Raw genomic sequence first — 72,089 nt, 5'->3', positions numbered from 1 at the left:
ATATAATTTTCTTCTATTAAGCTAAGAAAATGCATTTTGACCATTGATAACTTGCAGTTTATAATATAAAATTGATGAATATTAGATACATACATGTGTTCTATTAGCCATATTTCATGTTATCATAATTAAATTGACATAAATAGCTTGCACTGTAGTTTCATGATTTGTTTTTATTTTTAAGCATTTTTCCTAAAAGAGCTTTGTATTCAATTTTCCGCAAATTAATGAAAGTCACTTTTACTAGTATGATACATTGGGTTCAATAAATGATCGAGTTATCATCTGTAAATTTGAGTGTAGAGGGGTATATCTATCACCAAGGAAAATGAAGTAATCAGGTTCTGGGTTGCAAGAGGTATAAATAAAAGTATGATAGCAATTAAATAATTATAGAAAGTACGTAAACTCAATGGCGGTATATAACTAATATTCCAATAATTTAGTTTTCTTGTAAATATGAAATTGTTGATGAAAAACTAGGAAGTATTTTATATTACTAAGGAATTACTGTTTAATCAGGTTTTGGGTCGTTTAGATGGAACATACAGTACTTATTTAATAATGCTCCAAAGAACATAAAAGTCAATGCTATTTTCTAAAAATACTACTCCAATGAATTAATCAGGTTTTGGGTTGCCACAATCTTGAAGGGAAACATGGATCACATCAAATATCGCTACAAAGCGCATAAAAGTTGATGATAGTAAATAACAAATAATAATATACATCTCAGAGCTTCTCTCTCCTCCGTCATTGATGATATGCTCATAACTTTTGCATCTTCCAATTGAGTTGAAATTTGTCCCATTGGATTCGGAAGGGCGAAATCTATTTGAATCAACTCAAAAAATGCGTCAAACGGATCAGTATAGCTCATCCTAGAGGAGATTTAAAATTCAAGGTGAGTTTTTCTTCTCAAAATTTATTTTTGAAAATTCGGACATTACAGCAGACCCATCTCCATCAAATTTGGGCTTGGATTTTTTGTATTGGGGAGCTGAACAGCAAGGTGTAATTTATTGTTTATTAATTTATCTTATTCCTTGTTAATTTTGATGTTTTAGAATCTCTTACCGCAAAAAAATTGGAAAGAAATCACGGCCCTCAATCCAATGAGGGCCGCTGATTCACATGGGTCACCTAGCTGGCCAACTAACATTGCATCCATGTCAGACAGCCAGCTAGGACCACCTGTGCTGTTGGCAACACCAACACATGGGATTTCTGATGTGTTAAACACGTCAGAGGACCCTACGCTGGACGTGTCAACCGCTCGACCCATCCAAACCGTCGGATCTGACAGTTTGGACGGATCTGACGACTCGTATAATTTGAAAAGGCAAAAAATTAAAAAGATAAAAAAAAAACAAAATGATAACCCCCCGCCCCCAACAACATTTAATGCTATCGAGAAGGAAACTATTTGTCCATCTATGTAGACGGTTGAAAGCGAAAGGGGTCGTGATCCTGGTCAACCAAATGATGGACTCAAGGTACACCCTCGTATGATTCAAAAAGTCGAGCCGTTGGCAATAAATGCCGACGGCTCAATAACTGCACCTTTACACATAGGGAGTTATGACATAGCCACGTCACATCGAACGGCTCTCATTACTCATGAAAATGAAACGGATCTAATGCTGATCATCAGATGTGACAAGTTAGAGGCGCCCATAATATTTGACTATTCTACAAAACTTGAGCCGTCGGATCCATCAACGACACACCAAATGAACGGTGCTGATTGACGGATGCACACACCAACTTAGCTACCAACTCAGCGCCTGCTCCATATGCTGAGTCATCTGAGAATGCACACGCTGAATCAGCTGACTCCGCCGAGTCTACCCGAATCAACTCTGTCGTCATTGGCCGAGTCGATCAGGTCGACTCGGCCATTTCACGCCGGGTCGACCTGATCGAAGCGGCTGGGTCCAACCTGGTCATTTCGACCGAAATAGACCGGTTCGACCCGGTCGACTCGACCGGGTCCGACCTGATCGACCCAGCCGACCCAGTCAGGATCGACCCTGCCTGAGTCCACCAGGTCCACTCAGTCATCCTTGATCGAGTTGACTAGGTTGACTCGATCAACCTTGATTGAGTCAACCAGGTTGACTTGGTCAACCCTGACCGGGTTGAACAAGTAGACTCGGCCAGCCTTGACCTAGTCAACCAGGACCACTTAGTCAACCCTGACCGAGCTGACTCAGCAGGGCCTGACTTGGTCAAACCGGCCAAAACTGACTAGGTCAACCCGGTCGACTCGGCTAGGTCAGAACTGGTTGACCTGGTCGATCGAGCCCGAATCGAGTAGGTCGATTTTGATCGAGTAGACCAGGTCTACTTGGTCAACCCTGATTGAGTTGACCAAGATGACCAGGTCCAATTGGTCAACTTTGACCGAGTTGACCAGGTTGACTCCGTAAACCCTGACCAAGTCGATCAGGTTGACTTGGTCAACCCTGACCAAGTAGACTTGATCCACTCGGTGAATTCTGACCATGTTGACTTCGATAAATTGGGCGACCCGGGGGGAGGCGTTGATCGACCCGGAGCAGCCCGAGAGGGCTTGACCAATGAGGGCATGGCGGCTTTGGCGACCCACACTGTGGTTACCCCCTCTACTCTAGATAGAGTCGTACCGTTCATACTAGAATCCACTAGCTCGGGACATAGAGAGCACAAGAGCAAGATACAAGCGCATGATGAGACACTATTTAGACAAGCTCCACTGGTGACCTGGGCAACGAAAGTGGCGGGAACTGCACACACAACTATCACTCAACCCCTCCCCAAGCCCACACTTCCCCCTCTTTATGATGACACGACCCCTAAACGGGGTTACATTGACTATGAGGGAATGCGAGTAGTAGCATTCTCCAAAGAGGAGGTCTCGAGGATGGGAGCACCATTTGCTTACACCTTGATAGGGAGATTTGCTATGAAACGCCCACTTATTGACGATATCATGAGGGTATACTTAGGGCCGGGGAATTTCCACAGATCTGTGGGTATTGGCACATGCAACCATCGTAGTGTCTTCATTCGCTTCCAATTGGAGGCTGACTTTAGGAAGGCTTGGAGTCGAACTACGTGGATGATCAGTTGCTCCACCGTGCAGACCTATTGCTGGACGGTCAAACAGACGAGTACCTCCCGAGAACACTGTCCCCACTCTGTGCCGGTATTGATAGGTTTCCAAGGACTACACCCACATCTCTTCACGCCCACTACTCCCGAATCTTTAGCCGGTGCAGTTGGAACATTTATACGTCTTGATAAAGATGTACATTTGTTCAATCGCCCCGGATATGCGCGGGTTTGTGTCCAGATAGACCTACTTGAGCCCATTCACCGCATGATCCTCATTCGCAACGGCGATGAGTCGATACGCCAGCCCATTGTGTATGAGAACTTCCCTCAGTTCTGTACACATTGTATCCTCCTTGGTCATACCCTTCATACGTGTCTCTAAAAGGCGTCGCAAACCACCTCGACCCCCATGGAGGAGTACCTTCCCCCTTTGTCATACAACGATTATATAATAGCGGCAAAATCCCCTACCCATGACCGTTGCCATACCTAGAGGCCAACCCCGAGCATATGTCCCACCCCCATATCGCAGGGTGTGGGGAGTGCGTAGTGCCCCGCCTCCATGGGACTCTCTGTCCGCTAAGCTGGCCCTGACCAAACCTGCCCCGCACGCCTCATAGTGGGTGAAGAAGGGCGCTAATAAGGGCCCTCCAACCCTATCCCTAACCCCGGAGGCCCCTACGACTAGTACTTGATCGGGCAAAGGTGAAGAGATAAAAGCCCCACCTACCTCAAATACTTTTGCCCTTTTAGATGTGCTTGAGAGACATGATGGAGATTGCAAAGAGGTTGAACAGATCCACTCTGGTATACCATCCCCCGTCCTTCATCTTCGCGGCCCTCCCCAGCCCCTCAACCCTAAACCTTCACCTCCGTCAGCCCCCCCCCCCTCCCCCCCCCCTCCCCCACAACCTCTCCCCCCTCTAGCACCTTCCCCTCCACCATCCCTCTGTTGCCCCATCCACCGCCCTCCATCGCCACCCCATTCCCACCACTTCGCTCCCCTCCACCTCCATCTTCCTATTCTACCTTCCCTACGCCCCCCCCCCTAGTTCCATCCCCCACTCCCCCAACTACTTCACCCTCGGACTCACTCCTCTCTCTACCTCGCTCTACACCCATCCCCATCCCTAGCTTACCGCCACACCCTAACCGCAATCCTCCCCTCAGATATACTCTCCTCCCTATCCGACCTTCACCCATCACATATCCCTTTTGAACAAGCGGATGGCTTGACTAACCATCAAGCCTCACTCCCTGGTTTTGAGGGCACTTGTGGGGACACTAGTGTCCACACTTCTATAGGAAAGGAGGTCGATGATGCCTCCATCTCTGAGGAGTCAAACACCGACACCCCATTTCCCTCAGGACATCTCTTGGATGCTCCTCATACACGTCGCATCTATAACACCCGATTGCGGGTGCGTCATGCGAGCCGATAGTTTTATGATTCCAAGTCTTGTTTGGAATTGTAGAGGGATTGGCAACCCTCTAACCCTCTAACCTAATCAATATGCACAAAATGGACCATGTTTCATTGCGAGGAAACTCAAAATGGACCATGTTTACTGCCATTCCTTGAATAAACTCTGGCTTTTTTGGAAGCGAGATTATTCGTTGGAACTACTGGCAGAAGGGACCCAGTACACCACTTTTGACGTACCGCACTCCCCGAAGCTGTACACTCTTACATTAGTCTACGCATCGTGTAGACACCTAGTGCGGGAGGCCCTCTAGGAGGAGCTCACCTTACATATCCATGCCCATTCACGGCTTGTGGACCTACCTTGGTTTATTGCTAGGGATTTCAATATCATACGGATAGTCCGAGAATACCAGGGAGGCCGCCCACTTTGGTCACAATCTATGGAAGCGTTTAACAACTTTATCCATTAGGCATCACTCGTGGAGCCATCTACTGGTGGCGACGACGTCACAACATCAACACTAGACACGTCACCAACGTCATCCGACACGCCGGTCACGCAGAATCATCAAGGACATCAACCAAATAACCACCAAACTTTGGACGTGCCACCACCGCCTCTCGAGACGTCCCGCGTCATGGCACGTTGTCAATGACAGATCCAGAACTACCCATTGATGTGATATGATTACACGTCTCCCACGTTTTATTTTCCCATCATTTCCCATATTTTCTCTTTCCTCCAAGGCCTATATGAAGGCCAAAGCTGTAAGAAACTTCTAGGCAAAGTTTATTTCAAGAATTGAGTTTTTCTCTTTTTGGAGGACTTTCCCTAACTCCCTCTCCTCCTCCGGATCGCCAACGTCGACACCGCCACCACCGCCGATCGCCGTCCTCTCCATCCTCTCTCTGCAAGTCGTCCTTCCCCCAGTGCTAGCAGCCGCCAGGGCTGCCCGTAGTGGAAGCCCTAGCGCCATCCGCCCACACCAAGGCCGCCCGCACAAGCCACCTACCGGCCGCCCGGGTAGGCGCCCACGCCCCCCGCGCAGGCAACCAGCCAGCCGCCCGCGCTAGGAGCGCCTGCGCAGGCCACCATCGGCTGGTCGCACCTAGGGTCGCCCGCACAATTGTCCGCTCGCGCAGGCGCCCACGCCACCCGCGTAAGCAGGAAGCCAGCCGCTCGTGCCAACAACGACGTGCAGGACGCCACCAGCCGCCCATGCCCCTCTCGACCGCGTAGGCTTCCACCAGCCGCCCACGCTAAGGCCGGGCGCGCAGGCAACTAACCCAGCCGCCCGCGCCTTGGCCTCCTACGCAGGCGGCCTAGACAGCGCCCGCACCCCTCTCGTCCGCGCAGGTTGCCGCTAGTCGCGCACACTGAGGCCGCCCGCGCAAGCAATCGAACTCGGCCGCCTGCACATTAGCTGCCTAGCCTAGCTGGCGCCTGCACTTTCCTTGGCCATGCAGGCCTTCGCACCATGCTTGCTCATCGCTCGTCTGGTAACTGTCCCCACTCGTTAGTCTCGTCATTCGCCAGGGCCGCTCAACACCCTGAACGCCTAACTATATCGTCTAGTGGGCCATACAATGCCCGGATCGCCGAGACACGTTACGGCTAAAATTTCTCGCAGCCTCATCATGCACTCTGGTGCCGAGGTACGCCTCAACTCTTTGGTGTCGTGTGTTCTCCGTCCTGTATTCCACGAGAATTCTTGCACCGCCATCGGATTTTCTTTGACTTTCTTGGAATTTCAACGATTAGTGGATTAGGTTTTTTCATGAGTTTTCCCGCGAACGCAAAGTTGAACATATTAAATTTGGTGCTTTGGCAATGTCGTGGTGGTTGAAGAGAGTACTCCCGCCCTTGACGAGGAAAGGGGCTGCACCACCATTATTTCATTGGTTTTAAATTTTCAAAACCGATCGTGTGGATTTTGTGGTCTGCTTTATCTCGCCCATCCTAAACCATTCCCGCATCCCGCACCCATCAATGTCCATCCCATCTCATTAGTATCCTGCACCCATTCCTCTAGTTGTCCTACATCATCTAGGTGTCCTGCATCACCTACCATCGGTGAGAAGTGGACATGGTAAAATGAGCGTCAAGCAGATGCACGTATGTACGAGCGGCTCAACCATTGTTTTACTAATATCACTGCGCTGATGCATTGCACCATCACGATTGAGATCCTACCAAGACATTACTCAGATCGCTCATCGATCCTCCTTCTCCCAGGCTCAAGTGATCGAGTCCGCCGTCCTCCATTCTGATTCCATGCCATGTGGTTAGAGCATAACAACTTCCATCATTTTGTACACAGCCATTGGCATGGAACGATCTCTACGTTGCCTTCGGAGAACATCAGTTTTAGGCTGAGGAATCTCAAGTTTTACCTGAAATGGTGGAATCGACATGTCTTTGGAGATGTACATGCACCCAAGAAGGAACTGGCTGCTGTTGAGCGACAGCTGCAAGATGGTTAGATGGACAACATGGGACAGAGCCAGCTTTGACTTAGAGAGCAGCTTGAGGATGCTATGCAACGTCAAGAGATTTTCTACCTCTAGAAATTGCAGGGCCCAATGGCTGCAAGAAGGTGATAGAAACACATGTTTCTTTCACACCTCGATCTGTCACAAAGCCCCTCCTAATTATACAACCCTAGTAGAGGCGTATAGTCAGGACCTCACCGAGCTAGCAACCGCAGGAGTAGAGTTTTATCACTCACTCCTATCCTCACAACCAACTATTGTGAGTGAGGACCTTCTCGCCTCTATCCCTCACTTGGTGATCGACCAAGAAAGTGCAATTCTCACAAGAGATCAAGGAGGTAGTCTTTTCCTTAGGTAAGAACAAGGCCCGGGACTGGATGGATTTTCAGCAGAATTCTACACTACATGCTGGGATATCGTAGGCACTGACTTGGTGCTTGCTATCATGGAGGTGTTTACGCACAAAGTCTTCCCTCGAAGTTGGAAATCTAGTTTTTTGGCGCTCATTCCAAAAGTGGACACTCCAACTTCCTTTAGAGACTTTCGCCCCATCAGTCTTTCTAATGTATGCTACAAAGATGCATCCAAGATCATTACAAATAGGCCAGGGGAACTTCTTGATGGACTTATCTCGCCTGAATAGTGAGGTTTTGTCAAGGGTCGACAGATCGATGACAGTTTCATGCTAGTTTACGAGCTAGCACAATCATTAAATGCTCATATTTTGGGCTCAAATGTCATCATCAAACTAGATATGGAGAAAGCCTTTGATCAAGTCGAATGGAATTTCCTTACCCAAGTGTTACGTCACTTAGGGTTCACCGATGCGTTTATCAATCTTGTTGATGCTTGCATTAGAGAGAATCATTTCTCTTTCCTGATGGATAGAAATTCCACTGGCTTCTTCATAGCCATGAGAGGTCTACGGCAAGGTGATCCTATCTCACCCACCCTTTTTATATTGATGGAGGAGGTCTTCAGCCGATTGCTCACACGTGCGATTGACCACGGCCTCATCTAATCGTATTTTATGAACAGGGGCTGCCCGATGATGCCATCCTTTTTCTCAATGGATCTAAAAAATCCATTAAGGAATTTATGAGTATCCTCACAGCATACGAGCAAGCTTCGGGCCAGCTCGTCAATGCCTCGAAGATTAGTTTTATAGTTGGTCCTTCCACCACTAAAAAGTGCTCTCAAATACTCTAGCACTATAACCGCTCTTCACGAGGATGCCTTCCTTTCGACTATCTTGGATGCCCTATCTTTCTCGGAGCCGTTAGGTTTCATTACTTTGATGCACTGCTGGTTAAACTGAGAGAGAAATTAGAGGGATGGAAACTTCATTTTCTATCCCCTGGAGGACATACCCAACTTATTTGACATATCCTCATGAGTATCCCGCTGCATACCCTTGTGGTCCACTCACTATCTCTCATAGTCCTCCACTAAGTGGAAAGACTATGCACACGTTTCCTATGGTCTGTTTTCCTTGAGGGAGATTGTCGCCATCATTAGGTCTCTTGGGCGAAAGCTTGTAGGCGGACGATCGAGGGGGTCTAGGGATCAAACACCTCCCTAACGTCCAAGACATGCTTCAAAAGAAACTCATATGGTGTATGCGCACCACACACTCCCTATTGGGATGTTTTGTGTCTGCCAAGTATGGTGAGTGGGACCGTTGAGAGATGGATATCTGGCCTCAGCGATGGCAGACTTGGCCAAAACACTGGCTTGAGATAGCCCAGGTCACACGTTGGTAGGTTAGCCGAGGTGGGATCAACGCCTGGTTTGACACTTAGCATGGTGACGAACCCTTAGCTCGCCATCCACACTTTGTACCTCATCGACAGAGACTAACACTGGCCCAACTACTCATGGGCAACATGGGACACCAATGGAAGCATCATGGCCTCCCTTAAGACACACTCTTTGAGGTATAGAGTACCCCTATAGGGACCACTCCTGACCGTGCTATTTGGATGCTCACACTTGATGGAACCGTCTCCTATAGATCTTCTTGGGAGCATTTCCACAAGAAATCCCCCCATCAGCACTAGGGTCGCCCCATCTGGCATCCAGCGATCCTCACACGTGTCTCCTTTTTCCTTTGGAGACTCTTAGATCGTGGCCTTCTGACTGATGATCTGGTGATCCGTATAAGTTACTCCCTTAGTTCGCGTTATCACTACTGCCCCGCATCACCATAGGTTGAGACTATGGAACATCTATTCTTCCATAGTAAGACAACCCTAGAATGTTGGCGTCCACTCCTTCCCATCCCACTGACCCCGTTCAAGTATTTTGACAAGATGTTTCTCTTGCCAACACACTCTAAATGGAGCCCCATCCTGCACATCACGATAGCTTATTTACTATGGGAGATATGGAAAGGGCGAAATTCTTCTCGTTATGTAGGAAATCCCATGTGTGCCACAGATATCACACGTTGAGTCAAGCTCTGGATACGGCACACCCACCATCTCATCTCGCCTTGCGACTGCATCTCAGCCCCCACATGCGGCTTCCTTCGCTCTTGGGGCATTTCGATGACCCTTGCCCCTATCCGCATTCAGCTATAGGCCATCCGTTGGCTTCCACCGCCACTCGGCATCCTCAAATTGAATCCAGATGGTGTGGCCAAAGGGAACCCCGGGCTAGTAGGGGGAGGTGGTATCCTCCGTGATCATATGAGGAGTATTCTCTTTACATTTTCCTCTTTCTATGGCACAAAATTTAATACAGTAGGCGAAGCTATGGCGATACTTGATAGTTTAATCCTTTATGAGGAAGGAAACCTTCACCACGTCGCCATAGAATTGGACTCACAAGTGTTGGTTGACATGCTTCATGCAGGTACATGCTCTCAATGGCACCTACATCGTGTATGATAGGACATCATGTGGTGCTGCCCTCGCACAACTAATATACGTCACTAGCTGTGAGAAGGCAATCAGACAGCAGATGCCCAAGCTAACCATGCGGTACACACACGACACCCCTCCTCTCTTTTTCATTCTTGGCAGGCCCTCCCTCCCTCAGCTTGGGGATGCTATTGCGTGGAACGCCTCAACTTGTCGACTCTCTATAGACATCGCATACTACCGAAGGCGGGCCCGCGGGAGTGGCGGATTGCGTGGAACACTCGAGGTGGGTGCGCCCAATATCTCACCTGATCGGAGGACTTTCATAACGGTGGGGTGGACTGCGCACACTTCCACCATCGTAGATGCTCCGCGGCCACCATACTCTCCGCCCCCACTTTCACTCAGAGGGAGCATGGATGGGTGAGGTCGGCACGCGCGAACTTCTCCGATCTCCTGCTAGGTATCACTTATGTATCTTTTCCTTTCATGCACATTGGTGTGGATGATTGGGATCCGAGTGTAATTGGGATATTTATGCTTGCTCCACGCCAATAAACAATGATAAACACTCCACTTTATATATAAAATACCCTTGGGTGGCATCCAGGGCACGGCTGGATCAAACTACGGGCACAACCATAGGATTGGCCATACTCGGCATCATGTTTTTTCCTAAAAAATAAAGAAATAAAAAAATAACAAATAATAATCAAGTGATTGAGTTGGCATGTAAGTGTGGAATCGTTGATGAATAACTACAAAGTGTATTAAAAGACAAAGGATAAATCATTCAATCACGTTTTAGGTTGTGGGAGTAAAAAAATACGCATGATACCTATTACAAAATGAAAGTCTGTTTTGGTCCATAAATATTATTCCCATAGCCATGTTTGCATATAAATAGGAAAATATATTGTGCCCATTAGTTGTTGATTATGTGTAGAGGCTGAGATGTGATGAAATATCTTAATTTATAGAGCAAACCTCAGTTAACCAGATTTTGGCATGCAGTAATCTAGAATGAAAAGAATGATGCCTTTAAATTGTTTGATATGTACATATCAGTCAATGATAGTACACATGTTTCACTCAGATTGAGTTTGCATGAAATATCTAATCATCAAGTAATAGTACTATATTTGAAAAATCAGCAAATTATATTTTTTTGGTAGGATGAAAAACCACAATAGTCTTTAAATAATGCTTGAATGTGAAATTGACAAACTTTATTTTAACTTTTCCCCTCTTTTAATGTAGTTAACTAAGTTCTGTATCACGTGCGCTTTCTTTATACTAAGTAATCATTGCTCTCGACGACATGCTCTAAGTACAGCCCGTTCCCAGTGGCAGCTTGAGTGCGTATGGTAGGGCATCATGCGGTGCCGCCCTCGCAAAACTAGTGTTCATCACCAGCTACGCAAGGGAAATCAGACAGCAGGTGCCCTTGCCAATCACAGGGTACACATACGAACCCCTACCTCCTTTTTCCTTTCTTAACATGAACTTTGTACGACAGCTCGTGGATGCTATTGCGTTGAATGCCTTGCTGGCTTGCTGGCTCTTTGCACACGTTGCCACACACTGTCGAAGGAGGGGCCGAGGGAGTGACGGATTGCATGGAACGCTAGAGGCGAGAGAGCTCATCCTCTCGCTTGATAGTCCGACTTGTCGCGCACCTCGGCATTGACATCAACAGACGTCGGGTTGGAGTGTGCACACTTCAAGCATCTGCTACGCCGACTCCACACATTAATGTTGGCATGAATGATCTTTCGGTGATTGGCCCCCACGATTGGCATATTGCATGAAGCATAGGAGGCGAGAGCACTCGCTCTCTCACCTGACTGATGTCCTCGCCACACACCTCATCGATGCCACCTGTCAACGGCATTGAGGTCTCCACAAACTCTATAAATCATCACCACCGCTGGGGGATCCAGAGAGACGCCGGCAGAGCGACCTTCTCCGAGCACCTACCAGGTATCACTTATATATCTTCTCTTTTTCCTGCACACGGGCGTGGACGAATGGAATCGAAGTGTAATTGGGATATTTATGCTTTCTCCACGCCTATAAATGTAGATAAACAATCTACTTATATATAAAATCCCCTTGGGTGGCATCCAGGGCACGGCTGGATTATTCTATGGTCACAACCACAAGGTTGGACGTACCTGGTACTGTGTTTTTTGCCAAATAAAAAAATGAATCATTTTTTACTTTTTGGATACTGGTAATAAGTTTTGCATTACATGGAACTTCTCTCTAATAAACTTTGAAATATACGGATGCTGGGTAATATGCTTTCCTATTCTTTTGAACTTCTCAGTAATAAATTTTATAAAATTTGGAGGCTATGTAATAGGCTTTCGTATTACATTGAACCTTTCAGTTATCAGTTTTAAGTATTTTGATTCAACATACCAAGTTTTGGACTAGGAGTAATTTCTCAGGAATAATTTAAAGTCATTTGATGTTGGGTAATAAGTTTTGTATTACATGTAGTGCCTTCCCTCTCTCTTTCTGGAATTGTTCGATGTTAAGTAAACAAGTTTTATATCACATTGAACTTCTCATTAATACTAGTTGAAATCTTTGAGTGATGGGTAATTAGTTTATTATTACATGGAATCTCGTAGTAATATTTTTTTAATTATGTAAATCCTGTAAAATTGTATAGTGTGGATGTGTTTAATGTTAGAGCGTTGATTTAGTTTGGGTTTTACCTGACACATGGTACATATAATGCAGGGAAGGCTAAAACACCCAATTTATTGAAAACCAGTATCGATTATTCTACATTCAACTAAAGAATGAGCGTAATAATAGTTCTAGATGTACTTGTCGCTTCAATTCTGTTGGCCGAAATTCCTTTTGGCGATGGAATTTTAGAGATTCGATTAAAATAATGAAGAGAAGTTGGGAGGTCTAGTGTAACTTCATTTACGTATTAAAGTTTATAAATATATATATTATTATTTACGAGTATTCTCCTGGTTATCTTATTTTATAATCTTGCTTTCTTACTAAGGTCAAGTTCTCTATCTCTTATTTTGTTGATGATTGTTCGAGGGAAGAGAATTAAGAGAGAGAAAGAGAGGACAGTAAGAGGGTGATGGAGATAATAAAGAGAGAGAGAGATATAGGAGAAAAATATTGTGATATATAGCAGAGGAAGATTGTGAGATATAGGAGAGAGAGAAAGAGAGTGATGGAGAAAATATAATTGAGAGAGAGAAAGAGAGGACAGATAGAGGGTGATGGAGATAGTAGAAAGATATATATATATATATATATATATATATATATATCAGAGAAAAATAGTGCGATATATAGCAGAAAAAGAGGGTGAGATATAAGAGAGAGAAAGAGGTTGATGGAGATAAGAGAAAGAAGGAGAGATAGAGGATACAAAGCGGTGATATGGTGATGAAAGATATCGGGGAGAGAGATAGGGTGATGAAAATAAGAGAAATAGGGATTAATAGAAGAGACAGACGGTGGTGGAGAGAATAGGAGAAAGAGATAGAGAAGAAAAATAATGTAATGGAGAGAATAGAAAGAGAGTGAGATGGATGAGAGAGAGAGGGTGATGGAGAGAATAGACATAGGGATCGATAGAGGAGAGGGAGATGGTGATGGAGAGAAGAGAAAGAAAGAGGGATGGAGGAGAGAGAGATGGTGGTAGAGAAAAGAGAAAGAATGGACACAAATGAGAAAGAGAGGGTGATGGAGAGGAATAGAAAGAGAGTGAGATGGATGAGAGAGAGGGTGATGGAGATAATAGACATAGGGATTCATAGAGGAGAGGGAGATGGTGATGGAGAGAAGAGAAAGAAAGACGGATGGTAGAGAGAGAGAGATGGTGGTAGAGAAAAGAGAAAGAAGGGACACAAATGAGATATAGAGGGTGATGGAGAGAAAAGAAGGAGTGAGTGACAGAAGAAAGATAGATGGCGATGGAGAGAACACAAAGAAAGAGAGATAGAGCAGAAAGAAAGAGAGTAATAGAGACAATAGAACGAAGGATAGATAGGCAAGAGAGATAGAGATAGATAGATAGATAGATAGATAGATAGATAGATAGATAGAGAGAGAGAGAGAGAGAGAGAGAGAGAGAGAGAGAGAGAGAGAGAGAGAGAGAGAGAGAGAGAGAGAGAGAGAGAGAGAGAGAGAGAGAGAGAGAGAGAGAGAGAGAGAGAGGGAGAGAGAGAGAGAGAGAGAGAGAGAGAGAGAGGGAGAGAGAGAGAGAGAGAGAGAGAGAGAGAGAGAGAGAGAGAGAGAGAGAGAGAGAGAGAGAGAGAGAGAGAGAGAGAGAGAGAGAGAGAGAGAGAGAGAGAGAGAGAGAGAGAGAGAGAGAGAGTGATGGAGAGAAGAGAAAGAGCGGAGATAGAGGAGACAGACTGGGTGATGGAGAGTAGAGACAAAGTGTGAGATGGAGGAGAGAGATAGAGGGTATTTGAGAGAATAGAAAGAGGGAGATACAGAGGACAGAGAAAGGGTGATGGAGAGAACAGGAAGAGAGAGAGACAGAGGAAAGAGAAAGAGGTTGATGGAGGAAAAAGAAAAGAGAGATAGAGGATAGAGAGAGGGTGATGAAGAGAAGAGAAATAGTGACAGACAGAGGAGATAGAGAGGGTTATAAAGAGAATATAAAGAGGGATATATAGAGGATAAAGTGTGTGATGGAGTAAAGAGAGCGAGAGAGAGATAGAGGCAAGAAAGAGAGTGATTCTGAGAAGAGAAAGAGCTAAATACGGTGTTTTTAGTCCAAATTTTTATTCACATCGGGCTTATTGATAAACTCAGTTTCTTGATTCTTCTGTAATTGTAAATGAAGCTTCTATGGATTGTTTCGAGAAGTGATGTACGACTGGGTGACCAAGAGAAGACAAAAAAGAGAGAGAGAGGAGAGAGGGCGGGTGATGGATAGAAGAGATAGAGTGAGAGAGAGAGGAAAACATACATGGATTTTGATCAAATGTTATATTTAGAAATGGGGCTTCTTAAAAAATTCACATTCCAACAGCGTTCTATGATCTCTTTCTCTCTCTCCTCTCTCCCCCCTCTTTGTTCAAACTCACCCTTCTTCCTTCTCTCGACTTTCTCCTTCCCCCTTCTTTCCCACTCGATGCGGTTCTATGCTTCTCTGAGTCCAGCTACCTATGAAGGTGCTTGCACATCCCTACCATAGATGTATATTTTCTTTACAATTGATGACTTTCATTTACGTTGAATACTAGGCAGTAAATTTAGTCCTGCTACCTACGAAGGTGCTTGCACGGCCCTGATGTAATTCATCGAGTCTTTTGTTTCTCGTGCAACTGTCATTGAAGCTTCTTTTTATGGAATGCCTATAGAAGCGATGGTCTTTTAAAAAGAGGAGAAGCAAAAGAGCATATATGGACGAGTGATCGAGAGAAGATAAAAGGGGAGAGAGAGCAAGAAAAAAAGAGAAAAGGGAGAGAGATAAAGAAGTGAAAAAAGTAGAGAGAGAGAAGGTGATGGATCGACGAGAAAGAGGCAGGGAGGGAGAGAAAAAAGGGGGAGAGAGAGAAGGTGATTGAGAGAACAGAATGGGGGAGAGAAAGAGAGATAGAGGTTGATCAACAGAAGCGACAGAGGAAGAGAGTGAGAGAGGGTGACGAAGAGAATGTAAAGACGAACACACAGAGACAGTAATCGAGATAAGAGAAAACAGGAGTGAGAGGGAAAGAGTGTTGGGCGCAAACACTCTCAGAAGCATACTTGGACACAACAACTGCAGAAGATGTCGAGGATGATCCCAAAATGATATGAGGCGAAACAATGATGCTTAGTTGTCAGCCTCGTTAGGTCCCCGGGACGTCACCGTCAAGCGAGGACCAACTGAGAGAGAGAGAGAGAGAGAGAGAGAGAGAGAGAGAGAGAGAGAGAGAGAGAGAGAGAGAGAGAGAGAGAGAGGGAGATATCTATATATATATATATAGAGAAAGGGAAGGAGATACTCGTAGTTCAAAATAACTTTCAAGAAAGTCTACTCAACTCAAAGACAGAAAAGATAATACATCAAGGGTTTAGTGGTGTAGAAGGTTTTGGGATTGAGAAAACCAGAGAATTGGATGGCCTATTATAAGCAGAACCCATGGCTTAAATGCCTCCTAAGAACTAGGCATGATCCTAGAAAGTAGGCACGATCCTGTTTTCCAGGATGTGTTAAGTCATCCTACTTTCTCTGATGTACCAAGTCAACCGCCACAATGCTGAAACTTAGGGCTAGGGGGTTTGACATTTTCGACAACGAGGACAAGGAGAAAGAGGGTAAGCAAGAGAAGAGAGAGGGAGAGAGAGCAAGAGGGTGATCGAGAGAAGAGAAATAGGGAAAGAATGAGAGAGGCTGATCGAGGGAATATAAAGGCAATGAGAGATAGACCGTAATCGAGAGAAGAGAATACGGGGGAGAGAGGAAGATGATAGAGATAGAGGGTGAGCAAGAGAAAAGACAGAAGACGAGAGATAGAATATGGAGAGAGGAGAGAGAGAAGGTGGCCGACAGAAGAGAAAGAGAGAGAAAAAGAGATGGTGATCAATAGAAGTCAAAGTGGGAGAGAACGATAGACGATGATTGACAGAACAGAAACAGGAAGATAAAGAGGAGTGAGAGGGGAGCTTGAAAAGAGAAAGAAGAAGAGAGGGAGAGAAGAGATGGAGGAAGATTGACAAAATAAAAAGTGGGCGTGAGAGAGAAGATAAAGAGGGTGATCAAGAGAAGAGAAAGAGGAAAAAACGTGAGGCAAGGGAGGTATAGATAGAAGACCTCTTCATGAATTTATATTCTAAGTGGTATCTCTCATGTTCCTCTCCATGTGAAGTCAAAGCCCCTCTTCTAATTAAACCCCCCTGTCTTCCTTTTCTTTTACTTCCTCCTGCTCCCAACAATCTCTTCTACTACATTGATTTGGTTTTTAGTCTTCCCTATATTTTCCACTTTGTCTTTGTTCCAGATTTACCTTCTTGGATTCATTGATAGGGCTTTGTACCTTCGGTTTTGTTTATTTTTCCAATGGACCTTATAATACTTGCTTTGAACATTATCGTCCATATAAAAATAATAACTGGCATCTGAACTTATTATATTATGTATGTGTTATTTTTAATCATGTTTTATCATACTTTTATCTTCCTATTATGATATCAACATTATCCTTTTTCTCAACTAGCCATTGATTTTTTTCTAAAATCCAATTCATGTGATACATTTTAATTAAATTTAATAGATATATTTATGAAGATAGAGCAAAATGACAGACCAAGGGAGATACCTTTTACTATTAATATTATGAATATATTTTTTAAATATTATAATTTGTAAAGGCTATAAATTTATATCTAACCTTCTGTTATTCTAGATCTCTTATGCTACTTGCATCTTGATGTACTTGGATATAGATTTCTTCGTCTCTATTTCCACCCTCCCATTCCTAAATTTTTTCTTATTTTCTCCAAATTTATCTCTTTGATCTACATCGAAAGTATCTTACAATTTGTTTTTAATTTGCATATAGTCACTTACGTAGACAATATAGAAAAACGAGAACCAACAACATTAACTTAGTGTCCCAGCACCATTGTTTTCTAATTGGAGTATGTTCCCATGCAGATTTATTCGTTTATCTTCCCTCCTAACCATATAGTGCTTTCTATTTCTGTTTGCCATCACTAGGTATTTTTTTCCCTTTTTGTGTGCAGGTTCGGTGGGTATTTATGGATATCTCTCTACACTTATGATATTATGTTTTATGATTATGCGGTTTTGTGATTTCATATGTGTTCTAATTGCATATATTTATTTTGCATGCCACACTTGGTTCAGAAACTTTTATATTGTTATAGTTGTTCAGCTTAATTTGATAAGTATAATTAATTTGCTAGACTCTCACTTTACTTTTCATAGGTACAATTACTGTGATATTAAAAAAGGGGAAGCAAGAAGTGATTCCATAACCTTTCAGGGAAACTGCTTATGCTAGATGCATCATGTAATCCTTGGATATATATTTTATCTCTATTGCCCTATTGACATATAGTACTTTCTATTTTTTGTTTGCTATCACTGATTATTTTGTTGCTCTTTTTTGTGTGCATCTTTAGTGGCTATTCTAGATATGACCTTGCACTAACTGTTTTTATGTTTTCTATTACTGCTTTTATGCTTTTTTTTTTGTTCCAACTGTTTTGTTCATTTCACTTTGTATGCCATATTTGTTATAGAAACTTTATATTTTTTTAGTTGTTTCTTATTGGTTTGAGTACTATAAATGATCCGATACAGTCATGCTTTAATTTTATAGGTAAATCTATGTTAATATTAAAATAGAATATCAATAAAGGCAATACATGATGGTTAAGAGAAACTGCTTAGGCTAGATAAACCTTGACACATACAATATAGTTTTTTTCATATCTTTTGTGCTACTGACATTTAGTGCTTTCTAGTTCTTCTTTACCATCACCATTTTTTTTTGTTCTTTTGTCATCAGATGCTTACCGTAGACGGCTTATTTTCCCTGTAAATACATGTACCCATTCATTGAGAAGGACATTCAGGATTTAACGTAAGATACACCTCTTGGCTTACTGTAGTGATCATGCCTGGCATGGTCCCATCCCTTGATGATTGTGTAAAATTCTTTAACCATTGTATTTTTGGTTCCAGATTTGCACGTCGACTAACAAATAATTCCTTTTGTTTCCCTACACTTGAATTCTCATGATAACATCGGGAGGTGAACTGTATCAAAGACACCCTCATACAACTTTATAAACACCTTAAAACCCAAATATGCATTCAAGAAATGTAGTTTTTAGCTCCAATTAACAAGGATGATTCCCAAATCTGTCAGAATAATCATAACTTTCATCTTGATTTATGGATTTATGGTTAGCTATGAGCAGTATATGCTTTATCTCACATTTCACATTCATGGTGGCTGCACTGTTGTATATTTATCTTCCCGGACAAACTAGAAAATTTAAACCCTGTTACAACAGAAAAAATGTGTGCAATTGTTTTTTAATGGGCAAATTGTAGGATTTAGATTTATGGATTAAATGGGAATCAAGTCAATCCTCGGATGTCAGAAATTGACTAATTTGATGATTTTGCATACTTGAATTTCCAAAGGAATACCATCCTGAATTGTATGAATTCCACACATTAATGATCTACAACTACGATCACAATCATATATAATAAACTTTTAACAAAAACACAAATATTTATCAGAAATCTTATCGAGAGTTCATTTGTTATTATAGCACGTCTATTATGGTATGAGACGCCTCTTGTGTGCTCTTTGTTAGGTCTGAGTAGGGACTCTATCATCCACCTCGGTGATTTCCATGGGTTTGAACAACGTACATATTTTGGAAAGATCATTGACTAGGTGTCATGTCAACCTGATCCTACTAACTTTTTATATACAAAAGGGTGGTGAGATATTTTGTTTGATTGATTAATTTGTATCTTTTTATGTCCTTAGTTCGGTGTAAACCTTTAAAGGCTGGATTTGTAGAATGGCCGGAATATTTCTAGTGCAATAGAGTCTATTAAAATGGTTTTTGTTCTATTTTCATTGCACGGTGCCAGGATTACTCATGCATCCATGCTGTCTTGTATCCATATGTATTTCTATTGAACTCTTAGTCCTTCCCTATGTAACTCTATAAAAGCAAATTAGAAGTTGGATGCTAAAAATAGGCTGATTTGAATTTATCCGTGATTTTGTATTGGTGAAAGAATGGCTTATAACTTTCCATGCAAGTATGAGTTGCGTCTTGTTCTAAAGACATGTCATTGCCTGATTTCCAGTAGCACGACATGAACCTGGAGAAAAAAAAATTTCTGTGCATATGATCGAGTAAACTTGACAGCATGTGGCGTACATGGTGAATCTGATCCTCCTTGTCTTTATATCCCTCTACTGATGTGATGATCTCCATAGCATTCAACTCATGTTCTTGATGTTCTTTTCACTCACAACAGGTGGGATATGGTGTCAGTGTGGTTGCCTCTATCTGTAACGTGATTGGAGCTGCAAACACTCTTCGGGCCTAACCTGGAACAATAAGAGGATACTTCATGTCTGAAACTGGAAGGTCGACACTATAGCTGAAATTTGAGAGATTATACTGCCACTTCCACTAGAACCATTCTTCTCATTGAGCCTCATCTTCTTCATGAACATTACCCATGACACTACATCCCTTCCAATGGGAAGCACATAAGTGATTTGCTCCTCATAGTTGGTTTCTTAGGTTATAATTCATGAACGTTTATTGTCGCCATGTATGATTACTTTGAACTTGTCAAATCTCAATTCACAAGGAAAAAAATTATAATACAGTCTTCAGCCAGCGATGTATTTTTATTTTTTATTGTTAAAAATTAAAAGAGGTTCATAAATGAATTTCTAATTCAATTGTAAGCTATTGGATACGATTACAATATTGAGTTATTGATAGAGGTAAATTACACACGTAACTTTTATGTTGTTGTGTTTTGAAGTTGCGTAAAACCAAAAAAAAATGATTAAAAATACAAACTAACCTATATGTATAGCAGGAGCGAGGTCGTCTCCACAAGGACTAGCCTTTAGGGGTACAATTAGTTATAAGTAAGTGATAAGTATGGTGAATACAGTAAGTGATAAGTAGTTATTGGGTGAGAAAATATCAAGAGGATAACATAACTATATATGAGAAAAGAATATTATATTTATATTAGTTATCTATATATTAAAGATAATATCAAATGTTATAGTTAAGAATGATTTCATCATAGATAGTTGAATACGCAGGGAAGATTAATAAGATACAAAAAATAAAAATATTAATAATACACTCTAGGAGGTAATTTAATTAATTAATAGTAATTTATATTTTAGATTGGAGATAGCTATAACAATAACTAATATGAATACTTAATAAAATAGTAATGAGTAATTTAATTATTAGAAAGATGTAAGGAGTTCACTAATAGGAATAATTATTGTAATAAGAGGTTATAAAGAATGAAGATATTGTACAATCTTGATGGATATGAATTATTCAATTAGATATAGATATAAATTAGAATAAAGGCATACAGTGATAAACAATTATGCTAAGAACTGAGTACAAGAAGAGGTAGATACAGTATATTTTATTTAGTTATAAATAAATCAAGTTAATTAGGTGGAGAAAGATATAAGAGATAATATGAGACAAAAAATTACTTAAGAGGTTTGCTCTTTATGTTTACGCTAGCTTAGCATGAGAGAAATAAGTTTTATGTAAGTAGATATATTTCAATCATTATTTGAATTATTTTTATCAAGGAAACTCACCAGAAAAAAGGGATGTTTATCTCACCACCCTGTATGTGTTTGATAGAATAACTCTAAAGAGCCGCAATGTTATAGCACGATGAACTCAATTTTAACATCTGATATAACAAAAGGCATGAAAACTAACATTGATAGGAACTCAATATCTACCCAATGATGTTGATAAATCAAACTTAGCGCCCAGATTTGGGCTGTTGAGTATGGGGGCGCCGTTTCTCACCCCTAACTTAGGCGCACATTGCAACTGCTCTCCAGCGTGTTGGCACGCCTTCAGTATATTTTATACCTCCTTGGTCCCCTTCATTAGCCAGAACCGCTGTCTTAGAGTTTGCACCCTCTCCGTTTGGTCTGAACGAGCCCGGAAAAGGTCCTCGTTACTTCTTAAGTTTGTTCATTGAAAGGTAAGAAAATTAGGGGCCTTCAAGCCCCTTCAATGGTTTGGAAAGGACCTCCCATGGTAGTAGATGTAGTGGAAGGGTGGGGGTCCTCCAGTACCATCAGATTCTCTTGCGTTCCCACCCTCAAGTCGATAACTGCTATCAAATGATGGTGTTAACATCTAGGGGCAGGAATGGATGTAATTTCCCTTGGCCATTCGATTCCCATCATCAGCTTCATCAGTGTGCCCGTCAACATGCCTTCTTTGTGATTTTCCAGATTCAGTGGTCCTATTGTCTGCATCTGTAACTGGAACTAATTAGAGCCCTGAAAAAGGAAAGAGAATGATTAATAATACGAGGCTGGTTTCACCGTCCAATATCCTATAAATATATTCACGGCTGACATCATGTTGGTTTACTCAAACCAATCCGACCTGACACATGCTTTGGTCTAGTTGGGCTCAAAGCCCAATTATGTTTTCTTGCTAGATTGAATTCATTTCGTAGCTCGGCAGGCCAGGATCCTTGTTTTAAAGTTAGAGCCCCTGCCCGTGTGGAGCCGAAACTTCAAAGGTGAGTATAACCCCACACTAGAGTATTCTAAAATGTAACACTCTATAAACTGCGTCCCATATAAGGGTATGAAATAAATAAATAACTACGCCTGACAAAAGATTTGACGAGTGGCAGTGGTGGGGGTTGACGAGCGACGACAACAGTAATCACTTGCCTTTTGCCCCCTTTATTATCTCCGTTGCAGAACATGACTGTCCCCAACCTCCTTGTGGTGTAACTCAAGCCGTTCGATCCCCGCATCTGTTGTGTTACATAAAAAAATATGCACATATTGCAGCACAGTTCTTGCCTTATATAGAACTAATAATCATTTATGAATGATGGGTAGTAAAGATATTTATAGAAAGGCAACTGCATTTGTCTGTCCATTCAATATCCTCCGCAATATTATACATTATTGTAAAATATCTGTCAGGAATGATATTTTCATTTTTTAATCCATGAAAATCTGTTGGAACTGAAAGAGCATTGTATTCAGCTACAATAAGAGATATGCAATGTTCGGCTCTTCATATTAGAATATCACTTGTTAAAAACTACTATTATCCTTGGATTTATCTGCCGATTTGAGTTCATTGTTACTCTTTGTAAGCCCTAGTATCTTTATTTTGTGTTTTTAGGTGGCTGCATGAGAAGTACGAGAAGCACGGAAAGTCAATAATAGTAGTGCATGATGGTCGACTCAATAACTGATTCATTATGCATCTAGAAAATACTTTGTAGATGGCTTATCTATCACAAAGGAAAAAATCACTTAATAAAGTATTTGGTTGCAAGAACAACAAATAGAAGCATGATGTCCATTGAATAATTATTGAAAATACATTAAAATCAATGATAGTATATAAATAATATAGCAAGATTTGAATTTGCTTGTACATACGCCATTATTGATGAACACCTAGGAAGTATATTAAATTGCCCAGGAAAACCATTTAACCATGTTATTGGTTGCTGGCTTCTAAAATGAACACACGATACCCATCAAATAATGCTCTAGAATACATAAAAGCTGATAGTTGGTCATAAAAATACTATTTGAATCATTTAACAGGTTCTGGGTGCCCGAAATCTAGGAGCACATGATGCCCATTAAACAATGCACCGAATTGCATAAAAGCTAATGGGAGTACATAAAATTACTATTCCAACTATTGGGTTGGCATGCAAGTTTGCAATCGTTCCTGAATATCTATGAAGTGTATTAAAGTACAATGAAAAAAAACATTTTATCATTATGTCCAGAATAAAAATGCACGATAACAATTACATAATGCCTGAAAGCACCTGAAAGTTAACTGTACTACATAAATATTATTCCAATAGCCATATTTGCGTGTCAGTAGTAACATAGATTGTCCCTGTTGCTATTGGTTCTGTGTAGAGGATGAGGTGTGAGGAAGTCTCTTAACTTAGGGAGGCAAATCAGTTAATTGGGTTCTGAGATGCATGAATCAAATAAGAAAAGTGTGATGTGTTTAAACAGCTGGATAAGCACATCTCAGTCAATCTTACTACATATATGTCACTCAGTTTGAGTTTGTCTGAAATATATGATGCTTGAGTAGTAATCATCTCTGGAAAACTCAGCTAATCATTTTCTTTCTGGTGGGATGAGAAATAATGATAGTATTTACATAATGCTCAAATGTGAAATTGAGGACTTTCCCTTAAAATGTGCCCCTGTGTGAATGCTGGGCACAACGCTTTGTATCACGAGGAACGTTTATGTCATTAATTTTTAACTCTTTGGATTATCGGTAATAAGTTTTGTATCACATGGAATTTATATGTAATAGTTTTGAACTATTTGGATGCCGGATAATATGTTTTCGTATTACGTTCAATAACTCAGCAATGTACTTTTTACTCTTTGGATGTTGGGAAATAAGCTTGCGTATTACGTTGAATTTCCCAGTAATAATTTTTGAACTCGTTTGATGCGGGTAATAAGTTTTATGCCACAAGCAATTTCTCAGTAATAAATTTAAATTCGTCTTACGGGTAATAGCTTTGTATTAAGCCTAATGTCTCAATAGTAAGTTTCTGAACAATTTCCGAGTAATATTATTTTCCAGAAAATTATTATGCAGAATGTTATGCAGAATGTTCTCTGAGTAATATTATTTTCCAGAGAATTATTATGCAGAATGTTCTCTGAGTAATAATTTTTGAACTCTATGGTCCTCTAAGAATAACTGACACATGTGGTTTTTTAATTGTAGGGGAAACTAAATCAGCCAGTTTATTAAATGCTTTGAGGTGCTTTATTTCAAACCAGTATCACTCAGCCTACAATTAACAAAAGAATGAGTGTAATAATAGTTCTAGATGAACTTGTCATTTCAAATCTATTACCAAAGAACAATATTCATTTCTTGTGACAAAGTTATAGAGATTTGATTCAAACAATGGAGAAAAGGTGAGAGCTAAAAGGTGTCTTCATTTACGTATTTCAGTTGGCGAATACATATATAGTTTCATTGCAGTATTGCTCAGGTCAAGTCGTTCATATCATTTTTTGTAGATGGGTGATCGACAAAAGAGATAGTGTGAATGAGAGATAGATGAGAGGGAGAGGGTGATGGAGAGAAGATAACGAGAACGGGATAGAGGAGAGAGAGATAGGGTAATGAAGATATGAGATATAGCGAGAAATAGAAGAGAACGAGGGTGATAGAAAGAAGAGAAAGAGGGAAACTATCGTGATTTAACAAGAGATCCCGCTTCATCATGGATGACGGCGAAGTCCATATCATTGCCAGCGACACTCGCCGGCTCAAGCCCTGCCAATACAGGATGCCAAAGCAAGGGTGAAGGTATCTATATAGTCTTGATTTTCTCGCGCGATTATCCTTGCAAACGCCCTTTCCATTTCGTCTTTTCTTCCATGGGAACCCTTTTCTCTTTTTGTTTTGTTTTAAAACATTTGTATTACTGGTTTTAAGAGGTGGGCCCGTTTCCTAATGGGCCACCAAACTCTTTTGGTCCCTCCATAGGGCCCATCACCCTCCCTACATAAGGGAAGGAGAGGGCACCCTAAAGAGAGGACTTTTGAATTTTTGGAAAAGAAAGGGTAGCCCGACGACCTCTTGAGAGAGGAAGAAAAAAAAAGGAGAAAAAGAGAGTGAGAGAGCAGAGGACGGCATGGGAACAGGGCCGGCAGCCGTCACCCATTCCGCATTCTGCCAAATTCCCTTCTGCTAGAGTCCCATTCCATCAGAACTCCGCGAGCGGAACCCTAGCCCATGCCTGCACTGTCGTCGTCACCCCACACCACCTGGTCGCTAGAGAACCGCCAGCTGGGATCCAAACGTCGTCGACCGTTTGCCCGCAGGAGGGAAGATTGACTATGCCCCTTTGTTGCCGTCCGCGTGAAGAACCGCCATCATCAGAACCTTAGGCCGGCCACTACTGCACCGCCCAAGCCGTGACCACAACCGATCGCGACCACCGCCCACTGCAGCCGCAGCCCATGGCCGTGTTCGATCATGGCCGCAGCCTGCGGCAGTAGCCAATCGCGGCTGTCGTTGATCGCGGCCTTAGCCGCAAGCCGCGATCACCGGTCAGGGCCACAAACTATGACCCTCATTGGCCGTGGCCGCAGATACAGTCGATCGCGGATGCAGGCATGACCGCTCTCGGCCACCTCAGGCGCTCTCGGCCTCTCTCGATTGACCTCAGCCATCCGCGGCCACCATCAGCATCCCACGGCCGCTCTTGACCACCCTTGACCGACCTCCGCCGCCACTGAATCCCCGACGCCACCGGACCTCCGTGGGCCCATTTGCCATGCCTTGAGCCTCAACTGTAGGTCAACGCACGTGCTGCTATTGCCTGTGCCGCTGCTTGAGCTGCTGCACTGCCTGAGCTGCTGCACTGCCGTCATCGCCGCCATCACCTGTGCCAGTGACGTGCCATCATCGCACCGCCGTGCCGTCCATGCCGTCGCTGCTCGCACTCCAGAATGCCCACGGTCCGTGTCGTTCCTCCTACGCTACGACGCGTGCCGATCACCGATGTTGTTCACCATGGCAGCCGCACACCACAGTTCATGCCGTGTTGCCTCGCTCCTCCTTCCAACTGTGCTCTTGCGTCATCGCTCCTGACCCGCGCCACCCCGCTAGTTGAGCAATGCCATGCTGCCACCGGCACAGCTCCGTCGACCCCGCCCGCCAATACTTTGCATCAATAGGCGTACAACTACAGAACAATGTTGCCGAGAGGTACCTCGCTCCTCTAGCCCACCGATTAATTATCTTTGTCGTATGCCCTTTGACTGCACTCCACCGTGCTCGGGATAGAGTAGGTGAGAGGGTAAATGGACACGACAGCGTTCAACAAGGATCTTTCCTAGGTATGGGCCGAGCCCATCCTTTGCTTGAGAGCACCGACGGATTTAATCTGTTTGGCGTTGTAGACTCCTTCATCGCTCCGACGAGTGTCAGGAGGTCACCGTCAGTGTCATCGGTTGCCCACCTTGGAGCATGAAGCCTGCCAAACCCCATGAGTCGGGGCATGCACGTACCGTCACCTAGGGTTATCATCGCATCACGTAGAGGCATCTCCGTAGATCCACACTGACGGATGACGTCTTTGACGATGTTCTTGCTATCTCTCTAGTATCGAACTATCACCTCAGGACACCTCGGGACAATGTCAGCGACATCTTCCTGACTCAAATTGGTATCAAAGCATTGTGTCAATACCCACACAGATGACGATACCATGGTCATCCTACATCAAATTGGTATCAACGCATAGACTCGATACCCATCAGGACGACGATGTTCTCATTGTCTGGCATCATAACATGGGTTGTAATCAAATGTTTTAATCAAGTTGGGGCTTCCTGATAAACTCACTTTCTTGTTCCTTTGGTAACTGTAAATGAAGCTTCCATGAAATCTCACTATAAGCGATGACCGAGATAAGACTAAAGGAGAAAGAGAAAGCGAATATATTTCCATTAGTAGCAGCCACATATATTTCCATTACTAAGGAATAAGTAAATCCCTACATTCAATAATAGAACCAAGAAGACTGAAGATGATGTCTATCAGATAAACTTTATCAAATGTAGCCTTGGTTTAAAGTTACCAATACATGGGCCTCACATCTAGTGAGTGCATCATTAGATCAAGGGGATAGTGAATAATATGTGGACTTACCATATGCCAGATCCTGATATAGAATCATACTGTACCATTTGAATAAAAATTCACATAACAAAGTACGGTACTATAAGATCCTTGGACACACTTAAACACTCTACAAAAATTCTCTACCTCAGATATAATCTGACAAACCTTTTCCTCGTGTAGTCGTCGATTTCTCGTGACGATAAAATGTCAAAACCTTACAATGCATTAAAGAGGATGTGCTAGGTAATGTCTCGATAATAATTTATGAACTCCTCGGATACTAGGTTACTAAGTTTTGTATAACATTGAAATACTCAATAATAATATTTGAACTCTCTAATTGCGTGTAATAAGTTTAATATTAGGTTAAAATTTCTTAGTAATCAACTTTCAACTCTTTTGATGCCAGGTACTAAGTTTTGATGTCGGACATCGTCAATGACTTCGTCTGACGGTTAAATCTCTAACGTAAAATGTAACTACGTGACGGCAATCTACCTAGATGGAGAGTACATCCAGGTCAGACTTGTGGGTTTTGCCGAGTTCCGAGCTTTGGGGCAGGCAACTAAAGACGATAACGGTCACCTTATGACCCCTCGTGGGAGCGATGATGGTGACTACAGTGCCTAACAGAATAATTTTGTAGGGGCTTGCACGTAACGGACGACTCGACCCGTACCTAGGAGGTTGCTCAAATCACAGTTTTCTTGATACTTTTCTCTCACCTAATCTAACCTGAGCGCGGTGGAGTGCAGTCAAAAATATATTGGAAGACATAATTAAAGTACCTCATTGGTGGCGACATTCGTCGTCGGTGTCTTCATTGGCACGAACCAGTGCAGGCGAGTGCCATGGAGGTGTGCGGGAAACAGACACGTGACAATCAACAGGTAACGGTGAAGCAGCACTAGAGTCGTAGTTGAAGATCGGAGGTGAAGAGGAGAAGTATAGATGGTTGGCGTTGAAGGGGACTCAAGCAATCGGCCGAGTCAAGCAGGCAACCACGAGGTGGGTTGTCACGAGGGGGATCTGGAGGCAGACACGAGCAAAGGCTGTTGGCTTGTTGGTGAGGGCAGATGCACGTGAGCTCAAGGCTCCCTCCCGCTAGGCCTCCTCCCGGGTTAGGTTTGGGAACTCCATTTGGGAAATCACAAATCTCAAAACTGGGAGGACATTCCGGGTAAGAGAAACGTGAAAACCTACAATGGAGTCCTCAAACCTCTGTGAATTCCCGGTTTGGAGTCTATCGGTCGGTCGCCGACTTTCCCCTTGGACTTGTCGAAACTGCAAAATCCACCAGACTTCCAAAACTCCAAACCTCGAGAACTCCCCACTTCCTGGATTTTATAACCGAAAACTCCGGGAGGACATTTTGAGAACGAAGCGACACTCGAGGCCATCAAGTGCAACAACAGATGGTGGTGAAGTGTCGCGAATGACCCATGGGAGCGATGAGTGCAGTGGTCCAAGGACACTTGACCGGGCAGATGGCGTGTGTCACGTGCACTCTGATAGTTCAGGCGGATGCAACAACAAATCTGAGATGCAGGCGGTTATAGATTATGCTATGGATAACACCAAGAATAGATGGTGCTAGTGCCAATATACCGTGCAAATCATGGGGTGCGCACGGGTGCGAACAATAGCGTCAACATGGTACGATGAGCAACAATCACCAAGACTAAGGCACAAGCAATAACAGCATTTGTAGGGGTGCGGGTTGCAATGATCTTGGCAAAATCAATGGCGAGACCGGAAGGCCTACAACATACACAGCCTTAACATCCGTTACCTGCGAGCCGTTGCACCATACACACCATACACAGCGTGGGCAAGATGACCACTCTGGCTGTCAACCAAGGATGTCAGTTCTGATGGCAGAGGAGTTTTACTCAGTCTACGCCAACGCCCCTATTAGGACGTTAATCAAGATTAGTTAGTACAATGTAATAATATTCTATACTCGTTAGAGACTTAGAATATAGGAATCAATATAAGTTCAAAGATAGATCAGGATCAAACAAACACGGCCAAGATCAAATCGTAGATAGTTATAACGGTTGAGATTAGGTTGCGACATATCAGTTGTAATAATATGGGTCCACGACACGATGAATGACGGGGATCGGTGCACCCATCTTATTATAACGGCTAGGATTAAATGGGAGATATCCGTTATAATCAAAGGGACTACGGCACCGATCAACGGCGGTGATCGGTGCACCCAATCCATTATAACGGATGAGATTACTCTGAGGGATTCTGTTATAACAGATGAGTACACCGCTCAACGGTTAAGATTGGTGCAGCCATCTGTTGTAACGGTTGAGATTAAACTGTTTTATATCCGTTGCATATCTGTACCAACGGATATATTAACGGATGCTACTTAAACTATTCTATATGTACTATAAATACAAACCAATGTAGAGTTGGAAAGCTTGCGGAATAAGAACGATCTTCATCCTACCTGTTCTTCTCTTTCTCCCTCTCTCCTCAACTGCTTCTTCTTCTTCATCAGCATGAATTTCAACAGGTTCCCGCTGGATCGACTACACCAAAACCCTCACGGGAACGATGACCCATTGACCAGCGGTAGCATTGAAAAGCTTGGAGTTGATTGTGCTAGGTTGACCTTTCAGAAGGTGATGTAATACAATCGGCTGGGATCGATCGGCTCGTATTACAGCACAAGAAGTTGGATGAGCGGATTCGGGAAATGCAATTCAATGAATGAGAAAAAATACTGAATGAGCAGTAGAGGTGCCTACGGATAAAAGGCGTAAATCCACACCGGCCAGTGAAGAGAGAATGATCCTAGAATCAAACTCCCAATGACCTGCGGGACCGACTAGACGACTAAGTGGTGATAACACCCTAATTTCTGTCTTTATTTCATGTTATTAGTATGATTTTATGCATTTAAAGAGCATAAAATGGGATTGTTATCATATATTTACATGAAAATAGTGTTTTCTAGTGATTTCTGATTTTTTCCTAATTTTCTGTTAATTCTATGAATTTTAAAGGATTTATTGAAGCTCGAAATAATTATTTTTGAATGAAAATGGCATATTTAATATTTTATTTCAACATTTATCCGCATGGGAATGAATCAGTGAATTTTCTAGAATTTTTTACAAATTTTTAGGATATTTCTGAGATTTATTTGAAGATCAAATGTATTTATTTCAAGGAAAAAAAGTATATTTATAATAGAAAAAGAAGTATTTTTATTATTTTCAAACTTTCAAGGGCCTTTTTGCGAACTTTCGGTGCAAGAAGACCGTGAAAACAGCTCTCGGTCGCCACTACAGGCGTAAAGATCTAATTTAAAATTTTACAGGGTTTTATTGCAATTTTTAATATATATTTTTAATGTTTTAGGAGAAATCGGAGGAGAGAGAGTGCCAGGGGCATATACACAATTACTTTTGGGCGGCGTCCTAAAGAAATTCCAGGCTTTATAAGGACTTTTCTGCAAAAAGGAGGATTCAAAATGCGCCAGCCAATGAGAGAGCGACACGTCATTGCGTGTTTAAAAACGAAACTAATAAATAAATCAATTTTAAATCCAATGGATTAAATTGGTTTAAAATTGATTTATTAATAACTTTTGATCCTGAAGTTCGATTGAGATGATTTTTTTATGGATTTGTTCCTCTTGATCCCCTCTTTCTATCGGTATGGTTGGATCATTCAGATCTAGCCTACATTGATAGATAAATATTAAGTACTAAACGGGGGTAAAATGGTGATTTTTACCATATAACCTAAGTATAAAAGCTAAATTTCGAGAGGGGGAACTGATTCTTGATGGTTGTCTATCACAGCTGCAAGACAGAGAGGAGTCCCACCCTGGATCAAGTTATCTGGTACTTTTTCCTTGATTGTATTTGGATTTGTGCATTTTGAATGAGATTAGTTCAATTTCTTGTTTCTTCTTCTTGGTTTTGATCTGAAATTCTAAATCGCTTGGCTTGAGCGGCATGTACAAGCCCTGATTAGGATTGAGAGGAGAATTTGAGGGATTCAACTAAGCATAAGCTGCATTCGAAAGAAAAAGTCTAAAAAGATTAGTTTTAATTCTTAGGAGATTAAATTACCCCCATTTCAGTTTTGAATTATCAAAGTTGCAAAAACAAACCAAACTCAAATTAAAAATTCCCTTTTAACCTCTCTAATTGACCTCTTGGATCCTTTTATTAGGATAAAATAAGCCAATTTAGAGCTCCATATTTCTTCTATTCATCTCAACTCTTCTACCCCCTTTCTGAATTCTCATCTAATTAGGGTGACTTGCTCCTCATTGAAGATCAAATTCAGTTTAATCAGAGTGAAACGACCAATGATCACCAAATCGAATTCCTTACTAGCTTCCCTTGGACGACACTCGTACTTATCACTATACGTCTTAAGTGGAGTTCTTATAAATTTTATTGCATAAGCCAAAATCCACAACGACAAGGGCTAAAAATTGCATAGTTTTTACCCCTATTTTTGGCTTATCAATTGGCGCCGTTGCCGGGGAAGCAACGCTAAGGAATTTAATTGGTTTTGATTCTTATCAATTGAGTGCCTATGAAGTATTTTGAAATCTTAAATGAGTTATTTGGTTTAGTGATTTATCTCTTTGATTTTTAATAACTCTAAATTTCTGATAATTTTTTAACTTCAATAGAGAATATCATATTTTAATTTTCTTGAACATCTATATGCAATGAGCGTTTGATTTTGGGAATAATTATCCTTTTAGTGCCTCTTTGTCATCCTATTTATCTAATCCTTGATTAGTGAATCTAGATTTACGTAAATGAAAAATATGCAGCCAAAGGTTAGAATGACAGTGAAAGAGCTTGCGATGCAAGCTGCAAGGGAGGGCAAAATAGAGACAGATAGTACCCAGACATCTTCACCTCCTATGAGCGTATTTGGACACTCTAGTAATCAAACACGGGGAACACTAGGGGACCATTACAAGGCACTTTCATTTGAGGAATATTTAACACTCAGAGAAAGATCATACAAAAGCCTTCATGGAGATGAGTTGAGGGTAGATGTTTCAAACAGAGAATTAAAGAGGACGGAAGAGGAAGATAACAAAATAGTAGATGAGAATGTTCGATCTTTCCACGACTGTAGTACTCCTCCTATATCTTTAGAGGGAGAATCTTATGATCATGAATTTATTAGAAGAACAACTGATGATGCTACAATAGATTTATCTATGGAAATTGGAAGTAAAGTTCCCTCACAACCAATAGATTCTAAGGGTGATAGCTCTCCTAGGAGTTCTAGTGTGCCTAAGCTTCATACACAAGCTCCTATAGATCCCACGATCATATCAGTGCTATCACTAATGAAGGATCAAATGGTGAACTTACATGAAAGATTAGAGAAGATGGAGAACTCTAGAATATTAGAGCCTAGTAGGGAAGTGTGTAGGGAGGAGGAGCCTTTATTCCAACTTCCCCCAACTCAATCCGAAATTTTAGACGGGGAGGTACCTAAAGTTAGTCGAGAGTCGAGGAGGATTACAGAGCCAAAGGACTCTAGAATAGTGTGATATTGGAGGAAGTAGATTCCACAATGTGCTTATAGATCTAGGCTCAAACCATAGTATCATCCCTTCAACTGTCCTAGAGAGACACCCTAAAGGTAAGGTGACGCCATCTTCCCAACTCATATGCTTTGATGATGGTATTCATATCACTCCTAGTGGCCAAATCACCAATGCATGTGTTGATATTAATGGATGTCGATTTAAATCTGATTTTTTCATCTTAGAGGGAACGACAAAGAAAGCACCTATTGTTTTAGGGAGATCTTTCTTAAGATTAGCAAGAGCGGTGATAGACGTAGAGTTAAAGGAAGTTATCCTTAGGGAAAATGATAAGAGAATTACCCTTAAGCTAGCTGACCCTTCGGCGAGTAGAAGTGGACACTTTAGGGCAGAGGATAAGGAAATCTCTAAGGAAAATATTGACAAGGACAATCATGCCTCAACAACTACTTCTATCCTTGAAAACAAAGGTTCCACGTCACCATCTACTACTTCAGTTATCCAAACTCATTGTAAACCCTCATGTTTGCATTCCCAAATACGACTCGTGGCCTTGACAATAATTAATCACTACTTACAGAACAGTATCAAGGTATTACAAGAGGAAAAGTGCAAAATGAGAAGGAGCACAGAGGAATGTAGTTTGGATAATAAAAAAATTTTGCATAAAGATATTGCTGATATTCCCTCAACCTCCATGCCAAATAGGAAGAACAAAAGAACAACAAATAATAGAATAAGGACAAATGCTGTCATGAAGAGGATGTTTGTAGACAAGAGGAATCATCAAGGGGGCAATAAAATACATGGGAAAATGAAATGGACTCCTAGGCAATCAACCGTTACAAGGTCGACGGTCATTCCGATCCCAAATCTACGGCACCAAGTATGGATTCCTAAATCCATCTTAGAACCCTTTAAGAAATTATCACGTAAGGCGTTATGGATCCCTAAATCCATACTAGTACAGTTTGTTTGAATCCCTTGGAGTTTTATCTTTATCCTTACTTTATTTTCTTGTTAGTTTTATTTTCTTGTCCATTTTGCTCGCTTTGTTTTTTGTTTTGTTTCAGGAATGGGGCCTCGTATCCACAGCTCTCACGGGAAGATTGTCAAATGCAGCATGACGTATTCAAGATTTTACATCTATCATCTAAACAACAAGCCTCAAGTCCATCCCCACTGTTTGCAATTCTCTCCCTCAATTTTCCTTTTCGTTATTTTAATCGTTATGCATTGAGGACCATGCGTGTTTTAGTGGGGGGGAGCTAGTTCATTTTATATGGAAAACATTGACTTATGTGATTAATTTTAGACTATCTCGAACGGTGATTTGCCCGTACTGCGATTGACCGAGTAGTTGAAGGCAAACTCCGCTCGGGGTAGGGTTTGATCCCATGCGGCTATGTTGTCGCCGACTATAGATCTCAGAAGGTTACCGAGGCTGCGGTTAACAACCTCGGTTTGGCCATCCGTCTGCGGATGGTATGCCGACGAGAAATTAAGTTGTGTGCCCATGAGGACCCACAATGTCTTCCAGAAGTAGCTTGTAAATTTTACGTCTCGATCTGAGACGATAGTCTTGGGCACTCCATGCAGCTTCACAACTTTGGTCGAAGAATAGGCGCGCAATCCGTGAAGCATCGAATGTCTTGGAGCATGGTATGAAATGCGCCATCTTCGAAAATCTGTCTACCACGACCATAATCGAGTCGTGGCGACGCACAGTCCTAGGTAGCCCCAAAACGAAATCAAGACTAACATCCTCTCAAGGTCTTTCGGGGACCGGGAGGGGAGTGTACAATCCCGTGTTCTGTTTTGTGAGCTTCGCTCGAGAGCAGATGAGGCATCGGGAAATAAATTTCCCAACGTCTCTCTTCAGTGAAGGCCAATAGAAGTTTTCTTCAAGAGCGAGGATCGTCTTATTGATCCCAAAGTGACCACTCAATCCTCCGGCATGGGTTTCATGGATCAGGAAGTCTCGAACAGATGTTCGAGGTATGCAGAGTCTTCGTCCTCGAAATAGATAACCATCATCAAGGAAGTAGTCCTTCGACTTAGGTGTGATGGAGCTCGCGCAGGATGAATAGATGTGAGCAAAGTCCGGGCACTCAGTGTATTCGTTCCGGAGCTCCTCAAATCCCAGGACATGGTTTGCCATAATAGGTACGAGTAGGGGCCTCTGCTCAAGGCGTCGGCGACGACATTATCTTTACCCTTCTTGTGTCGGATGACAAAAGTAAAATCCTGAAGGTACGCGATCCATCTAGCATGGCGATCGCTGACCTTCTTCTGGTCGTGTAAGTGCTGAAGGGCTCCGTGATCTGAATAGAGGACGAACTCCTTTGGGAGTAAATAGTGTCGCCAATGCCGGAGAGACTGTACGAGAGCATAGAACTCTCGGTCATAATTATCGTACCGCTTTCGAGTATCGTTCAGCTTTTCGCTGAAGTACTCGATGGGGTGGCCTCTTTGGCTACGTACGCTGCCAATGCCAACTCCGGACGCATCGCAGGCAACCTCGAATACGTCATTGAAATCCGGTAGTTTGAGGATGGGCGCCTCGGTCATGAGCTTCTTAAGAAGCTCGAAGGCCTGGTCGGCGGAAGAGGTCCACTCGAACTTTTCCCCTTTTAGGATGTCCGTGATGGGGGCGGTGAGGCCACTAAACCCGGGAATAAACCTTCGATAGAAGGTTGCCAAGCTAATGAAACTGCGGACATCATGTATACTTTTTAGCTTTGGCCAGGAGACAATGGCCTCAACCTTGGCCGGATCGACGGCCACTCCCCTAGCTGATAATATAAAACCGAGGAAAGAGACCTCGGCGGTGAAGAAGGTGCACTTCTTCTGATGCGCGTATAACTTTTCCTGGCGGAGTGATGCACAGACCTGGCGTAGATGATGGGTATGCTCGTCCCTAGTTTTACTATATACTAGGATGTCGTCGACATATACGACGACAAATCTGCCGATGTAGGGTCTAAGTACTTCATCATTAATCATTGAAAAGTACTAGGGGCGTTCGACAACCCGAAGGGCATCACGTTCCACTCAAAAAGGCCATCCTTAATCTTAAAGGCCATTTTCCACTCGTCTCCAGGCCTTATCCTGAACTGATGGTAGCCGCTCCGTAAGTCTATCTTGGGGAAGATAGACGCGCCGACCATCTCATCGAATAAGTCTTGGACGCGAGGGATGGGAAAACGGTACTTCACCGTTATTTTGTTGATGGCCCGCGAATCTCAGCACATTCTCCAAGTGCCATCCTTCTTCGGGGCGAGTAAGGCGGGGACCGCGCACGGGCTAAGGCTTTCCCGGATCAAGCCTTTAGCTAGGAGCTCCTTAACCTGGGAGTACAACTCCTCGTATTTTACCGGGCCCATCCGGTTGTGAGGAAGGTTAGGGAGAGTCGCTCCCGGGACCAAATCGATGGCGTGCTGGATGTGTCGCAAAGGAAGGAGCTCACTCGGTAGCTCGGCCGGAAACACGTCTCCATACTCCTCGAGGAGCTGGGTGAACTCAAGAGAAGGATGCTCGTGATCCGACTCGACGACTCCATCCGAGAGGGTGACGGCATAGCAGATAGGCGTCGCGTCCTGATCGAGCTCTAGCTCACGCCGGAAGATGCAGCCATTAGTGATAATGGCGGTGGGGGCGACGCGAGGGGGTGCCATCGCCGAACGGGCAGGTAGTGATGGTATCCGCACTGAGGGATACGATATGAGTCTACGCCCTCCGTAGACAAATGAGCAAGTATTGGCTCCTCCAGATAACTGTACGTCGTGGTCATATAGCCAAGGTCGTCCTAGGATAATGCTACCAATTTTCATTGGTAGAACGTCGCATAGGACCTTCTCATCGTATGTGCTCATCTTCAAAGGCACGTAGCACTGCATCTTCACCGGTATGGTCGATGCATCTATCTATGACACATTGTATGGAGTAGGATGAGGAATCAAAGTGAGCCCAAGGCGGGTAGCGGTGTCTTCCGATATTCTGTTTATGCAGCTCCCACTGTCGACCATGAGCTTGTAGGTACATCCACCAATTTTGACGTACGTATAGAAGATCGACGTACGCTAAGCGACGTCGACTGGTCGAGTAGCCAGGGTAGTACCATGAGGTGCGGGATTCGCCCGGGTATCATCATTGGGGCTCCTAACCCCGGGGGTATCCATGGTCGCGATGGGGTATGTCGCGGGCTGGGACATAGGTGTGATCTGGATGTACCCAAGTGGGTCATCCACATCGTCACCGTCCGGGCATTTGCCGGGATACTCGTCTACCTCGAGGTCGTCTTCGCGCTGTTCTTCTGCTGGCTGCCCATGAATGTCCATGACCATGAGTGATGGACAATCGGTCCATCGGTGCCTGAACCCCTTACACTTAAAGCACTGTATTGGTTCGCGTGGGGCGTTCGGGGCTCTGGCCGTGGATATCGCCGATGAGGTAGTGGACGTCGGTGCCGGAGCCGGCGTCGAAACCGCTGGCGTCGGTGGTATGGCCGTGGGCCGCGGCGTGGCCGAACTGTTTCGGCTCCAAGTGGCACGTGTCGTAGAGGAGGTGATCGACGACTGTGTGGGTCGAGGGGCCGAGGAAGTGTTAGTCACGATGTCATCGTGACTAAACTTGTTGCTCTCAACGAGGCTATAAGCAAGGTCAACTGTCGAAGGGTTCTGCTCTAGTACACGAGCCCCCAAGTCTGGACGTAGCCCGTGTACAAAGAACACGATCTGAATTTTTGGGCTATCCACAAATTTACATCGCATGCAGAACTCTTCGAACTCTTCGATGTAATCCGATACCTTGCGCTTCCCTTGCTTGATATCCATCCATTTTAGCATGAGGCGTGTCATGTAAAGCTTAGGGATATACTTATCCTTAAGCTTACGTGACATCTCGTCCCAAGTGAAGTGAGGGTCTCCTCTCTGTCGTGCAGCCTCCTTCTCGTTCTTCCAAAAGATCTTCGCTTGTCTGCCAAGCCGGGCCTCGGCATAGGCGACACATAGGTCGTCATCCATGCGATACCACTGGAAATAACTTTCCAGGTCCGACTCCCAGTCTGTGTAATCTTTAGGGTTCCTAGACCCTTCGAAGATCAACACTTCCATTCACACGCTCTTTTGTATCATCGCGCGATGTGCCTCTTGTCGTCGCTCGTGTTCGCCGTCGGGACGACGGGCAGAAGGGCGACGAAGTGCACCTCGGTGATGGACATAATCCAGACGGTCCTCGTAGTAGACGTCATGACGGGGTGCCGGATGGTAGTATGGTCGCTCATCCGGGAAGTCGTCATGATAAGGCCGTCTCAGTGGCGAGGGAGGCCGTGGCGAGTAGGCATCTTCCCGGTGGGGAGGATGATCGGGGTGTCTCCGGTGCCGATGATCGTCGTCGGGATAGTGATCCCGACGTGGTGCGCGGTCATAGTCCGGCGCGTATCTCGATGGTGCTTGGGGCGGTGCTGGGGCCTCCTCGTATGGGTCCGGTGCAGGGACAGGCGCAGCCCTGTAGTGGGGCGGGTACGCGGAGCTATCACCATAGGTGGCGACATCCGATCGACGTACTACGGGTCGCAGCCGCGGGCTACTCGGGCGGGAAGAATAGTGCGGTGCATCTCGCACCGGTATATGGTTGGGGTTGAGCACCCCGTCTTCCGGGTAATCGTAACGTCGAGAATCCCTATTCTCGGGTGGGTAGTAGCTCCTACCCGGAGGATAGGAGCGGTCATCATAGTGGCGGGATGCCGACCTCTCCTCCCGAGGTGGTGATCTCCGTTTGTCTTCGCGGTCGTACTCCCGTGGCAGGTACCTTCGGCGGTCGTCGTGGTGATACTCCCGGGGAGGGGATCGTCGACGGTCATCGCGATCGTATTCCCAACCGTCAGCTCGTTGATAGTGAGGATGTGGGTCCTCGAGGTCTTGTGATCGGTACGCCGGGGCGGGATGCTCCTGCATGTGAGCTTTGCCTGGTCGTCGGGGGACCTCACGAGCCAAGGGCTCATCTACCGGTGCCCTACGAGTAGGGACGATAGTAGATGACCTCCGGTCTTCGGGTGCTCCATGTGCCGCGGGTGAAGATTCAGCTGGATGCTTCGGAACCCGAGTGGCGGGTTCCCTAGATAGTGGAGGAGCTACATGCACCTCCTCGGGATTCACTGGTTCGTTCAAGGGACGCTCACCTAAGGGTTCCTCTAGAAGAGGATCCCCTATGACGAGATCGTGATCACGATCATCGTCTCGTTCAACATAGTCGGTATCCCGACACTGGGCTCGTGTACGAACCATCCTATGGTCAACCATTCACGACCTACAATGCCTAGGGTATGCGCGTGATGGATGCAATGAAATGACGTGCACGATATAATGCAAATGAATTTCAAAATATGACGTGCACAATATCAATGAAAATTTTAGCGCTATTCTACCGACCGTGTTAAGCGAAAGTTAACATGACCGGCTCCGATACCAATATGATGTAATATGATCGGCCGGGATCGATCGGCTCGTATTACGCCACAAGAAGTTGGATGAGCGGATTCGGGAAATGCAATTCAATGAATCAGAAAAAATACCGAATGAGCAGTAGAGGTGCCGACGGATAAAAGGTGTAAATCCACACCGGCCAGTGAAGAGAGAATGATCCTAGAATCAAACTCCCAATGACCCGCGGGACCGACTAGACGACTAAGTGGTGAGGGGCGTTTGACGGCCCTGGAGTGTTTAGCGGCTAAGTCGAACGACTATCCTATCAACCACAAGAAATCCTACACTCGACGAAGGTGGGTATCCTATCCCTGAGATGTAGTGAAAATAAGGCAGCGGACGTGATAGCGGAAGACGAGACTGCAGAACGTAATAATACTGGTAAGATGGAGGGGAGACGAGAGGGTACCTGAATGTTGTTAGTCCACGGCGTAAGAACTTTCCCGAGTTGGCGACGGGGTGCCGACGGTGTCGTTGGAGGCGAGAGCTTGGATGAGGATGGTTCCCGGGGATGATGGCACCAATCGGGCAAGGTGCTCGGTGGGTGCTCAGAGCTCACGGTGAGAGAAGCGAGGGGCCGCGGCTCGTGTCGACGAGGAGAGTGTAGAGACGCCATACGGGGTCGGCCGTAAGGCGTGCAGTGTGCACGCAGGTAGGCTGGCGCGCGGCGCGCTCTGGCAGGCAGACGCACTGCGCGCGTGGCGGGCGTGCATGCGGCGCTTGCAGGCAGGCAGGGCGCAAGCGTTCGACGGCTGACGCGCATGGCGTCCGCGCGGCAGGGCCGGCCGCTGACGCGCGCTGTGGGCGTGCGCGGAGAGCAGAGACGGCGGGGGTAGCGCGTGCGCGCGTGGAAGGCCACGAGCGGGGGCGCGGAGCTGAAACTCGCGCGTGGCGAACGGGCGATCACGCGCTGTGCGGGCAGGCGAGCGGGCCTGGCGTCTGGCGCGGAGCGGCGGCTTCGTGCGCGGGGCGTGCGCGTGGGCCGGTGATCTGCAGGGCGTCCGCGGACGGGGGGCTAGGAGGCGAGGCCGAGGAACGGCCGTGCGGGTGCGCGGCCAAGGGGCGCGGCTGCGGCTGCCGTCCTGTTGGCGGGCACCGGTGATCCGCCGGGGATGGTGAACGTCGGTGGAAGCGGCGGCGTCGATGGCGGGGATGGCGGCAGCGTTTCTTGGGGCCGGGCGAAGTTTCTTGAAGGCGGACGGTGGAGTGGAGGTGGAGGGTAGTGCCCAAGAAGGAATTCTTGGGCTGTAACAACCCCAAGAAACCTTTAAGAAAAGGAATTCTTGGGGTACCTTGGGCAGCCTTGGGTGGGATTCTCAGCGATCCCGTGGAAGGCGAATGTCGATGACGGACTGGCAGCCTTCAGACGCCATCAGAGTGATCTCGACGATGACTTCTTCTGCTCCCAGTGGTGACGACTTCTTGGGTCTTGAAATCTTTCGTTCCGGAGTGATCTCGACGGAGCAGTTGGTCACGTTCCCACGGAGTGATCTCGACGTGGGAAACGCGGGCTCTACCCCATGGAGTGATCTCGACGTGGGTGAGGCTAGCCAAACCTCCTACGCTACTTTCTACGATAAGGGAGACACAAGTTTGAAAACTCTTCAACAAATGACTCCAAAGAGTTCCTTGGGCATGCCATCCACTTATATAGTGAGGATGGGTGCCAAGTGAACGTGGGGAGAGGATGAACCGTCGCGAGACGTGGTTCGACCTCTCCTTACAAATTTGAAATACAAATGAAATGAAAAGGGAAAGACGAAGGACGGGCCAAACATTAGCCCAGTCCATAAAATCCAGAAACACAAACGGACAAGAAATAAACATAAGAAAAAGAAAGTACTTACGCGGGGTACTTAAACCCCGGGTGGCGCGTGTCGACTCGAGCCGCTCGACGTGGTTGCTGGCGTCCCATGGTGTCTTCTTCCCGATGGTCCTCCATCAGAAGGGAAGCACGCAACCCTTCGAGCTTGAGCGTATTTGAGAATGTATCAGGCCAATCGTAAGGCCATGCTGAACATGCAAAGTCACGCTGATTGTGTGCAATAATGGCTTCAGCTCGTCAAGGCACGATTTGTACCCAATCGTCACGTGAAGTTCAATGGGGGAATGAGCCATACCGCACCGGGGAAAGGGCAGACTTGTCGACAGCAACTCGGGCTCGCACCGCGTTCTTGAGACACAACAATACAAGATCACTGGTGCTAGGATAAGATCCTGTTGATCCCTCTTCTTATCTGTTGATCCTTCTTCTTCTTCCCCTTCTTCTTCTTTCTCCTCCTATTCTCTCTTGGGTGAGATCTGAATAATGATTGTAGCTGCCACAAATGCAAATCCAGATCTGAAATAGGACGTGGCGCTCATCATGTCCTTATAGAGGGCCATGATGGGCCCCTTACAAGGAGGGAGAGATAAAGGGGAGAGAGGGAGTGATGGAGAGAAGAGAAAAAGAGGGAAAAATAAAGGATAGAGAGAGGGTTACAGACAGGCGAGAAAGAGGGAGAGATAGAGGATCGAGAGAGGTTACAGATGTGGGGTTTGACCTTGACTGGGTCCCCCAATGTTTTTTTATTTCCCCCTCATCACTCTCTTCCTTTCCCGCTTAAAAGTTCCTTTGATAAAAGGGACAATGTGGAACATTCTTTCTTAGAACGAGGTTTTCTTCTTTTGGGTTTTTCCTTCTTCTTCCTTGTTCTCTCCCACCAGGACCTGTGCTGCCAAGGAGTGGCTGCTGGGTATTCTATCCCAACATTTGGTATCAGAGCTTGAAGTCTGGTCCAAGGAGGAAGCAAGGGAAGATCCATGCCACGAAGGGCTAGTGAATCTGCCTCGCAAGCTGGTGGGATGTCTTCAGCAAAAGGTGAGTCTGCTGGAACCTCTGTCGTGATGCCCAGGTGTCTGGTCGAGACTGGACATGGTTTCCCTGTTCTCTCCAAGAAGAACTATTCTCTATGGGCTATGAGAATGCAAGTTCTATTAGAGGCGAATGGCTTCTGGGAAGCTATTGAGGCAGAGACGGTGACGAGGAAGAAGGATCGGCAAGCACTGTCGGTTATCTATGGCGCAATATCTGATGAGATATTGGCTCAGCTAGATCGCAAGCTGACGGCCAAGGAGACGTGGATGATGTTGAAGACGAAGAACTTGGGTGCTGCTCGTGTTCAGAAGACTAGAGTGCAAGCCCTCAAACGCGAGTTCGAGCTGCTCATCATGGGAGAAGATGAGCTTGTGTCTGATTTTGCAGGGAAGCTGTCCAAAGTTGTCACTCAGCTAAGGACCATGGGAGAGAAGTTAGAAGAAGGAGAGGTGGTGGCCAAGCTACTCCGAGCTACTCCGGCAAAATTTGACTCTATTACATCCTCCATTGAGCAATTTGGGGAGATGGAGTCAATGACGTTGGAAGAAGCCGTGGGATCCCTCAAGATACATGAAGACAAGTTGAAGGATCGCCAATCAAGAAGAGAGGAGCAAGTTCTGTTAGCGAGAGCTATCAGAAAGGGCAAGAAGAAAGACGAAGATGAAAACTCCCGTGGCTGTGGACGTGGACGCGGCAAAGGAAGAGGCCGTGGCCAAAGCAGTGATGGCAAAGGATGGAGCAAAGACGAGGACTACATACCTCGAGATAAGTCAAATTAAATGTTACAATTGTCAGGCATTTTGCTTCTGAATGCCGTAGGGACCATAAAGAGGATAAGGCAAATTTAGCCAACGCCGAGGAGAAGGGTGAGTCGGCCTTGCTGATGACATTGACAGAGCCTCTGGATTATGCACTACTCCAGGGGAGCAAGGGAGATCCTCCGATGCCGGATATGTGGTGCCTCGATACGGGGGCTAGCAATCATATGACGGGTATGAGAAGTCTGTTTTATCAGCTAGAAGAAGCACACCTCGGCAATGTTTGCTTTGGCGATGGGTCGAAGGTGGATATTCAAGGCAAAGGAAGCATCATACTGCAGTGTCAAAGTGGAGGAGAAATGACGCTGAGTAATGTTCTCTTTATCCCTAAATTACGCTCTAACATTTTGAGTATTGGGCAGCTTGATGAACAAGGCTACAAGACTGTGATGGAGCGTGGTCATTTGATCATATACGATCAGCAGGGGAGACTGCTGGCTCGTGTGAAGAAGACCAATGGCCGTTTATATCTGTTGAAGTTAAACACTATCAGAGGGTGTTTGGTGTTGGTTGATGATTCTGCCCGAGTATGGCATGAGCGCTATGGGCATCTCAACCACCAAGCATTGAAGTTGTTGGCTGATCGAGAGATGGTCGAAGGATTACCCTCTCTACCGTCTCCAGACTAGTTATGTCAAAGTTGTATAGCAGGCAAGCATTCAAGAGCTCCATTTCCATCTTTATCAACATATAGAGTGAAGACACCACTTGAGTTGCTGCATGTTGACTTATGTGGTCCGATCACTCCGTCGACATGGGGTGGTAATTCTTATTTTATGTTGATAGTTGATGATTTTAGTCGACTCACTTATGTTGCCTTGCTGAAGAAGAAGTCTGAAGCTATTGGCGCTTTCACAAAGTTTAAGGAGATCGCGGAAGGCGAGAAGAATGTGAAGGTCAAAGTTCTCAGGACTGATCGAGGAGGAGAATTTGCTTCAACAGAGTTTTCAGCTTATTGTGATAAGCATGGGATAAAGAGACACTTGACGGCTCCATATTCTCCGCAGCAGAATGGTGTCGTTGAGAGAAGGAATCGGACAATTATGTCCACGGTGAGATCTATGTTGAATGGGAGAAGCCTTCCCAAGGAGCTATGGGGAGAGGCTATGAGCACTGCCGTGTATCTCATGAATCGCGCTCCAACTAGAAGCCTAGAAGGAGCTACACCGTATGAAGTTTAGACAGGGTCGAAGCCTAAGGTTGCACAGCTTAGAGTTTTTGGTTGCCTAGCTCATGTGAAAGTGCTGGGGGGGCACTTGAACAAGTTGGATGACCGAAGCAAGCCTATGGTCTTCATCGGTTATGAAATTGGGTCTAAAGCTTATCGGTGCTATGACCCTAACAATGGAAAGGTGCATGTGAGCAGAGACGTCATCTTTGAAGAAGATGCCAAGTGGGACTGGGATGTCCCTGAAGTGAAGAAGAAGCAAGGTACCCTGCTCTCTCATGATTTTCCTATGCTAACTAATGATTGTGATGGTCAGGTGGATGAGATACCGCTGGAGGAAGCGGATGTTGCATCACCTCCTCATGAAGTGAGCCCTGAACCATGGGAAGGAGATCCTCTTCTCCCTATCGAAGAGAGCTCGCCCAGGAGGTTCAGAGGTTTACGTCGAGTTTATGAAGACACCGAGCAAGTCCACCTTGACCAAGAAGAGTGTTTGGTGATTGAGGGGGAGCCAGAAAATCTCCTAGAAGCTTCCAAGGAGGAGGTGTGGAGACGTGCCATGATGGAGGAGATGGACTCCATTGGGAAGAACCGGACATGGGAGCTCGTGAATCCAAAGGCTGCAAGACGATCGGCCTTAAGTGGGTTTTCAAGCTCAAGAAGAACTCACAAGGAGACGAAGGGCTACGTCCAGAAGCTTGGAGTTGACTTCGAGGAGGCGTTTGCACCAGTGGCGAGAATGGACACCATCCGTGTATTGGTGGCTCTAGCAGCACAAGAAGGATGGGACTTGCATCATCTTGATGTCAAGTCAGCCTTTCTCAATGGAGAGATAAAAGAAGAAGTGTACGTGAAGCAACCCGAGGGGTTCATAAAGAGGGGCAAAGAGCACATGGTTCTAAAGCTGAAGAAGGCCTTGTATGGCCTAAGACAAGCACTACTAGCATGGTATACCAAGTTGGATAATATTCTTATTTCGATTGGTTTTACCAGGAATGTCCAAGAGCACGCAGTCTACATGAAGATTGCAGATGATGTGCACTTGCTCGTGGGAGTGTACGTTGATGACTTGATTGTGACCGGGCCAGAGAGCTGTCACATTGAGGCGTTAAAGGGCGAGATGATGGACATGTTCGAGATGAGCGACTTGGGATTGCTCAACTCTTACTTGGGCATAGAAGTTATGCAGTTAGATGGGCAGATCAAGCTGAGTTAGAAAGGATATGCGATGAAGATCCTACAACAGAGTGGGATGATGAATTGCAACCCAGTCCATACGTTGCTTGAAGCAAGACGAAAATTTACAGTTGAAGGCTCGTCCGTTCTAGTTGACTCCACAGAGTACCAGAGTTTGATCGGCAGCGTAAGGTATTTGACTCATACCAGGCCTGACTTAAATTATTATGTGGGAATTCTAAGCAGGTATATGGAGACACCGACGGCTGAACACATGACGACGGTGAAGAGGCTCTTAAGGTATATCAAGGGAACACTAGACCTTGGTCTGTGTTATGAGAAAGTAGTTAGAGAACAAGAGCTGGTTGGCTATTGCGATAGTGACCACGCTGGAGACCTTGATGACCGCAAGAACACCACTGGTATGGCATTCTTCCTCGGACCGAACCTGATAAGTTGGGCCTCACAAAAGCAGAAGATCGTAGCTCTCTCTTCATGTGACAGGGAATTTGGTTGGCCAGGTTGATTGCAGAATTGAAAGGAGAACGTCTGAAGCCTGTGAGACTGATGGTTGACAACAAATCTGCCATTGCACTTGGCAAGAATCTCGTCTACCATAGTCGCTCGAAGCACATCGACACAAGGTTTCATTTTATCAGGGAGTACATTGAAGAAGGTAAAGTTAATGTGCATCATGTCAGTTCAGAAGATATTTACAAAAGCTCTCGAACGGCTGAAGTTAGGGGAGCTACGGGTGAAGCTGGGAGTTCGAAGCGTCTGCGGGGAATGACGTCAAGCTCAAGGAGGAGATTGTGGGGTTTGACCTTGACTGAGTCCCCAAATGTTTTTTTATTTCCCGCTCATCACTCTCTTCCTTTCCCGCTTAAAAGTTCCTTTGATAAAAGGGACAATGTGGAACATTCTTTCTTAGAACGAGGTTTTCTTCTTTTGGGTTTTTCTTTCTTCTTCCTTGTTCTCTCCCACCAAGACCTGTGCTGCCAAGGAGTGGCAGCTAGGGATTCTATCCCAACAATGGACAGACGAGAAAGAGGGAGAGATAGAGAAGAGAGAGATGGTGACGGAGAGAAGAGAAAGAGTGAGAGACAGAGGAGAGAGAGGGGGTGATAGAGAGAATAGAAAGGTGGAGAGATAGAGGAGATAGAAAGGGTGATGGAGCGAAGAGAAAGAGGGAGATATAGAGAGAGATAAAGGGTGATGGAGAGAAGATAAAGAGTAAGAGATAGAGGAGAGAGAGAGGTTAATCCATAGAAGAGAAAGAGGAAAAATAGCATTGTTTTTAATCGAACGTTTTAATAAAAAATTCATGATAAACCCACATTTTTTATTCTTCTGCAATTGTAAACGAAAGCTTACATGGATTGTCTCAAGGATGGATGTACAGAGAAGACGAAAAGAGAGAGATAGAGGAGAGAGGGGGTTATGGGAAGAAGAGAGAGGGAGAAGAGAGAGCGGGATACGCAAAGAAGAGAGAGAGAGAGAGGGGGGGAGAGAGAGAGAGAGAGAGATAGAGAGAGAGCAAGTTAATGAAAGAAGAGAGAGAGAGATGTGGGGTTTGATCGAACGTTGTCTTTACAAATGTGGCTTCTTACTAAATTTACATTCCAACGGCTTTCTCTGATGTCTCTCTTTCCTCTCGATTCAAATCCCCCTCTTAGTTCAAACTCGTCCTTCGTCCTTCTCGATACTCCCTTCTTCCCTCTCGTTTCATGCTCGATGATGCTCTCTGCTGCTCTTAATCCAGCTACCTATGAAGGTGCTTGCACGGCCTCGCCATAATGGTACGTTTTCTTTAGAATGATGACTTTGCTTTACGTGGAGTATTGGGTAGTAAGGTTTCAATTATGTTGAATTTTGCTGAACCATCCGCGAACGCTTTGTATCACGCGGTATGAATTTCTCGATATTAAGTTTTGAACTTTCCGAATGCATGGTAATATTGTAATGTGAATTTGTTAAAATATTAGGCAGTTGCTGGGTAGCTACAGACGTGCTTGTTTGTTATTATTCTTTAATGCCGTATAGTTGTAGACAAGACGTGCGTGTATCTTTTATTATGTTCGCCATTAGTTATATCATCCCCGTTCTCCATCAGAATCACAGAGATTCTGTTTAAACTACGGAGAGAACTTGATCACTTTCATATATAGTTTCATTCCATGCCTTCACCGGGTGTCCTATGTGCCTCATCGACCAGTTTAGAACATTTTAATCAAAAAAATTCTGGAAACTTTCTTTTGATTATCGTGCAAGTGTCATTGAAGCTTCCTCTGTGGAATGCCTATAGGAGCGATGGCTTTGAGAAGAGAGAGATGTGAACGAGCATCTATAAACGAGGTATGGATATAAGAGAAAAAGGGGGGAGCGAGAAAGAGAGAGGGTGGTCAAGAGAAGAGAGGGAAATAGAGGGAGAGAGCGAAAGTAGTGTCAAAAAGTGATCGAGAGGAGAGAAAGATGGAGAGAGAGAGAGAGAAGCTGATCGAGAGAAGAGAAAGAGGGAGAGAGAGAAAAAGGAAAGAGTGAGAGAGGGTGACGAACAGAAGAGGAAGACGAAGAGAGAGAAAAAGGAATGAGTGAGAGAGGGGGATGAACAGAAGAGAATGACGAAGAGAGTGATACATACTCATGGGGAGAAAAGAACATGGAAGAGAGAGATAAGGTGACGGGGATAAGAGAAAGAGGGGAGAGCGAGTGAAATAGGAGAGAGGTATAGGAGAGAGAGGGTGATCGACGGAAGAGAAATAAGCGGATAGAGAAAGGAGGGAGACTGATCAACATAAGATAAAGAGGGAGAGAAAGAGAGAAGGTGATCGCGATAATAAAAAGAGGGAGAGAAAGAGAAGCGGTGATCATCAGAAGAGGAGGAGAGAAATGAAGGAGAAAAAGAGCAGAGAGAGGGGAGGGTGAGCTTGAGAAGAGAAAGAGGGAGAGACAGAGAAAGAAAGACGAGAGATAGAGGGTGATCAACAGAAGAGAAAGTGGGACCGAGAGAGAGGGGAGAAAGAGATGGTAGAGAGAGAGAGAGGAGAAAGGGTGATTGAGAGAAGAGAAAAAGGGAAATACACAAGCGAAAAGAGGTAAAGAGAGAAGCATCTTTTAAATTTGGGTTAATAGAACGGTACATCCCAAACCATGTCCAAAGTCTGCGAGTTAACCTTAGCTTTTTTTTTGGCACGCTATATCCCAAACTCACTAAGTCGTCTGCAATATATCCCGGTGATGACGTGGAGTCCATCGTGGCTGCCAGGTGGATCTCCGGCCAGATTTTTACCTGGCAGAACCCACCTGGCCGCCACGCTGGATTCCACGTCATCACCGTGATATGTCTAGAGATGTTGTCGATGAATTTGTGCATGATGACTGATTAGTGAGTTTCATTGGCATCACGGACTGCCCACCGTCTCTTCCTCGTCACGAACCATCTATGTCAGTTAGGGGAATTGTCCGCTGCAACCTTACTCAGCCTTCCACTGATAATTCCACATTGAGGACATCCATATTTTATACATATTTTAAAATTGGTGATAAGATGTGTAAGATGATCGTAGACAGTGGTAGTTGTATTAATGTCATCTCCGATGTTATGACATCACGTTTGGGATTACCTTTGATTGATCATCCTCACCACTATTTTGTGTCTTGGATCGATGCTACCTCAATCCCTGTGAAGAGCCAATGCTGTCTCCCTTTGAAGGTTCAATCCTACGAAGAGGAGATACTGTGTGATGTCTTACCCATGAAGGTGGGCAGCATTATCCTCGGCCGCCATTGGTTGTATGATAATGATGTACACCTCTATGGTCGGAGCAATACCTGTTCTTTCATCCATCAGGGCAAGAAGATCACATGGCATCCTTGCACTCATAGTCCGTAGAGAGCCTCACCAAAATCTCCATCCGTAGGCTTGTGCGTCGTTAGCGGTTATCAATTTCAAAAGGAACTCGACAGTGAAATGACTATGTGCTTGGCCATGATACCTGATCACTCCTCCGAGGATTCCTCTACCCCACCTCCCGATGTTTCTCAGCTACTCGAGGAATTCGCAAGTGTTTTCCTTAATGATTTGCCTAATGACCTGCCCCCGATGCGTGATATTCAGCACGCTATTGATTTTCATTCTGGGGTCGTCATTACCCAACCTCCCTCACTATCGGATGGACCCTACGCAGTATAAGGAATTACAGCGCCAAGTCCAAGAACTCTTGGACAAGGGGTTCATCCAAGAGAACCTTAGCCCGTGGGCCATACCTGCACTACTGGCTCCCAAAAAGCATTGGAGTTGGCGCATGTGCATTGACAGTAGAGCTATAAATAAGATTACGGTCAAGTATAGGTTTCCTATTCCTCGCATCGACGACATGTTTGATATGATGGCAGGTTCAAAAATTTTCTCCAAGATTGATCTTAAAAGCGGTTATCACCAAGTTCATATCCGACCATGAGACGAATGGAAAACCGCCTTTAAGATCAAAGACGGACTATATGAGTGGAAGGTCATGCCCTTTGGTTTATCGAACGCACCTAGCACCTTTCAGGGATTGATGAACCACATACTTAGACCGTTCATAGGAAATTTCTTCGTCGTATATTTTGATGATATCTGATGCGAAACGACGGCGGCCGGGATCGAACGGCGCGTCTCGCGTCACAGATAAGAATGATGGAATGATATGATTTGTCTAAACTTGGAATGGAATTTATAAACGAGCAGGTAAGATGTCGGTAAGTAAGCGTCGTAGATTGAGATGATCTACGGGGTAGAACGATCCCGAGATCGGACTCCCGTTGGCCCGCAGAATCTACTAGGCGACTAAGTCGGGAGGGGCGTCTTACGGCCCTGAGGAGTTCGAGATCTAATCAATCAGAAACAGTCCGTTTACCTCCAATGAATCCTGCCCTCAACGTCGGTGGCTATGCCTATTTTTGATAGCTCGTTCGGGAGATCTTGGCAGGGGACGCGATAGCGGACGACGGCACTGCAGGTAGTAATAATACTGGGTTAGATGGAGGGGAGATGGGCTGACCTTAAGATATGTAGTCCGCGGCGTGCTCGATCAGGCGAAATGGTGGTGGGCGAGTGCGCTTGGTGCAGTTTGGAGACGAACACCGAGGAGCTTTACGTCGGCGATTGGGACCTCACGATTCGAGGACGCCGGCGGCGATGATAGGGCATGGCGCCGCTGACGGTCGGATCGGGTGCGGCGAGGCAGGACCGGTCGTCGACGTAGGGGGGGGAGGCCACGAGGCGGAGGAGAGACCACAGCGCGAGTAGAACCGAGGGCAGAGATAGATCGCGGCGGGCGCGTTCTCTCGGCGCGCGGCCGGGTCACCAATGGGTGCGACCCCGCGGCGCTGGGAAGGCCGTAGCGCGGCGCGGCGTTGAGGCGCGCCCGTCACGGTGCGGACGTTGCGGCGCGGCGTCGCGGCGCGAGCGTCATGGCGCGAGCGTCGGGTGCGTGCGTCGCGCGCTGGAAGGAACCACGGCGCGCGTGAGTTCTTGGCGCGGAGCGAGTCCATACGGCGGGCGGGAAGGCGGGGTGTTCAGGGGATCGGGGTTGGGAGATGGAAGGACGGGAGGGCCGGCGGTGGAACCAAGAAGGTAGGGATAAGGAGTCTAAGAAGGGGTATGGCAAGAACGGGGGGGGGTTGTGATCAAGAAAGGACAATGGCAAGGTTGGGGATCAAGGATGGTGTGGGAAAAGGATGGCAGGATCAGGGAAGGGCGAGGGCGAGGTAGAAGAGTGAGGGGAGGTCGACGGGAGGAGATCAAGAAAAGGTGGTTGGTTCAAGAAAACAAGGAAAGATGGTGGAGGGTAACCAAGAACGATGGAGGAAGATGATCGAGATGGAGGGATGAGGAGGATGAGGATGAAGGATGGAATCAAGAACCTGGCGGATTGGGTTCTTGACGGGGTCGCGGGCGTTCCTCCTCGCTGGAGGCTGATGTCCCGATGCCGCACAGCGCCGTTGATGTCACGAACCTTGAGGACGCCCAGAGTGATCTCGATGGGAGCCTTCTCAATTCTTGACTTGACGACTTCTCGAAAACCTTGAACGTGCCAGAGTGATCTCGATGGCACGGTTGAACACGTCCCGCCCGGAGTGATCTCGACGGACAAGACGTGGGCTCTACCCTCTTCGGAGTGATCTCGACGAAGAGACGGGGCTAGCCAAACCCCCTACGCTACAACTACGATAAGGGGGAAGATCTCTGAAAATACTTTTCAATTTCAAAAACTTCCAAGTAGTCCCTTGGGCATGCCCTCCCCTTATATAGGGAGGAGGGGTGCCAAGGAGACGTGGGGAGAGGTTGAACTGTCATGAGACGTGGTTCGACCTCTCCTTACAAAATCTAAATACAATCTTTAAAATAAAAAGAAAGACGAGGATGGGCCCTACGATATTGGCCCAATCCCATAATTCGAAACGCAAAGAAAATACACATAGAAAAAACATAAATTGTTCGAACCTACCCGGAGTACTTAAACCCCGGGTTGCGGACGTCGGCACGAGCTGTTCGACGTGGCTGCTGGCGAGTCGTCGTCGGTCGTCCGGCAGATGTCGTCGTCGATGTCAGGTCGTCGTCGGCACGATGGTCGTCGTCGGTACGATGGTCCTCCATCAATATCCTTATCTATAATTTGTGAAGTATTGAAAACCAAGCAATTATACGCTCACCCAAAAAAATGTTCCTTTCTTGTTAGTCATGTCTCATTCTTAGGTTTTATCTTATCTGGCCAAGGCGAATCTATTGATCCAGCCAAAATTGACGCCATAACTTTGCGGCCAACGCCTAAAAATACCCATGATGTTCGTAGTTTTCATGGTCTAGCAACTTTCTATCGACGATTCATATCCAACTTTACCACCATCATGGCACCCTTGACTGAATGCCTTAAGGGAAATCATTTCGAATGGACGGTAGATGCGCAAAAGTCCTTTGAGGAGATCAAACTTAGAATGACTCAGGCCCCTATTCTCCGTTTACCTAATTTGGATAAAGTATTCGAAGTCGCCTATGATGCTTCAGGGTTAGGAATAGGAGTCCTGAGTCAAGAAAATCACCCCATTGCTTTCTTTAGTGAAAAGTTGAATGATGCTAAGCTTAAGTATTCTACCTACGACAAAGAATTTTATGCGATTGTCCAATCCTTACGTCATTGGCGTTATTATTTACTCTCTAAGGAATTCGTTCTCTACTCTGACCATGAAGCCTTAAAGTATCTCCATTCCAAGCAGAAATTAAATTCTAGGCACATTAAGTGGGTCGAATTCATTCAGTCTTATACCTTTGTCCTTAAACATAAGAGGGGAGTTGAGAACCGAGTCGTCGATGCTTTGAGTAGAAGAGTCCATTTGTTGAATATTATGAAAGTCGAGGTTATTGGGCTTGATCAGATGAAGGACCTGTATGTTGATTACCCGGATTTTGCTCCCATTTTACAGATCTTAGGCAAGTACGCGAACCCTGATAACCAAGATTATATCTTAGAGAATGGATTCTTATTTTATGATCGTCGCCTATGCATCCCACAGTCATCTCTTAGGGATTTTCTTGTGTGGGAGACACATGCTGGAGGCCTTGGTAGTAATTTTGGAAGAGATAAAACAATTGTTATGGTCGAGCACAGATTCTACTGGCCATCCCTTAAGTGAGACGTAGCTAACATAGTCTCCCAATGTCGTGTATATTCCCTTGCCAAGTAGGTTAAACAAAACACCGGCCTTTACACCCCTCTTCCGGTCCCCGAAAAACCTTGGGACGATGTGAGCATCAACTTTGTGCTAGGCTTCCGAGGACGAACAAACGCCATGATTCCATCATGGTGGTTGTGGATCATTTCTCGAAGATGGCTCATTTCATTCCTTGATTTAAAATTTCTGATGCCTCTCATGTCACTCAATTTTTTTCAATGAAGTAGCGCGTCTCCATGGACTTCCAAAAAGCATAGTGTCGGACAGAGATGTCCAATTCACTAGCTACTTTTGGAAGACCCTTTGGCATCTTTAGGGGACGAAGATCAAATTTTCCACGTTTTTTCACCCCCAAACTGATGGACAGACCGAGGTCGTTAATAGGAGCCTCGGCAACCTATTACGATCACTGATGGGAGACAACCTCAAGTCTTGGGATGCTGTCATTCCGCGCGCCGAATTTGCTTACAACGCGTCAGTCAACCGTACTACTGGTATGAGTCCATTTGAGATTGTGCATGGTCATTTTCCTCGTACCCCTACCGACCTCATACCTATGTTACCACATGCTAGAGTCTCAAATGACGGTCATGAGTTCGCTGATCATTTTAGAAGTCTGCATGAGGAAATCCGTACATGTATCATAAATAATAATGCCTCATATAAACAGTCCGCAGATTTGCACCATCGTTTTCGCGAATTTAAAGAAGGTAAAATGGTGATGGTGAGGATTAGGCCGGAAATATTTTCCTCCAAACGAGCTACTAAGTTTCATGCTCGTAGTGCCGGGCCATTTTCCAATCCTCAAACGAGTTGGGGAAAATGCCTATGCCGTTGACATACCCTCCTCGTGGGGAATAAGTACCACTTTTGAATATCTCGGATTTAGTTGCGTTTAAAGCCCCACCTCCTTCATCTAAATGCCCTATTTTACCCTCGGCCTTTCTGGTGGGCGAGTTTGACTTGTCCACTCCCCCATCACTACCTTCTGACTGGCATGAAATCATCCAGGAAATACTGGACGAGGTAATCACCTTCACCAAAGGTGGAATGGTGCGGAAGTTTCTTGTTCATTGGCGGGGCAAAGCATCGACGGACGACACATGGATTACGGAGGAAGACCTGGCTCACCTGCGCCCCGATTTGGTGATCCCGCTGGAGCTTTCAGACGCCTACTCGATAGAGTCGAGTTCTCCACACCCCGAGGGAATTGATGGCGAGGATGCCAACACATCGCCATCAGACGCGTCGATACGGTCAACCGAAGTCAGCACTCCCACTACGGACTCAACAACAAAGTCAACCGTAGTCAACGCATCCGCCACAGGCACGCCGCAATCATCATCTCCACCCACGCACGTCCCTCTGCGCGCCATGACACGTCGCCATAGGCAGATAAACAACTGTCCTTTGGCGTGACATGAAGCATGCCTTTAATTTCTCGTCTCTAATTTCTCGTCATTTTCTCTTTCATCCAAGGCCTGTATATATGGGCCATTGTTTTCAAGAAACACTTAGGCAGTCATAATTCAAGAATCGAATGTTTGTTTAACTCTTCTTGGTGGACTGCCTAAGCCTCCCTATCCCGTCTTCAACCCTACCCCGTCGCCACCGTCGTTGCCACTACCGTCACGCCTCGCCTCGCTGGTCGTCATCCTTCTCCTCTTCTCCATTCCTCCCCTTCCCTCTTCTCTCCCTTTCTCTCCCTTCTTGTCCTTCGCCCTTGACAGCCCTAGGCCGCTGCCCAGGCCGCCCAAGGCTACCGCCCAAGGCAACCCAAGGCCGCCGCCCAAGGTCGCCAAGGCTGCCGCCCTTGGCAGCCCTAGGCCGCCGCCCTAGGCCGCCCCAGGCTGCCGCCCAAGGCAGCCCAAGGCCGCCGCCCTAGGCCACCCCACGCCGGTCGTCCTCGACGCCGTTTGATGCTTCGAGCTGCGCGCGCTATGCGTGGTACGGGTGTGCTCCACGCCCTCCGTGAACTCCGCGCGCGCCCCGGCGCTCCGCGCGCTCTACACGCACTTCGCGCGCGCGGGTATTCACCTACGCCTGACTCTGCGACAATGACATCTACTCTCTCCCAGGGCCGTTCAACGCCTGGAATGCCCAGAATCTTCCTCGTCCAGTGGGCCTCTCAACACCTTGATTCGCCCTGCCTCGTCACGATCTGAATTCCCCGCAACCTCTTCACACACTACGATGCTGAGGTACGCCTGAACTCCTTGGTGTCAAAGTGTTCTCCGCCCAGCATTTTCTCGAGAAGTTTCCACCGCCGTTAGAAAATTAGATTTGGTTTGGATTTTCCATTTCCTCTCTCTCTTTCTCGAGTGTTTCCTCGTGATGCAAATTCAGGTATTGATTTTGGTGTTTAGGCATCGTCGCGTTGGGGGAAGACAATATTTCCGCCCTCGATAAGGGTCGGAGCTGCACCACCAGATTTTCATCAGTTTTAAAGTTCAAATCTGACCGTGTGAATTCTGTGGGTTGTTTTATCCTTCCCTACAAACCCGTCTACCACCCTTTACCCATCGTCGCCCTTTTTCCTTAGTCGTCCTACATCTTCATCTCTCTCTTATATCGTTGCGTAATAGTGATATCTATTTTTTCTTTACCACTGGTAATTGTTTTTTGTCGTTTCCATGTCGAAGCTATGTATGTATCTGGAAATATCGGGCAGCACGTACGGTGTTTTCTGTCTGATTATGTTGATTGTGTCTGTATATTCTTACAATATCACATATAATTACATTACTATCCACCCTCTAAGTTCAAAATTTTCTCTTATTTTTTCAAATTTATCTTCTTTCTCTGCATATAAATTATCTCACAATTTGTTTTTAATTTTCATAACTTCACTTACGCAGGTACTGTGCAAAAAAGATAACTAACAACTCCAACACTTAGTGTTCCAGTACCATTATTTTCTTTTACATATCTTTTGATGAAGATATTTTTGGCCATATTCCCTCTTATGGTTAAGAGGGAATGATACGATCCTCGATCTAGGCTCGTATTGGAAGGAGGGTAGAGGATGAGGAGAAGCAGAAGTTTGCGGGATAGAGAGGTGAAACGGGAATGGTTGGGGAAGGCAGAGCTGAGGGGTAGGGGTCGGCCGGAGACGAGCCGCCTGAAGATGTGGTGAAGTGGAGACGATCGCGAGGGACAAGGATCGTGAAGGGAGAGGGGGACAGACCTAGACGAGGAGAGGGAGGACAAGAACACCTTTCTTCAATCAACTTCTTCTTGGTTGCCCTCCTAAAGGGAGGGCATCCCTATTTAAAGGGAAATACGTGAAAGCAAATGACTGAAATGCCCCTGTGGGCTAAATGCCAAAACTACCCCTCGATAGGTTTAGGATCATCTCAACGATCCTATCATTTTCGGACCTGATTGGTAGCTTCAGACTACAGAGCGACCACGCTGTTTGAGCTCCCATCCGTGACTGCCCCCGTAACACCCTCCAGAGAAACCACCAGCACAGGCCTCCATTCCCATCGTCACCAATAGTTACGTCACACCAGTTTACATCCCCGCCATAACCCGCGTCCTCCACCATGGCCGCCGCCACCCATCAGACCTCCACCATGGCTGCCACACGTCACTACCGCCATCCGTCACTACCGCCACCACAAAGCTACGTGCCAGCAAGCTATCAATCAGCCTCCAAAGTGGAGGCATCAAAGGCCAAGCATGCAGCTCTGAGGGCAAGACCGTTCGCGCCGCTGGTGGCGGCGCACTCGTGAAGGGATTGGGAGGTCGAAAACCCAAGGTTTCGCGACCCCCATTCCTAGGGTGGGCCTCCTAACTCAAGTGGGCCCAAAGTCGTTGCTGTCCACCGTGGCCAAAAGGCAGACCCTGCGGCCCAGTTCGAGAAACCCTAGCAGGGAAGGCCGCTGCAAGCCACGCGGCCACGTGGAAATGGGTGGCGCACGGACTACAGGCGAGCCGCGGATGGAGTCTAGGTCAACCGGACGGGGGGGGGGCAGGTCACCCGCTGGCCAGTGGCGGACCGACCGCAGAGATGGATCGCGGGCCCACCGCAAACGGACCGCTGGCCAGCCGACGACCAGTGGAGAACCACCGCCGGCCAGCCGTGGACTGTTCGCGGTCCAGACGTGGACTGACCAGGAACTTGCCACGGTGGGACCACGACCAACCCCGGCCGGATCATGACCAGCCGAGCGGCCCACGACTTGTCGTGGACTGGCTGTAGGCCAGCCGCGGACTGTGCGCGAGTCAGCCATCGACCAGCCGCCACCGGCCGCGATCCAGACGGGGACCAGTCGAAGTTGGATCGTTACCAGCGGCAGCCAGACCACGCCCACCGCAGAAGGACCATGTCGAGCTGCAGACAGACTGCGGCTGACAAACCTTGGGCCAGCCAGGACAGACTGCGGGCCGACCACACACGGATCACAGGAAAGCCACACGGACCAACAGCAGACCCCTTGCGGACCGACAAGGGCAGGTGTGCGTCCATCGCAAGCGAGCCACCAACCAGCCTCTTGCCAACTACGGCATGCAGACCATAGAGCGACCATGAGCGGGCCTCACGAAGTGTACCAACTTGAGGACAAGCTGGTTTTTTAAGGGGGGAGGATTGATACGATCCGCTACCCCCGAAGGGTATCTTAGGAACTTAGCCCACTAGGGGCATTTTAGTAATTTGATGTTTAGGATAGATTGCTTATGTTCCTTATAAATAGGTGTAACCCTCCATGGAGGAGGGCAGTCAAGACTTATGGTTAGATCGGCCTTTTTGCTCGCTATCTCGATCCTCCTCATCTCGGACCCGTCCCCTTGACCGTCCAGCTATCCCCTACCCCCGTGATCGTCTCACCGGATCTTCAGCCGGCTCCCCTCCGATCCGATCCCTACCCCTGCCATTCAGTTCCCTTCTAGTCTACGTCGATCCCCATCCCTGCGATCGTCAACCCTTCACCGCGTCATCAGGCGGCTCGTCCTGGGTCAATCCCTGTCCCCATCTGTTTGACCTCTCTCTTCATTCCCGTTTCGACTCTCTTACCCCGGGAATGTCTATCTCGCATCGCCCTCCAACCTCCTCACGATACGAACCTAGATCAAGGTTCGTATCAGTACTGTGCAAAAAAGATAACTAAAAACTCCAACACTTAGTGTTCCAGCACCATTATTTTCTTTTAAATATCTTTTGATGAAGATATTTTTTGCCATATTCCCTCTTAACCATAAAGTTTTTTTATTGTCTTTTTCTATGACTAGTTATTTGTTCCCTTTTTTGTGTGCAGGTTGTGGGTATATATGGATTTCTCTCTGCACTCATTTTTATGATGTGGTTTTATGATTTCATATTTGTTATAATTGCTAGATAATTTCCTTTTGCATACCACGCTTGATTAAGAAACTTTTATAACGTGTTAGCTATTCATCTTGTTTCGATGAAGATAACTGATGTGATATATTCTTGCTTTACTGTTCACGGTTACCTTTATGTTCATATCAAAAAGGGGATGCAGGAAGAGCAATACAAAACGTTTCAGGGCCACTGCTCATGCTAGATTCATCTTGATATCATACGATTATCTATATCACACTCTTGACATATAATGCTTTCTCTTTTTTATTTGCCATCACTAATCATTTTGTCACTTGTCATGTGTCCATGTTTAGTGGCTATCCTGTTATAGCTTTGCAGTAACGACATTATGTTTTCTGTTATCTGGTTTGATGCTTTTATATTTATCCCGTTCTTAAAAAAGTTAATTTGCATACAACACTTGCTTTAGAAATTTTTGTATAGTTTAAGTTGTTACTTCTTGTTTTAATGATTATTTATGATCTGATACATTGTTGTTTTACTTTCAAAGATACCTGTACGGTCATATTAAAAAACAGAGGATCAAGAAGATCAAATACACGATGTATCACAGAAACTACTAATGCAAGATGCATCATTATACTTTTATATACATTTTTTCATATCAATTACCGTCTTGGCATATAGTACTTTCCATTTTTCATTTGCTACTGCTAATTATCTTGTTGTGCTTTTCAGTGTCCAGGTTTGGTGGCTATTTCTTGAAGTATCTTTTCCCTAAGCATGTCATGTTTTCCATTATCTTGTTTGAGGCTTTTATGTTTGTCCCACCTATATTTTATTTTTACTTTGTTCCATACTTTCGCTTTTTATACATTTATATCATTTCAGTTGTTTTTATCTTCTCTAGACAAATACAATTGATCTCATACATTCTCACTTTTTGCCTAGATATTTTTAAAAAGATATTAAAATACAAAGGAGCAAGAAAAGCAATACATGTCTTTCAGGCCAACAACTTATGCTAGACACATCTTTATATTGTATGATATATATTATCATCTCTGTTGCCCTCTTAACATATACAGATTTCTATAAATTATTTTCTATCACTTAAAATTATTTACACTTTTTTGTTTGCAGATTTGGTAGCTTTTTCTACAGATTTATTTTCACCAACTATGCTATGTTTTTTATTAGCTCTTTTTATGCTTATACCTTTTTTTACATGGTTTTTTTATTTTATTTTGTATACCAGGCCTGTTTTATAAACTGGTATATTCTCTTCATTGTTTCATCTTGTTTTGGTAACAGGTACATTAGAGGAACACTAAAAATAGAGGAGCATAAAAAGCAATACATGACGTGTGAAGGCAACTGTATATGCTGAATGCATTTTTATATCCTTCGATATCAGTTTTGCATCTATGTTGCTCACTTGACATTTAGTGCTTTATTTTTTATTTTCCATCGCCTATTACTTTGTTAGTCATTTTGTGTGCATGTTTGGTTGCTATATCTATATATAAAATTTATCTTCTCTTAAATAATATTATTGATCTCATACATTCTTTCTTTTTCTCCCTAGGTACCTTTCCGAATATATTAGGATACAGAGGAGCAAGGAAGGCCATACATGACGTTTCAGGGCCAACAACTTATGCTAGACGCATCTTTATATCTTATGATATATATATTCATCTCCGTTTTCCTCTTGACATGTACAGCTTTCTTGAAATTATTTTATATCACTAATAAGTTTTAACTTTATTTGCTCGCAGATTTGGTGCTTTTGTCTACAGATTTATTTTTACTAACTATGCTTTGTTTTTTATTATCTCGTTTTATGCCTATATCCCTTTGGCATGATTTTTATTTTAATTTTGTATACCAGGTCTGCTTTAAAAACTGGCTTCTTGGTTTAACTGTTCTATCTTGTTTTGGTCAGAGGTACATTAGGGAAATACTTAAAATAGATGAGCATAAAAAGCAATACATGATGTGTCAAGGCAACTGTATATGCTGAATGCATTTTTATATCCTTTTTATAACAATTTTGCATCTCTGTTGCCCTCTTGACATTTAGTGCTTTCTATTATTTATTTTCTATCGCTTATTACTTTGTTAGTCCTTTTGCGTGTGGGGTTGGTTCCTATATTGATAGATCAATTTTATATTTTCTCGACAAATATAATTGATCTCATACCTTCTTGCCTTTTTTCCCTAGGTACCTTTAGAAAGATACTTTATTACAAAGGAGCAAGGAAGGCAATACATGATGTTCCAGGCAAACAACTTATGCTAGACACATCTTTATACCCAATGATAAAAATATTTTTATCTCTGTTGCCCTCTTGATATATATAGCTTTCTATAATTTCTTTTCTATCACTAATAATTTTGTTCTCTTTTTTTCTTGCAGATTGGGTAGCGTTTTCTACATATTTATTTGTACTAACCATGCTATATTTTTTATTATCTTGTTTTTTGCTCATACCTTTTTTACATAATTTTGTTTTTAATTTTGTATACCATAACTGCTTTAGAAACTGGTTTATTGTTTTAATTGTTTCATCTTGTTTTGACCACAGGTACACTAGGGTGATACTAAAAATTAATGAACAAGGAAAGCAATATGTGATGTGTCAAGGCAACTGCATACGCTGAATGCATTTTTATATTAATCTATAGGGTTAATAGCACGGTACATCCCAAACTATGTCCAAAGTCTGCGAGTTAACCTTAGCTTTTTTTTGGCACAGTATATCCCAAAACTCACTAAGTCGTCTGCGATATATCCCAGTGATGACGTGGAGTCCATCGTGGCTGCCAGGTGGATCTCCGACCAGATTTTTACCTAGCGGAACCCACCTGGCTGCCACGCTGGATTCCACGTCATCACCGTGATATGTCTTCCTGCCAAGGGTTTAACTTAAAGAGAGAGAGGCATTCTAGAGAGAGAGACGTGCTAGAGAGAAAGAAAGAGAAAGAGAGAGAGAGAGAGAGAGAGAGAGAGAGAGAGAGAGAGAGAGAGAGAGAGAGAGAGAGAGAGAGAGAGAGAGAGAGAGAGAGAGAGAGAGAGAGGTGCGAGAGAGAGAGAGAGGTTCTAGAGAGAGAAAGAGAGGTGTTCTAGAGAGACAGATGCGTTGTTCTCTAGAACACCTCTCTTTCTCTCTAGAACACCTCTCTTTCTCTCTCTAGAACACCTCTCTTTCTCTCTCTAGAACCTACCAAGGGTTTTCTGATAAGAGAGAGGCATTCGAGAGAGAGAGAGGGAGAGAGAGGCGTACTAGAGAGGGAGAAGGAGAGAGGTTCTAGAGAGAGAAAGAGAGGGGTTCTAGAGAGAGAGGCGTTGATCTCTAGAACACCTCTCTTTCTCTCTCTAGAACACCTCTCTTTCTCTCTCTAGAACCTCTCTCTCCTTCTCTCTCATTCTTGAGAGAGAAAGAGAGGTGTTCTAGAGAGAGAGAGTGGCATTCTAGAGAGAGAAAGAGAGGTTTTCTAGAGAGAGAAAGAGAGGTGTTATAGAGAACAACTCCTCTCTCTCTAGAACACCTCTCTTTCTCTCTCTAGAACCTGCCAAGGGTTTTCTGATAAGAGAGAGAGGCATTCTAGAGAGAGAGGGAGAGAGAGGCGTGCTAGAGAGAGAGAGAGAAGGAGAGAGGTTCTTGGGAGAGAAAGAGAGGTGTTCTAGAGAGAGGCGTTGCTCTCTAGAACATCTCTCTTTCTCTCTCCTGAACCTCTCTCTCCTTCTCTCTCTCTCTAGAACCTCTCTCTAGCACGTCTCCCTCTCTCTCTCCAGAATGCCTCTCTCTCTATTTAAGTTAAACCCTTGGCAGGTAGACATATCACGGTGATGAGTGGAATCCAGCGTGGCACCCAAGTGGGTTCCGCCAGGTAAAAATCTGGCGGGAGATCGACCTGGCAGCCACGATGGACTCCACATCATCACCGGAATATATCGCAGACGACTTAGTGAGGTTGAGATATACCGTGCCAAAAAAAAAGCTAAGGTTAACTCGCAAACATGGTTTGGGATGTACTGTGCTATTAACCCTTTACATATTAATTTTACACCTTTGTTGCCCTCTTGACATTTAGTGCTCTCTATTATTTTTTTGCTTACTTATTATTTTCTTAATCTTATCGTGTGCAGGTTAGGTCGCTATATCAATAGATCAATTTTATCTTCTTAGGAAAAATATAATTGATCTCATACATTCTCGCTTTTTTTTCTCTATGTATTTTTACAAAGATGTTAAAATACAAAGGAGCAAGAAAGGAAATACAGGACGTTTCAGGCCAACAACTTATGCTAGACGCATCTTTATATCCAATAATATATATATTTTCATCTGGATCTTTCCTCTTTACATATACAGCCTTGTATAAATTGTTTTCTATCACTAAATGTTTCTTCTATTTTTCATTTGCAGGTTTAGTAGCTTTTTCTACAGATTTCTATGTACTGACTAGGATATGTTTTCTATTATCTTGTTTAATGCTTATACCTTTTCCTTAAATGGTTTTTTTATAATTTTGTATACCAGGACTGCTTTAGAAACTGGTGTATGGGCTTATTCTTTATCTTGTTTAAATCACAGGTACATTAGGGTGATAGTCTAAATGGAGGAGCAAAAAAATCAATATATGACTTGTCAAGGCAACTATAAATGCTGAATGCATATTTATATGCTCTTCCTTCAATTTTGCATCTCTGTTGCCCTCTTAACATTTAGTGGTTTCTATCATTTATTTGCTATCGCTTATTACTTTAATAGTTCTTTTGTGTGCAGGTTTGGTGGCCCTATCTATCAATTTTATATTATATTGACAAATATAATTGATCTCATACATTCTCACTTTTTTCCTTAGGTACCTTCAAAAAGATATTAAAATAAAAAGGAGCAAGAGAAGCAATACATGATGTTCCAGGCCAACAACTTATGCTAGACACATCTTAATATCCAACAATATATATATTTTTCATCTCTATTGCCGTCTTGACCTATATATCTTTTTATAAATTGTTTTCTATCACCAATTATTTTTGCTCTTTTTTGTTTTGCAGATTCAGTAGTTTTTTCTACAGATTTCTTTGTACTAACTAGGCGATGTTTTCTATTATATTTTTTAATGCTTATACCTTTTGTTTACATGGTTTTTCATTTAATTGTGTATACCACGCCTGCTCTAGAAAATGGTTTATTATTATAATTGTTCCATCTTATTTTCATCACAGGTACATTAGGGAGATACTAAAAATGCAGGAGCAAGAAGGACAATGCATAATGTATCAAGGCAATTGCATATGCTAGATGCATATTATACCCTTTTGTATCAGTTGGCCTCTCTATTGCCCTCTTGACATTTACTGCTTTCTATTATTTCTTTGCCTATCGCTTATTACTTTGTAAGTCATTCTGTGTGCAGCTTTGGTCGCTATATCTATATATCAATTTTATTTCTCTTGACAAATATGAATGATACCATACATTCTTTCATTTTTTCCTAGGTACCTTTACAAATATTTTTAAATACAAAGGAGAAAGAAAGGTAATGCATGACATTTCAGGCCTACAACTTATGTTAGATGCATCTTTACATCCTATAATACATATATTTTCATCTCTGTTGCCGTCTTGACATATACAGATTTTTATAAATTGTTTTCTATCACTAATAATTTTTTTGCTCTTTTTTGTTTTCAGAATCGGTATTTTTCTCTACAGATTTCTTTTTACTAATTATGCTATTTTTTATTATATCGTTTAATCCTTATTCATATAATTTTGTATTCCACGCCTGCTTTAGAAACTGGCTTATTTTTTTAACTGTTCCATCTTGTTTTGGTCACATGTCGATTAGGGCAATGCTAGAAATGGATGGGCAATAAAAATAATACAGAACATTCCAAGGCAACTGTATATGCTCGAAGCATTTTTATATCCTTTGATATCAATTTTGCATCTCTGTTGCCCTCTTAAGATTTAGTGATTTCTAATATTTCTTTGCCTATCGCTTCTTACTTTGTTAGTCATTTTACATGCAGGTTTGGCTGCTATATCCATATCTCAATTTTATATTCTCTTGACAAATATTATTTTTCTCATATATTTTAGTTTATTTCCCTAGATACTTTTACGAAGATATTAAAACACAAACGATCAAGAACGGCAATACATGACATTTCAGGCCAACAACTTATGCTTGACGCATCTTTATGTAATGTAATATTTATATTTTTTCATCTCTGTTGCCCTCTCAACATATACAGTTCTTTATAATTTTTTTTTTCTATCACTAATTAGTTTTTGCTCTTTTTTGTTTGCAGATTCAGTAGCTTTTTCTACAGATCCTTTGTACTAACTAGGCTATGTTTTCTATTAACTTGTTTGATTCTTATACCTTTTGTTTACATGGTTTTTCATTTAATTTTGCTTGAATTGTTCCATATTGTTTTGTTCATAGGTACAGTAGGGGATACTAAAAATGCTGGAGAAAAAATGACAATACATGATGCATCAAGGCAACTACAGATGTTGGATGCATTTTTATATCCTTTGATATCAATTTTGCATCTCTGTTGCCCTCTTGAAAATTAGTGCTTTCCATTATTTCTTTGCTATCACCTATTACTTTTTTAGTCTTTTCGTGTGCAGGTTTGGTCGCTATATATATATGTATCAATTTTATCTTACAGTGTTCTGTTTTTTGTATAGATTTGTGCTTTTACTATTGTTTCCGCATTTTATTTTATTTTGTATGCTTGCTTGCTTTATATGATTTTATGTTGTTTTAGTCTTTTTTATTTTTTTGGTTAATATATATGATGTGATACCTTTTTCTTTACGTTCAATGGTACAGTGTCATTTTATTTGACCACAATAAAGCAAGAATGGAAATACCTGGGTTTTGGTGCTCCTTACGCTATATGCATGTTGATATCCTCTAGTATAGGCTTTTTTATCTTTCTTGTGATGAAAAAATGGCTCGACAGTTTCATTGGTCGGGATACAACACAAGGGATAAAATGACTGCTCTATGATACATAAGTGATTCAACCTTTTAAATATGATGAAGAGTATTCGATTGCCATTGAATAGGACGATAGGACCGGAAAAATAACATGAGAAATGCTAGGGATTGGTAGGCTCCCAATGACTCATGGATATAGTGCAGGACGCGGACGAACAAAGTTTTCGTCCCGTCCCTGAGAGTCGGATGATTTTTAGGATGGAAAATCGGCCGTTGGTCCTTGGGACGGGATGAATTTCATCCCATGGGACGAAAATTTGTTCGACCGAAAGGCTTGGACGGTTGACGGACAAATTTGGACGAAAAAAAGGAAAAAGGAATATTTAATCCCCTACAAAATGTAAGGGTTAGGATTTAAACTAAACTTCCTAATACAACAAACTAATTATTATCAGAATTGAGGTCAGTTCCATTATATTGAATCAAATTAATTTGGGTAATTTACTAAATGAACATTTATTATAGATGTGGAGAAATATTATGTGTATGGGTTGGGTTGAATTTTGAATGCCTAATTATATATACCTTGAAATTAATTGTAGTATTGCTGTTAAAACTAAGAAATTGCACTATTACTTATTATTCTCGACCTATTAAAATATTATGTTCATGGGTTAAATTTTGATTACTTAGGTCAACTAATATTGATAACCGATACCTAAAAGGGCAGTTCCCTAATTAATTTTTATATTGCTCCTTCTTCAGTTTCATCACTCGATCTGAGCATGTAAATAAAAATAAAAATGGCAAAGCTTTAAATTCTTCAAGTCAAAAAAGTTGTAGACAGCAACTTAAATGCTCAACAAGTATTTATAGTATTTTCAGTACAAAGGAAGTGGACGAATAATTCGATGCAGAAGACTGGTAAGCATCGAAGCCGCATCGTAGCCGCACCGTACCCACACCATAGCCGCCTCCTCCCGACCAAAGGCCAGCCACTTCCTGAAAGTACATGGAATGATAATTGTGAGCTATAATTGACTGCTCAAAAAGAACTAAAATATATAACAAAATAATTCTGAACCAACATATATCTCAATGGTTTGGAGTGTGTTCATCGGAGGGAAGCACATTGGTGGGTGCGACAGTAAGTACCGTGGGCCCCCAGGTTCTTATGTGCTAGGATCGTTGACTTTGACTCATCTTATTGCATTGCCTTTGACTTGTTTGTAGCTTTGAATGCCATACACAGTGGGGGAAAGCTTGTGCCCTTCTTGATTGAATCTGGCGCCCTTATCAATCCGCCAGCTTGGGGAAATAAGAACAATATCTTGTTTTCGCTATATTTATATGAATATTGCATGATGATGTGTTGTTTCTATGGAGTTTCTGTATTTCTATAGGAGGTTGGTCATTGCATTGAAAAGTGTGTAATTCATTTAAGCGATAAATTCATGGTGGAATATCTCAACGAAAATGCACATGTCATGGAGTCATACCGAAGAATATCGACTTGGAGCAACAAGACAAATCAACATATCTCAACTAATTGTTAAGGAAAAATTGAACGCCACGTTCCACTGCTGTACACCGTAGGTGCTCAAGAATAATCAGAACATGTCTACGGCAAAATTCGCAGAGCAAACCTGAGACAAATTTAACTCAGTATTTGTTTTTAATCAAAATTGAAATAGTAATTGGTAGAGAGAGAGATTGAAATAGTAGTTTATGGACAGAGTGTACTTACAATGACGATATGTGTGGTGAGTAAATGACACGTCGCGATCATATTGTCTCCCCTGTTACTCTGTAACATGAATCGTAGAGAGTCAATAAAAGAGAAACATGTTTCTGAAAAAATGGAAAGCGATAGAGCATAACCCACCATCACCCGAGCTGTCATCATCATCGGAGTCATCATCGGAGTCGTCGGACTCCTGCTCTACATGATAGAACCATGAGCGAAGCATCATCAACATCTCAATGCTCTCCGCATCAAGTCGTGATCTTCGGTACGTTGTGATGCCTCGGCCGACTGAAAAAAGTTGCTCCGCCGGTGCGCTGGTCGGATTGACGGCGAGGAATTGGCGAACAATTATTATCAGTTTTGGCAAGTACCGCATCCCAACATCCTTCCACCACCTAGGGGGTTGTCTTCCTCCTCACTGCATGGGATGTTAATATACGTATCGAGCTCTTGCCTCGGCGTTGAACGTGGCCATTGACGAGTACACGGACGCGTATATTGCCGCTTGGATGAATATTGCTTTGGACGCCGACTTAGCGACAACATTACCCATAAGTATAACTTATGTGATGCCGCTTGGTGATGCTGTGTAAGTATAACTTACGTGAGAGTAGTTCGTAGTGGAGAATGGTTCTCTGCTTCAGCTTGCATCCCTTAATTTCATCGTGAAATCTGCGGTGCACCTTCTCTAGATGTCTCCAAAATACATGTGTGCTCTTGTCTTTATTCCTCCTAATGACGACCTTACAGATGGGGTTCTCTGCTTGACATAGCGTGCACTGATACTCATCGGGGCCAACTTCAACAAAATGATCTAAAACTTTTGACCGATTACGTATGCCGCTACGAGTTGATAGGTTATCATCAACCTCAATTGCGATGCAATCTGCGGACATCGATGGCGTAGCCGTAGCCGTCGATTTTGGGGTAGTAGCAAAAGTGGATTCCATCACTCTACCTGGGCAATTAGTAAGACGTAATCATTTATAAAGTACGTGTGAGTTACATTAACGAGTAAATTCGGTTGTCCAGGAAATTCAGTAAATAATTGCAATCACATAAAATCTTGCAGATATTTTCCTCATACATAAATATATTTGTCATTACCATGGGTGCTTAATGAACATTTACAGAAATCCCTGGAATTCCGTAACCAAAATCAAACTCCGCGATCCATAAAGTTGAATAATATATCGGCGTAAAAAATTCATACCATCGCTATCCATCAAACGCAGTAAAGGAGTAAAAACATTAGTAAAAAATAATCATTATATCGTTATCCCAATAGGTAACTTCATTTAAAATGCTAAAGATAAAGCTAGAGAGAAGAGAGAACGCTGGATAAGGAGAGGAGAACGCTAGACGTAGGAAAACACTTTCACTTCAACAACAACTGTGTTCTTCCCCATTACTGGAGATATTTAAACAAACATTAGTCTTAAATGTTTTAACCAACTAAGCTTGGTTTTGAACATGGCATGGTCGTTACTCGACTAGCCACCCATTGCCACCGCTATCCGCCAAGGGGACTGTAGTTGTATGTGCATCGGTGATGACGTGGTCGTCGCGAAAAGGTTGGGCTACCATAACTCATACAACGGCAATCATCTCCTGAGAAAAGTTATGGGCTTCCCAAAAAGCAGTATCCGTGAAACAATTTTCTGGTACCTTTTGGGGGGGATCTGGAACCCCGAAAAGGAAGGGCCGCAAACAAGAGAGAAGGCGGTGTGAACTTTCAATGATAAGGGCGTGCTGCCGAGGCGTGCCATGTGGAAGTAGGACTGTTAGGGACAGAAGGAAAATTTCAGCCGGTGGTGGCTTCAAGGAAGGCTTCGGGGTGTCGGACTCCGAATCCGAGGTAATGTTGATGACGTCTTCATCTGGGTGATGATAGGCCAGGTGTTGGAGGAGCAGACGAACATGACGGTGCGGAATGTATCAACTACAATAAAGGGTATCCTCGCAGGACTCGGCGTGGTGCTGGGGTGTCAATGATGATTGAGGCATAGCTGTTGGTCTAGGCTGCGGCTCCCGTGTACTTGCAAAGTACTCGTCCCACAAATGGGGAGCAAGCGTTAAAACATCGGACGTAAACTGTGTGGCGAGATGGATGCCTTCTGCTAACGATTCCATCAAATGAATTGTTGGAGTAAAACTGACCAGTTTTGGTGAATCTGATGAGCATGAGAGCCTTCCATTGGATGAAGTGTTGGAGTAAAGCTGAGTAATTTTGGTGAATCTGATGAGCAGTAGAGCCTTCCGTTTGGAGGAAGTGTTGGAGCGACTAAGAACTTCTAGGGGGGGCTTTCTACGGAGGAAGCCGAGGCCAGGATGGGTCAATCTAGAGAGAAGAGGGAGATGTAGAAATAGGAGAGAGAAGCTAGAATGATGAAGAAGGAGAGGGATGCGATGGAGGAGGAGAGACAAGATAGACTGTTGAAGACAGAGGGATCCACCACAAATACTATGAAGCATTCATTTCAAGATTTTATAGGAATTAAAAAAAGATATCCGTAGTACATACCAGACTTGGGAATTAGTGAGAAGAGAGTAATTTTGTATCGCAAGGATTAAACACTCCTCTACCCCTGCGATCGATCTCCGCATGAGGCATATCTACCTGAGCAGACCAATATTGGAAAAGGATTTTTACACAACATACTTGAATCTTATCCAGAGGAGGAGCAAGGATACAAAGATCTCTAGACTTTACGGGACTTAGGGTTGTAAAAATCAGATTTAGGATATTTAAATGAAGTTTAAAATACTCTTCAACTTCTCAATTTTTTTATTATCCACTAAAGGAAATCCATTCTGCTGGGACCAGATATGGACAAGGGGAAAAAAGAGTGGTCATGGACAAGATCACAGACACTTACAACCGCAGCGAAGATGGTGGGACGGAGCTGAGAACATACCTTGACGTCAAGAGAAGTTATTATTTTTCCCTCCTCATTGTCGTTTGGCTCACCTAAGAAACGATGCTTATTATAGACAATCTCATAGCTCGATGTTAAGGAGTCTATGAACAACGTCAAGCATAAACAACGGCTAAAATTCGTAATGACGGATGCGTATTGAGGATGAATCCTTAACAGAGCACATATGAGGGGAGATAAACTTTGATTTCCATGGGCACAGCTGTATCCTGGTCATGGCGATAGTTATTGTATGGTGAGGAATAGGAGACGGATTAAGTAGACTTTGGAAGAAGACTCGTTCAGAGATAGATTCAATGGAGTTTGAAAGGAGATAAAGTCGGAAGATCGATTCAATGGACTTAGAAGGGAGATAGATTCAGTGGATAAGGGATATTTCCTAGAACCTTACAAGGAAATTGAATTGGAGAAATCAAGAAATCTTTTATTATGCGAGTCGGCAATTAAGCGATACCTCACCGTTGGCATGTATGAAAGCCCCCATCATGCACAACCATCCCCTCGAACAATTAATTAGCTATTAAGGAAATAGGTATCTATTAAATGGAAAACGAGTGCGTTACACAACCGTTCTAAGCATTCCAGACCCATTTTTCTGGCCAACGCAGGAGAAAAATGGATTTGCTAACTATAAGCACGGCTTCTGGAAAACCGATGCGTTACACAACAGAAAGGAGTTACACACAGCACACAAGCGATGATCATGAGTTCACAACATAAATGCACTTAATGGCTCAGAGAAATGACATCAATCAAGCTAAGAAAAATGGGATGCAACACAACGACATAATAATAAAGCCATTGAAAGAGAAAGAGTTGAGAACATACCTTGATGTCAAAGAAGCTGCGGAAGAGCGCCCTGTGCCCGCTGGAAGACTTCACATTTCAGAATAAGACGACGGGTGATAGTTCCCGAGTTCAGCCTCCAGAGTGCTTCCTCCGTCCTTTAGAGTTACAGCCTTCTAGTGGATACCCTAAATCTGTCAGGCGAGCGAGAGTGAAGAGTAGAGACTGGAGACCGGAGACTGGAGACTGGAGACTGTAGCGTGGAGAGTGGAGGATGGAGATTAGAGATTTAGGGCTCCAAATCTGGTCCCGTCGGGTGATTTATTATTTTTCCCGCAATATATTTTTTCGTCTGGGATGAAGGACGAGATGATTTTGTGTGAAGACGGGATGAAAAACCGTCCCGCCCTTACTGGACGGGACGGTTTTTCTATCACGGGACAAAAAATCATCCCGTCCTTCGTCCTTACACTAACGTAGGACGTTTGACGGGATGAAATTCATCCCGAACTGTCCTCGTCCTGTCCCGTTCCCGTCCCTGAACTATACCCATGGAACGACTAAAACACTAATGAAGGTGGAGTGAGCAACCACTGCCAGTAGATGTTCCGCCCTCCATGGGGATTTAATACTTATCCGACACAAAGAGCGGAGAAAATTCTACTTCCAAGGACAAGGTGGCTAATTTATGATATTCTCTGCGATAGAAGAACAATGAAATTGGCACTAGAGCAGGTAATTTAAACTGAAAATAGAGGGGAGTTGAGGGATAGATGTAACATGAGCGGTTGTCCTGGCCCTAGATGGAGCTTGATTCCTGAGAAGAAGAGGTAGATATTCCTCCAATAGATCTGAGCTGTTGGCCTGGTTGTAGATGGAACCTGAGTCAAAAGAAGAATAAATATATTCTACCTCGAATGATCTGTGATAGGGATGTGCGTAGCTAACTATCAAGTAGTGGTCGGTGTCGATCCAGCAATCAGTAGAGGGCGGGGTTCATGCATGCGCGACTCCAGGCACACCATATAGAATGGCCGGATGGACTCTGTTGACTGTATCGTTTAACAGAGGGTACCACTGAGAGGAAGAGGCAGTCATGGGTGGTAAGATCGCCCGCCTGCACAGTGATGAATCATTTTATCATCGATCACCAAGATTTGGCTGTCGTTACAATTTCATCAACCCAAATAGGAACCGACAAGTGGTGAGAAATGATTA

Source organism: Wolffia australiana, chromosome 19 (assembly GCF_029677425.1).
Source record: "Wolffia australiana isolate 7733 chromosome 19, ASM2967742v1".
In the NCBI taxonomy this organism is placed as follows: domain Eukaryota; kingdom Viridiplantae; phylum Streptophyta; class Magnoliopsida; order Alismatales; family Araceae; genus Wolffia; species Wolffia australiana.
This window is presented reverse-complemented; position numbering follows the sequence as displayed.